The following is a 60,948-nucleotide window of genomic DNA, read 5'->3' on the forward strand; positions in this document are numbered from 1 at the left end:
ACCGGAGAATATGCCACAAAAACCCCTCTGCTTATACATTCCAAAATGGCCCCTGGAATAAACTGACTCTATCACTTTCAAAGACTTTAAAAAAAATTGGTCGTAAGTACTAGTCCTAGTCTTCAACCTTGTTTACTTCTTTCACATCTAGATACTGAGGGACCTTTGAGTGAAAATGATGTTCCACCTCCAGAAATCCTTCCATTAGCCCTTCCCTTTCATGAATCTCCCTCTCCCTGTCCATCTCTCTCTCTGGTTGCAAGATCCTTCTCATAGGCATTTAATATGCCCAAATCTTCTCCATCTATTTAAAAAGAATTCTTCAATACCACTTTTCCCTCTAGCTACTCTCAATCTTAGTTATCACATTTCTGGGGGAAAAAGTTGCTTTATCCATTTCCTCACATTCTCCACTGAAATGTCCTCTTCTAAGGTAATCAATAACCCTGTCAACAAATCCAGTAGAACTTGTTTTATTCCATATCCTTTTTGAACTTTCAGCAGCACTGAACATTGTCCATACAGTCTCCTTCCTGAAAACTTTCCTATGTGTAAGAAATTTAAGTTCTTAATTTTCCTTCTCTCTCTGGAAATTCCTTCTCAGCCACTCATTTCTTCCTTTGTTCAAATACTGGGACTCCCCATGGGCCTCTCTAGCTCCTTTTGTCATTTTCTATTCTCTGTAGACTATCTCTACCATTGACTTTAATTAACATTTTTACACCTACAATAGGAGTAATATTGCTGAACTGTGACAAAAAATTGGCCATATGTTATTTCACCTCAGTTCACATTTTCTGGTAACAAATCATTAAAACTAGAAATTAAAGTGAAAACCACATTCAATGGCTTAAAGGCAAATAGTATTAACTTTTTTAAGGAAACCAAGGTCAAGTATTTCTATTAGCACTATTCCACTAATTATATTATTAGATCTTCTATTATCCTTATGTAATTTTTATTCACTTGATCCAATACGGACTGAAATAAATGAATTAAAGTTTGCTTCTACTAATGTGTTTATATATATTTATCTTTGTGTTTACTGTAGTTTTCTCAGTGTGTTGAGCCACGTTATTTTATGGTTATCTGTTCATACTTGCTATATATATTTATTGTGAATTGCATTGTTTTTGTAATAAGATGCCTTTTTTGTCTTGTTTAATATCTAATGGCTTCAATTCAATCTTTAATAGAGCTTAAAATGCATTCCTCTGTGTATCAGTTTTCTGTTGCTGCATAACAAATATCATAAGCTTAGCAGCTTAAACCACCACCCATTGATTAACTCACCAGTCTGTATGTCAATAATGTGAACAGTGTTGCTGGGTTCTCAAGGCTGAAATCAAGGTTTAAGACTTAGTTGTTGTCTGAAGGCTCTGGAGAAAAAGCTGCTTCCAAGTTTACTTGTGTTGGCATGATTCAGTTCCTTGTGTTTCTAAGACTGAGGTCCTTGTTTCCTTTTGAGCTATCAGCTCAGGGCTGCTCACAGCTTCTAGTGGCTGCCAAGTGGCCCCTTCATTTTCAAGCCAGAAATGGTACATTAAATCTTTCCAGTGCTTCAGATCACTGGCTTTCTCTTCTACTAGCTGGAGAAAACTCTCTGCTTTGAAAGGGCTCATGTGATTATTTTAGGCCTGACTAGATAATTTCCCTATTTAGGGTCAACTTTGTCATATAACATAATTTAATTATGGGAGTGAAGTTCATCATATTCCTACCTTAAGAGCATGCACATCAGGGCACAGGAAATCTTGGGAACTACGTTGGAAATCTGGTTACCATGCTACTCCATTTATGGGCATTTTAATGTTGTATATATGACTATTTTCATTAAACTTTCTGAATCAAGTTTTAAAATATATATTTATTATAAATAGCATGTAGTAGGAATTTACTTTGTGATCCAAAATGAGAGGCTTTCCTCTAAACTATGAATTTACCCCAAAGTATTGATTTATTGTTTTCTAGACATGTGGTCTTAATTCTTTCAGCATAATTTAGGTTCTACTTTCTATCTTTACTGTTTCCATAAAAAATCTTCACTATTTTATCAATATTTCATATTGACTGGCATGTTTCTTCTAATAATTTATCAGCTTCATATTTAAATTCCTCGTGTAATCTTAATTACCATATCACTTTATAGTTTTAAAAATTATAGTTTTTAGCTCTTATGTATAACTTTACTTAACACATTTAATTTTCTATTTCTTCTTAATAGCAGCTACTTACTCATTTGGACAAACATTTACCAGGTTTCCAATGGTTAATTAACACAAATGGAATGATTCTTGCTGAGAGCCAGGAAACTTGATCTTAGCATCAATAATATTCACCTTTGTATGCTAGTTGTGAAAAAAGAATTATGTACTAGAAACAGTATATATCATTCTTTTTTAAGTCATAGCAGCAGGATATAACTTAGTAAGTATTAAGGTCAAAAGGAATATATGTCTATAATTTGTTGGAGTGTGATCTCCTATCCACGTTCCCACAACCCCTTAGCCTGATTTCATTTCAGGGAGAAGAGTCTAAGAAACTCAGGATTATGAGCCAATCTTTTAAACAAAATTCTTTATTGACAAAATAAAGCTCAAAATCAGAATTTTACCCTTGAAAATGATCTTAGATGATCCTGAATCTAATTTTTACTTAATAATAATAATCTAATATAGATAACAATATTGTTAGTATTTCTTTTTTTTTTTTTTTTTTTTTTGATTTTTAAAAATTTTATCTCTGAGAGAGAGAGAAAGAATGTGAGCAGGGAGAGGCAGAGGGAGAGGGAGTGAGAATCCCAAGCAGGCTTCATGCTCAGCATGGAACCTGACATGGGGCTTCATCTCATGCTGTGAGATCATGACCTGAGCAGAAATCAAGAGTTGGACACAACCAACTGTGCCACCCAGGCACCCCAGTATTTCTTTATTATTTTATAGATGAAGAAACTGTGGCCCAGGTAGGTTAAGTGTCCTACCTAGGTGACTTGGTTGGGCTAAAACAGTTTGCCTGACTTCTAAGTGCATGTTATTTCTTCAAGAAAATGTGATGCCTTTCATATGAAAAGAGCCCTAAAGAAATTTCAAAATCAGAAATACTACTTGGACCACTTAGATGTGAATAATAAACTATTGATCTATGACCTGAGTCTTTTCTTACCACATTCCCATTCAGCGTCAAAGCTTTCTAACCGCTTGGGTGTCCTCACTGTAAGGCTTTTGTGTTTAACAGCTAATTTAATAGCTAGTTTAACAGCTAGTGGCAGCTTTTTTTCATGTGGTTTTAAGATTTTTAAGATATTAGGAACTTGGATTCTCTATTTTTGTGCTAGATGCAAAATTCCTATATTCAGTTCTTGTTTCAGGCATCAATTTTTTACTGCAGCACTGTTCTCTGTGTGTGGTTTGCTTTTTATAAAACCCGTCCATCTTTCTTTTTTATCTTGTACGTGATAATAAAAATAAGGTGCAGAGTTTCTTCTCTCGTGCTCTGTTAATATTCTAAACTGAATGTTAATATCACCTCAAACAGAATCAAATTTTATTTTCATTACGATAGTAGTCAACTGTTTCTAGAGATTTTAACAATTTTTCCTGGCCTCTTCCTATTTATATAATGGACTGTTCTTGTACAATGACTTCCTTTCATTCCTGATCATAGTTTCTTTAGAGTCTGAGTTAGATTCATAATAGCCTTGGCTTAACAGTTCAAGTTTATAGATATTCTTCTTTTCACCCTCCCTCCTTTACATGTACAGATAAAACAGCATTATGAGTATGTTGGTGAAAATGTACTGGAAGCAAGAATGACATGGGGACAGGCCATTATTATTATTATTAATTTTTGTTGTGGTAAACTATTATTGCATATTTTGTTATATCATGTTTTAGGTCCTGCCACTGCTAGTTTAGAACTCTAGAATGAGCATAGACTTTGGGAATGAGTGTTAACTTTGCCACATGCCAGCTGTATGAGGTTGGGTGTGTGTCTTAACCCAATTGGTGTCACAATTTCTTTATTTATAAAAACACTGATTGATAATAAGCTTCCCTTCCCCCCACAGTTTGTTGTATTAAATTATTTACTGCATATATGATATAATGATTATAATGAAAGAGTTTAGGAGGAAGCTTGGCACATGGTAGGGTTCAACAGGTATTAATTTCATTTTCTTCTTAATCTCTATTCCTGCCTTTAATTTCAGGATTTATGACTACTGGTCCAGTATAGCCCACCCACCAGAAGGCCTTCTTGTCAATCTCTTATAGTCTTTTTTTATACTTGCAGGTGGAAGATATTACATGCACATTATATGCTCGAAAAGGAAGAAGTGTGTGCATCTTGTCCCCAGTTAATTTCTCCTTCCGCTAAATGATGATGTTTGGGGTTAATTTAGTCACTGTGCTAAATCTACCATGGTGAAAAAATTCAGTGATAGATACAATAGGGAAAGCTCTGGAGGGAGGTTAGAAGATGGTTAGGCAGTTTTGTTTGTTTAAGGAAAATAAGCAGGAAAATTTTTCACAATGCCTTTTGGAGCAGTCTTGTTCTTCATAATTGCCTGAGATATTTCAAGGTGCTTTGCTATAAATCTGAAGACTTAAAAACATTGTTTTACAGTCTGGCCCACTAAGAGTAATGACCTCTCCCGTTTCTTGTTTTTCTGGGTGATTAAGGGTTTCCTGACTGGCCCCCGGCCATCTGCCCCGACTTTTTTTTTTCTCCCAAGGATTTAGAACCATATTGTCAAAAATAATCTCTTACTCTGAGAGATTTTTCTAGCCCCAGAAGATAGAAAGTGTTTGCTGCATGTGCTCAGACCTTGCATGAAAAATCTTGCAAGTGATGCTTCTTATTGATGGTAGAAAGCAGGCCCATCATTTATACTCCTTTAACTAAATTAGGTGTAAATTATTTCAAGGAGGCCAAAGTTCTTCTCTGAGCCCCTATGAGGATAATTTCACAAATACACAGCAGGTCCCTCCAACCACATATTTTGGGCAGAGAGAAGAAAATAAGAAGAAGCGAGCTATGGCCTGGGGCCAGTGCACACCTCTCCACAGGGGTTTCCAACATGTGGGTGATTTTTAACCAAGCTGATATAAATCAGACTGTGTGGAGCAATGACATTTGGATCACTGTGCTGGGAGACGCCTGGATAGTGTTACGCTTCCCTCATTAGGAGGGACTGGGGCTTAGCTGGGGAGTTGAACTTTCAGTTGTATCAAAATAACAGTGTGGGAGCAAAGTAGAGGTTGGAATAAGGAGGTGTAGCCATCATAACCCTACCTATACAAACAGGTTATGCGAAGTGTCCTGAACCCTTATCCTTCAAGGTCATTTATTTGCAAACTGAGCTCAAGAAGATTCAAGAAGAATTTGGTCCATGTGTGTCATGGTTTAAATCCTCTGGGCCAGACTTGAGCCTCATTCTTTCTCAGCTGAGATATTCTACCACAGTGGTCTACACTCCCAAGCCCTGTGAAAACTAAGTTTATGGGGTGCCTGGGTGGCTCAGTCTGTTAAGCGTCCAACTTCAGCTCAGGTCATGATCTCACAGTTTGTGAGTTCGAGCCTCATGTAGGGCTCTGTGCTGACAGCTCGAAGCCTGGAACCTGCTTGGGATTCTGTGTCTCCCTCTCTCTCTGCCCCTCCCCCACTCGTGCTCTGTCTCTCTGGCTCTCAAAAATAAATAAACATTACAAAAATAAATAAATAAAACTAAGTTTGTAATGTGTGATAAAAGTGCTTGGTAGTGTTCGGAAACATTTTTATTTAGATTACATTCTTTTTATTTATATCCATTAACTTTTTGTGTAAATTGGGTGTTGAAACCCAAAATTGGGCGTATAGGACAAAGATACAAATTTTCTCAGACCAAACAAAATTTTAAAGATAGCGAAGAATCATAAGGAGAAAGAAAAATGGCAAATAAACCATAGTGACCAAGTAATTATAACATAAAATAATATGATAGAACTGGCACAAAACATTAGTTATTGTGAATTGTGACTGGCTCTAAATCATCTATGAAAAGAGAAAGATTTTCAAATTGGTTGATACAATACAACTCGATACATTTATAGGAGAAATGCCAAATATACAAGAGATTTAAAAAGGCTAGAAGTAGAAGTATAGGAGAAGATATAGCAGGTACATAAAGAGAACTTAAATCAGAAGGTTAGATCTTGATGTTAGATAAAGTAGAATTGATCAAAACTATATACTGTACACTCTTACCTTTTGGCCCAAAAATCCCACTTCTAGGAGGCACTGGGGCAGAAGGAGAGAGAAAATCTTAATCTTTATTTTTTTAATTTTTTTTAACGTTTATTTATTTTTGAGACAGAGAGAGACAGAGCATGAACAGGGGAGGGGCAGAGAGAGAGGGAGACACAGAATCTGAAACAGGCTCCAGGCTCTGAGCTGTCAACACAGAGCCCGACGCGGGGCTCGAACTCACGACCGTGAGACCATGACCTGAGCCGAAGTTGGACGCTTAACCGACCAAGCCACCCAGGAGCCCCAAGAAAATCTTAATCTTCTAGGAATTTACTCTGAAGATACACTTCCAACTATATACAACTGTAGCATATAGTTATTAATTATAGCATTACTTGTAATTTCAAATTATTATATGCTTAAGTATAGGAGATTAGTTAAAAAAAATGTGCAGATGCACAATGGAATACTACCCAGCTGTTAAAAAAAAAAAAAGAGGAGAAGCTCTATGAACTGATAGGAAGTGATTTCTAGGATGCATTATTATGTGAAAAAAGCAAAATATAAAAGAATCTATATATTAAGTTACCTATTGTATAAGAAATATGGGGAATAAGGAAACAAATATGTATCTATTTACTTTTTCAAAAAGAAACATAAAAGGATAAATCAGGAAACTTTGAAAGTGGTTACCTGTAAGGAAGGAATGGGGTCAAAAGGATGTGGGAGGGAAGATAGGTCTCTGAGTAGACCTTTATGTACAGTGTTGGCATTTTGAAGCATATTAATATTTTACATATTTAAAAATAAAATTATATCAACAAGAATGGAGTAAAAAAAAAAAACAAACCAAACTGACTGCAAACAGTATGTCAAGCATAGTTGACCCTTGAACAGCACGGGTTTGAACTGCACAGCTTCATTTATACATGAGGTTTTTTTTGGATAAATAGAGCACACTGTCACAAATGTATTTTTCTATGATTCTCTTAATAACATTTACTCTAGTTTTATTGTAAAATTACAATATATAACATATATAACACATGAAATATGTGTTAATAGACTATGTATCAGTAGGGCTTCTGGTCAACAGTAAACAGCTAGTAGTTAAGTTTAGGGGGACTAAAAAATAATATGCAGATTTTCAATTGTATGGGGGGTTCATACCCCTAACCCTTGTGTTGTTCAAGGGTCAACTGTAATTGTATTTCAAATAAATGACATAACTACATTGAAAGGATAAAAAGAACTAATCCAAATAATTTGAATACAGTAACTTGACTCTAAGATTAAACTTTTAGTTTTCTTTTTTCTAGTTGTATAAATGTAGGAATTCTAAAATTGTTGTTTATTATGGAATCAGGAAAATAGGTAAGTGTGCTTATGGTGGGAGCCACGGTTTTCACTGTGGAGACACAAATATAGAACAGGGATGTCAAGGAAGACCCTTGTGAGGCTGGACTGTAATTGGTGGTATCAGAATGACCTCATATATTTGGAACAAATATATAACTTTTCCAAAAATGTCAATGTCATGAATGACGACAAAAAGTAGAGCTACTTTTCCAGATTAAAAGAGTCTAAAGGAACATGACTTCTAAATGTAATACTTGATCCTAGACAGGATCGTGGACTGGAGGGGGGAAAAATATTACAAAGTATGTTGGAATAATTGGCATATAGACTATAGATTAAGTCAAATTAGATAAAAGTATTTTATCAATGTTACACTTAACTGAATTTGATCATTGTACTATGGTTATATAAGCAAATATTCTTGTTCTTAGGACATACCTTCTCAGAGAATGATAAAACAAATTTCATAAAACACTAAAAAATTGGTAAAGGATATATTTTTCTAAATAGTTTTTTTGTTGTTTTTGCCTGTTTGAGAGAGAGAGAGAGAGGGAGAGAGGGAATACGAGCAGGAGAGAGGGACTGAGGGAGAGAGAGAGAATCTTAAGCAGGCTCCATGCTCAACATGGACCCCGACATGGGGCTTGTCATGACCCTGGGATCATGACCTGAGCCCAAATCAAGAGTCAGACGCTGAACCAACTGAGCCACTCATGCTCTGGTAAAGGATATATTCTTTAATTAACTTTAAACATTTTTGTAGGGTTGAAATTATTTCAAAACAATGAGCCAAAGAAAAAGTCATGTGTAACATTCTGAATTTATTCCTTGATTTCTTGTTTGCTAATAAAAATACAATGCATCTGTGTGTTATATGTCACTATGTTATTCTCCCATGTTTCTTAAACTTTATCCTCTCTATAATTTTGTGAATAGTTGAAAAATATTCATGTGTTCTTACTTTTTTGGTGCTTGTCATCTTTTGACTCTTATGGTTGCCTTTTTCAAATATTTATTGATTTAATTCTGTGTACACATAAAGCAAGTGTTTTTGAAGTAGTCTCTTAATTGGCTCCAAACGTGCTTTCATCACACATATATTTAAAGAGATAGTGTTAGTTCCTGTTGATAGAAAGTAAATCATATAGATTTAGTTTGAGACACTGATTTCAGCCATTTTAGTAAAATTTTGGGGCAAAGCTGATCTATGTATTATTTTAATAATTTCCACTTACCATCATTTGGTTTCCTTATTTCTCAAATGGCTTACTTATAGATAACCTATGTTTAAAACTTCTAATAGAGGGGCGCCTGAGTGGCTCAGTTAGTTAAGCATCCAACTTTGGCTCAGGTCATGATCTCACCATTTGTGAGTTTCAGCCCTGTGTCAGGCTCTGTGCTGACAACTCAGAGCCTGAAGCCTGCTTCCAATTCTGTGCCTCCCTCTCTCTCTGCTCCTACCTTCTTGTACTCTCTCTGTCTCTCAAAAATAAACATTAAAAAAATTAAAACATCTTATAGAATGTTAATGGCCATTAAAAATATATATCAGAAGGAATCACAGACAAAAATGTATTTTTGATAAATATGGTTAAAATGTGTTATATCAAAATTTGCCTAAAATAAAATTTATAGGCATTTACCAAAATATTGGGCTTAAGATCTTACATATATCATCCATTACAACATTAGACCTTTAGGGACTGACACTGTTGTCAAAGAATGTTGTGTAGAATGGATTGCACATGAAGTGTCAAGGGGTTGAGTAATGGAAGGACCTATTTTCAATTATGACTCTAGGAAGGTCATATTTTATTTTACCTATCAAGAGGGCCTTAAAATTCTCCAGCCAAAGTCTTACAACTTAAAAAAAGAAGAAAAGATCTCCAAGAAGTCATAAGGAGCAGAGCTGTAGAGTGCTGATCTCTCAGAGAGAATGCAATCTCAGAACAGGTAGTTGTTTGAGAGGTAAAGAAAAACCAGACTAGGTTAATAAGTCTGTTTGTGAACACTGCTAAGAGTTCAGAACTAAAAAGGAGAAGTATCAGAAAAGGCCAGACTGTGTTGGACAAGAGCACAAGGCCTACAAAAGATGATCTGGACCCGACAAGGTCTATCTCTAGACTCATGAGGAAAAGCTAAAGATAAATATCAGAATGTTGACTACTATATAGTTGGTTTAGATGGAAGTGCAAAATAGAAACATAACTCTTATAGAAGATGGGTTTAATCACGAATAAATCCTTAAGTCATTCTCATAAAGTTTCTACTTAAAAGCCCATGTAAATATTATACACCGATATTTGGACTAGGTGAAGCATGCTTTATAGACAAAATTCTGGTGTCTAAATGACCCCTTTTCAGAATTCCATGTTCAAGTGGCTTCTTTCTTTTTAAAATTTTCTATATACTACATGTTGTTCTCTGAGTCTACTTAATTATTAGACTTCACTTTAAAATAAAAGTTCTTTTTTTGTATTGTCTTAAAATTATCTGTTGATGGTGGACTAGTGAAGTCTTTTCGGTGTTAAATGCTTTATGAAAAAGGAATGAGCAAAACAATACAAATGATAATATTAAGGCTGAAAACTATGCTTGTGTGTATGTTGACAAAAAGCGTGACTGGTCTTTGTCATATAATTTAAAACAGAATAAAAGCATTCTAATAATTAGAATCTCTCACGTCACACAGGAATTTCTTTGCCTATTAACCTAGAAGATGCCCATATTATATAAATAATCACACCTGGAGCCTGTGGTTTCTTGGGTAAACTGTGCTTTGATTGTGTGGTGAGGTATATTCTATTTGTTTTTCCTTGAAAGTTATTGGATATCAAATAATGCAATGGCAGAAAGTTTAGAGTATAAAAAGGAAAAATAATAATCTGAGCAGAACAGCAACAAATTCATTTTACTGTCTAAATTGCCCTCTACTTTCCTCAGCTTGTCTCCCCATATTTTAGTCCTAATTTTCGTGACTTCCAAAATCTTCCTTTCCACCTCCTTTTTGTCGTTATCTAAGTCTTGTCAGAACACTTGAACTGGTGTTTGACAAAAGCAGGTTACCAGGAATGAGGATAAAAGGAAGCTAACAGTTACTGTGTGTAGGAAACTTTACATAGATTATTTCATTTATTCCATACAGGAACTCTGAGGTTGGAATTATTATGTCTCTTTTATAGATGAAGAAACCAAGGATCATAAATGTTAAGTGAATTGTCCGAGGGTAACAGTGCTAAGGGAGGAAGCTTAGATTCCATCCAGAAATGATCTGAATACATTTCTCATCTGAATACATATGATATTGTATACCAAAGCCTGCTACTTTTCCAGCACCTTCAGTTGAATCAATCTTAGAAAATTTCCACTTCTGCTCCTTGACTTCACAATTTCCAAGAAGTCAATGTCTGAACTGGAAATCAGGGAACCAGAGCAGTCCACGTAGACTATGTGTGTGGTTGGACAGCTTTGAACACTATTTTGAAGGCAATATTAAATGTTGATTCCACAAAAAGGGCTATTTATTGAATCACTGCATGTAGTCGCACCTTGGATTTTCTTTGGTGGTCTTCCTTTTAAGTAATGACAAAGTAAAGCCTAGTTTGTTTTATGAGAACTGAGAAAGTCACAGCACAAGGTGGTCTTAAGTTTCAGAAAAGTTTAGTTTTTGTTAAAATAGATTTTTCCAATCCTTAAAGTCACACTTCTGTGCATAAACAAAAGTTTTAAGAGTCATATGTTTTCAATGGGCAGTGAACTCCTCAGTAAGCACTTCTGGTCATTTGCCTTTCAGTCATGGTCACTGAGAAGTCAGACCAGTGATGAAACTCACTGTGTTTGAAAATCAGTTGCTCTCTGCCAACTTTCTCTTAGATTTGACTTTTATGGATATAAGAAGTTACCAATAGCTGTATTAACAAGTTCCACAAACTTGCTGATTAATTTTTCACTTCAAACACATGAGAACTGACTTTCTACATTCCAATATGTATTTCCCTAGGCATAACTGGCTGAAAAGAATTAAACTCAACTAATATATATATTTTTTCTTTCTGGCTTGAAACATTCCCAAGGCTTTGTGGAAATATGGGCTCAGGCTATGTTTAATGATCTAATGGTTAATGGTTTTAAAAAAGCATTTAAATATATATTAAGTTGGAGAGCCTGATAATGATTATAGTATATACCTACTAAATTTGGTATATTTAGGTTTTATTTGAATAAATTTAAGTAATTAGTAATTATTAACTTAAATGCCTTATAATATTTAGTCATGATCAATAGGCTACCTAGCTTTCCTTATTTACTCCGCATTAAATATTGTAATAAGAAAACAGTAAACAAAAATACTTCCTTTTCATAAAATAAAGATATTACAGATTTTAACTTGAATTGATGATTATTACATTTAACTTTTCAAGTAAATTAATAATTATAAATAAAATGCACCTTTGGAAACAATGTTTTATTGTATTTCTTAGTAAGTTCACTTTTTTTAGTTTAATAAAATACATGTAGGTAATTACTTCTGACAAGAGTAGAGTCAATAAAATTTCTCAGTTGAGGTAAGCATTTCTTGCTATCAGAACTCAATTAGGAGAGAAAAAAACCCCACACAGTCATTTGAGAAGATTAAATGTAACATATTATTAACTATATCAGGGATTGGTAAAGTGTGGGATTGGCTAGTAAGTAGTGGAGAGAACTCTAATGAATACGTGAATAGAAGATATAAGTAGTCACTGCTCCTAAGCATGGGATAGACACTCAGTGAGGAGTCCCCATTCTCCTGAGACTGCAATCCAGGTCTTGGAGAGAGCATAGACACTGGACGGTAAAAAAGTCACCATGATTGCTACACTGTGCAATGTGCTAGAAACCGACCCTGTGGTGTGCTGAGGGAGGCTGTTCACGGGGAGGTTTCTCATCAGAAATACTCTGAAGTACCACATGAGGGGTGTGCCCGGGAAAGCTATTGGCTGCTGGTAGCTGCTGGCCATTCCACACTGTAGGAGCCTGGCGCTGGAGAAGAAGCCTGTGCGGTGGGAGCCTGCCTGGTGAGAAAGTGTAAACCGGGGAGCAGATTTTTTTCCTTCTGCTATGTCTTTCCAGTGTCCTCTACTGAGAGAGCTGCAGTGTCAGCTGGCAAGGAAAAAAAATAGAGGCTTCAGATCCACTTTCACAGAGCAAGCAAAAAAAGTGAATTTGGAGTAGAGAAGTATTAATAACTGGCACAGTATTCAATTTTTAAAAATGATTACATTATATTTTAATATTGCCCATAGCCATATCGAATATTCTTTTTGACATGGACACAATAAGATGTTACCATAGATCCATATACAGGAGAAGATTTTATTCTAAACAATTCTTAGAAATCAACATTCATGTAAGACAGTACTGGTTCAATAGTCAGTTAAACTGCCTTAGTTCCTGACTTTGTTCCTACCTACTGTGACTTTGGGTGAGGTTTTTCACATCTATGTACCCATTTCCTCATCTGTAAAATAGGATCAAAATGGGTTGTTGAGAGGGTTAAATGAAGATAAAGTATATATATATCACTTCGATCTGTGGTTGGCACAAGATAAGTTCTCAAAAATAGCTACTATTTTTTTTTAATTAACATTTTATATTTATCAAACTGGGAGTTTAAACTTTTTAAATGATTTTTCATCAACATAATTTATTTTCCAAGTATTTAGAAACTCATGAGGCCATGACCTGTTCTTTAGTTCATATGTACAATTCTGATTGACAGCCACTGTGGATGTAAACGGGAGCAGATCATGGCTCCAAAATGAGAATTACATTTTTGAATGTCTTAATTTCAATGCTGATTAATCAGAATGCGGAATAAATATGCTATAAATAAATGCAACTTTTAGTTAAGGGTGATGTAGTCATATTGACACATGCTGTTAAAATACTTCCTAGGAGAGGTGGTTCAAGATGGCGGTGTAGGGAGATCTTTACCTCACCTCCTTCCACGGACCCAACAAATATACAGCTACATCTGGAACAAGTCCCTCTGAAAGGAACCTGAGAACTGGTTGAACACCTGATCAATGAAGGATCAAAGGACCACACTGAGACAGGTAGGTCAAGCAAAGACACACTCTTGCCCAAAATTTCACTTTCTGTGCAGTGACCCATAGTCAGGAGGGATCTCAAAAAACAAACAAAAAGCAAACAAAAACATAAGTGGACCTTCTACCTAAGGAGGTAGAGAATAGGAGGGATGAAATGGCAAAGAGCTTTATGGAAGGAAGGAGATGGCTTGTGAAATGATTGGTTATTAAGGAATGTTATGAATGACAGTTATCATTTTGCCCTTTGCAATTATTTTTGCATTTCTTGGAATATTTATTAATTATGACTAATAAATTTATGGGTTAGCAAAAAACCTCAGTATATTTTCAAAGATCCAAAACAGCTTGTTCTAATCTTTTATTATTGTAATTGTTGCCACTTTGAAACCAGTTCCCTGGTTTTCTGCACTTTTAACTAGCTCTTCATGACCTACATTGGAGTCCACAGAATCTTCATGATTCTCTTTCCATGCAACTCTCATAATGGGCATGCCACTATCATCTGTGGCTGGAACTCCACCTCCAACCACATAGCTTTCTAAAAAATTCTCTTTTTAGATTTCACCTCACCCACTAATGGCTTAATGCTCATCAATCATTTAGCAATGTGGTAATAGAAAAATGTTTTCATTCTTCCAAACATTGGCATCAGTGCTTAGATTTTTTCCATAGTGTTTATGTCATCGTACCTTGGTTTGGAAGGCTAGGAGAGAGTCATACTAGGGGAAGGCAAAACCATATTAACTGACACTCTATCATAAAAATGGAAGAGCTTGTGCATATTTGGTGTATTGTTGGCAGAACCTTAAATTCACAGTTATGGGAAGCAATATATTTTTATACTTTTGGCTAAAACATTTATTAAAGCAGTCTCAAAAGAGATCTACCATGACCTACGCTTTCATATATGTCTGCCAAAGAAATATGGCCTCTTGGTACCCTGCATTTTGTGGAATGGTAAATAAGCCTGGTTTAAATACCCTGTCAACTGCACGGCCCTAAAGTTGAGGTCAGTTTGGTTTGGGCCACCTGAAAACTTATGCTCTCTCTCCCCTAGGTATTCTCACTAAGGCAATTTCTTCAAACTAGTTTCATTTGGGGCTGAATGTTATTTTAACCTTCTTTATGTGTTTCTTTAGCTTGGGAGGATAACATATGTATGAGGTTATGGTCTAAAGATGCTGCCTTTCCAGTTTACTTCACATTATATAAAGTTATATGGTCCTTCAAATTAAAAAAAAATATTGCCGCATGATAAAAATTATTTCTGTACCTGAACTAATAATATACCAACTATAGCTTTAGAGATAATGTTTCTACAGCCTCTTGACTTTTCCTAAATAAAATTGATGTTGAGTCCCACACAGTTGTGGGATATGTTCTTATAATCTAACATCTTTACAATATTTACTATTTTTTCACTCATAATTTTACACAAGCTAAAGCACCTATTGACATAATTTTACAAATTATTTGTCCTTTTTTCTAATAGAAAACATGGTAGAGTCATTCTCATCATAGAGGCATCAGCAAATTTGCTATTTATCCTAATAATTTATCTAAAACATATATTTCATATGTAATCATTAACAGTATACTGCAGCAAAAAGGAACTAGTGAAGTGTGCATATGTAGAAGAAAACGTGCTAGCACTATCCTGAACTCCTTCCTGTCTTACCGGGATATGTTTTCTCACATCCAGTTGCTTTACTCAATATCATCCTTGGGTAATGACTTCCTTCCCATCACAACAAGAAAAGGTTGACTTTACTTGCAAGGGTATTTTTCCAAGAAATGAATTTCATGATTTCAGAAGTTTCCCCATGTACAGTCAAAATGAAAAAATCATTAAATACATTGAAAAGTGGATGCTTGCTAGCAGGTTAGGCTACCTCTAGTGAACCAACCCCCATGGTATATTCAGTTGTAATTTGTGCCAAAACCAAAATCAAATTATGATATAGTTGTTGGCAAGTTGTAAAAAACCAAAAAATATTAATTTCACAAATATAAAAGGCTAATATATAAGAAAATGTGAGACAGGATGTACTACTCCCCTCACTCTGTCTAGGGCAAAGTATTTTGACATGTATTTACTACTCAACATTTCATACACTTAACCCTTGAGCATTGACTGTATGTCCAGAATTGTCATTGACCTTTTGGAGTTTGAAATAAAATAGAAAAGTTTATTTTGTCCTTCAAAGTCTTTACTATAAAATATCTTCTGGGTGCACCTGCGTGGCTCAGTCAGTTAAGCGTCTGACTCTTAGTTTCAGCTCAGATCATGATCTCACAGTTCATGAGTTCCAGCCCTGCATCTGGCTCTGTGCTGACAGCGTGGAGCCTACTTGGGATTCTCTCTCTCCTCCCCTCTCTCTGCCCTTCCTGTGCTCAAGCTCTTTCTCTCTCTCTCTCTCAAAATAAATGAGTAAACATTAAAATAAAATATCTTCTAGGAGGTTCCACAAATGTTTTTATTTTTTTCCTAAATGTATGTCTAAGAAAGTCCAAATAAAGCAACAATTTATTAAATATCCACCATGGCGAAAGCACTGCATATGCAATTTTAGTGATAGAATTTTAGTTCTCTGTGCAGAAGATTGTCTTTGGCATCGTTGTTTTCAACATCATCATCACCTCTGTGTTCATTATTTCTATGCTTCTTATGCACATGCCAGGCTCACAGTAAAACTGATCATATAGCATGACGTTGGTTTACAGTGTCAGTATAGTATCGCAGTTAAGACTATTGGCTTTACATATTGACTCCACAGCCAATAGCCTTAACTGTTCCATTATATGGTCTCTACTTATTATTCTGTGTTAAATACTCAATTCTCAAATTAAGCCATTACCAGAGTAAGTGTTCGCTACATACTCTAGATAAATGTTTGAAACCATTTTAGGCTTTTCAGAACTGAAACTAGGGGGAGTACACTGTAACTTTCATGTAACCAATGGGGGAAGAGTGGGTATGATGTGACCATCCCCAAATACCCCAATTTCGGGGAAAATAAAAAGCCCTGAGAGCTTTCAGGGAAATTAGGAGTGTTTATGTGACAGCTTTTGAAGTTCCAAGACAAGGATTAGAAACCATTGGAATTAGAATTAGGGAACCTCACATTAGGGGCTGGAGGTAATTTGTCTAGGTACTTCTAGGCTTTACATTTCTGTCTGGAAGAGACACTGATGGGCAACACTCCCCAAGCCATTGCTGTTGTTAAGAATCATTTAAACAAAGTCAACAACAATGGTCTCTATTATGAACTGAATATTGGTGTCTCCTCGAAATGCATATGTTGAAATTTAATCTCCAAGTGATGGCATTTGGAGGTGGGGCCTTTGGGAGCTAATTAGGTCATGAGGGTGGATCCCATGAATGGGATCGGTGCCCTTAAAGAGCAGGCCAGAGGCATAGCTTGCTTCCTGTCTGCTATGTCAGGCTATGAGGAGAAGTTGGCAGTTTGCAATCCAAAAGAGGACTCTCGCCAGAACCCCAGTATGCTAGCACGCTGATCTTGGACTTGCAGCCTCCAGAACTATGAGAAATAAATTTCTCTTGTTTATAAAGAACCCACTCTATGGAATATCCGCTGCAGCAGCTCAACCTGACTACAACAGTCTCTAAATATAAATTTGTATATTCTTTGTGTTACAGAGAGCTAATGCAGAATTTGGAAATTTATTTATGTCAATACATTGTTTGTAGAGATTTTAAAGCTAAAATTGGCTGAGGTTCTTTTCTATGGCTTTTAACTAAGTATAATTTTAGACAGAGTTAAAGTAGGGGGAGGAAAATACTACACTGCTGACAAAATTGTGTCAGTAGCAAGTAATGATGTGATCTCAGGTAAGTTAATATCTTTTTATATCTCAGTTTACGTATTAGTTTACATATTAAGTAGGGGCTCTTGGGTGGCTCAGTGGGTTAAGCAGGTAAGCATCTGACTCTTGATTTTGGCTCAGGTCATGATCTCATGGTTGGGAGACTGAGCCCACCCATGGGGCTCTTTCTGGGTGTGAAGCCTGCTTAAGATTCTCTCTCTCCCTCAGCCACTCCCTCACACACACTCTCTCTCTCAAAAGAAATAAAAATGATAGTTAAATAACACAAAGTGTCAGACTATTTTTCAGTTCAGGTTGTTCATTTAAACATTTATTCAATACTTGCTTATTAAACGTTTGTTGAATTTCCTCCACGAGCCAAGCCCCGGGCCAGGTGGCAGAGGCACAAAGATGAGTAAGTCATTTGTCCCTGTTTCTGAGAAATTCAGTCTAGTGGGAATAAAAATGGTTCTATAGATGAGAAATGCTTGAAGTTTTGTGGGTGAAAAAGAACAAAGAAATAAACTGCCAAAGAGAGTCAGGGAAATGTCCAGAGGAGAGGTGAGATCTTCTGTGAATCTTCAGGGGCAAGGAGAAGGAACAGAATCCCAGGTTAAAGGAACAGGGTGCAAAGGTATGGGGAAAGTGGGTGTTTTTGAGGAACAATGAGAAACTTAGTATAATCTGGGGAAAGGGAAAGTAAGGAGAAGGATAGTGTGGCGAGGGCAGAAAATGAAAGAAATACATGGTGAAAGATTTTGTTTGCCAGATGAGAAAGTCTGGACTTGATGCTGCAAATAATGGGAAACCAGTACAGGTATTTAAGCACTATGATGATTTTTAAAAACGCCCTGCATTTAAAATGTGTGGCACACAATCTCTTTTCTGTCCTTCCTTCCTTTTGTTTAAATGGCCTTCTACTGGAGTCCTCTGAGTATCACTGTTTTTATACTCTTCAGGGCCTCATTGACCCCTTCTTGACTCCAAATTACTTCCATTATAAACTGCCTTTAAGTCTGTGCCAATTGTGCCAGAGTGAAAAGATATGGTAAATGTAATCCCCAAAGACAACTCAATCATGAAATGTAATGTATATCCCTGAATCATTTGGTTTGAGAGTCATGCATTTATATTAACTGTGTAATTGCCACACTTGGTCTTCAGTCACATCATCTGGCTCTACACATCTGACGATGGCTAATATCACATGAAACACAGGAATACCTAGGAGGATAAAATCTGAAAATTAATAAATATGGACAGGGCCATATTTGGTCAAACTGAGTGTCTGTGGATATAAGGAATTTTGAAAATTATTTGTAAAACTGACTTAAACATTTTTGGAATACCATGACATTTTTGGATAAAAGCTTCTAGGAAAAGCATCAAGTATCATTTTGTTGGGTGTCTAAGGCTTTGAAATAATCTTAACATTCTTGAATATTGTAAAATACTTGGATTAGTTGATATTGTGAAGTGTATCTCTCCTGAGACCTGAATATTGACTTGGTGTTCTTGTTTAAGATAAAATATCTCAGGCCTTTTTTCTTACTCCATTGTCCTTTTTATGAACTTGTTAAGAATATATATAATTATAACTCTTTGCTGTTGATATAAGAATATATAAATTAGAATGAAAAGATCTTTTTAAAATGAACTGATGGTTCATGGTGATGAATAAAATATCTACACAATTTGTTCAAAGTTGGGGCTCAAATAGGAAAAGGAGATAATTAGCACATATGAACATATAATACACACTACTGTATATATTTAATATAAAACACACATTAGACAATTTAGAATTCCACAAGCAATGAAACACTAATCCTTTGAGGTGTTAAAGGTTGTTTCATGGAAAAAGTCCATAATCAAGTAAGTCTGGCAATGCTGAATTATTATTTTCCTCCCCTTTTTTAGAAAACATCGACACTTATTAGCCCTTTAAAGTCTCCTCGATGTCCTGCCATAAAGAAACTCATTGTTTAACCTAATACTTCCAAAACTTACTTGTGTTTGGAAACTCTCCTCTCCTCAGAATGTTTATTAATATCTCATGGGACTCTAGTATTCTAAGGAACGTTTTCTGGGAAAAGTAGACATAGAGTATAAGTAAATATAATATATTACATACACAGAGGTGGATACAATAAACATAACACATTGCCCCTGGTGAACTGGAGCAGGTTGTCTTGACATAAGCTGTATACTTTGAGGTTTTACAACTGAATGCAGTGCCTGGAACACAGTAGGTACTAAATAAATATCTACTGAAGTGATCTGTTTTTATCCTGTAGTTCACTCTCCCCATCCCCATTCTCCCTCCAAAGGCCAATTTTCTATAACACTCCCTGAAGCTATTTTTGCCTGTGGTCAGACAAGCTAAGTAAGTTACTAAGATCCCTTGTAATAAAAACCCTGTGCTCAGCATATTTTAACTTGAGTTACAACAAGGAGCTTCTTTTGGTGGTTGTAAAACACCCCTTAGTCCTGAAACCCTAGCATGTTGAAATAGATCGTGTAGCCATTAACCATCAGAGGATTGTTTTCTCAATGTTACATTACCTCTGCCCACGTTGAAGAAGGCAATAGTCTTCAGGGCTCACTGATCTTCCTTGGCCTCAGGCTTTTTCAGCTTTCTCTGCTCCGATGGCATTTCTTCACTTAGGGTTTGATCATTCCAGGTTTAGGGTTATGCTTCCCATCTTCATGGCAACCCAGGTGCTGAAGTCCAGTCTGTATCTTGTGAAATTTAAAAGAGTCGAATGGCTTTTTCTATATTGATGTTATCTCCTAAGGTTTTTCTATGAACTCCTTCAGCAAACATTTTAGTGCCAACTGATTTTGAGGTGAAATATAGACTATTCAACATGTTCTCATGGTCTAATAACAAAGCATGCACATAACCAGCAATCACAGTTCCAGGTGATAATAAAAATGCTCAAAGCATGCACGGGAGGCAGTGTTCTCTCGGAGAAGACTAATCTCCTCAGTATAGTCAAAATAGCCTCAGATTCTTTGCATTTCTCCCTCCACCACATACCTGAAAAAAAATATCCATCCTTCCTTAGGCTCAATTTGGAATTCTTTAAGACAACTCTTATCAGTTTCTCTTCTCTCTTTAAACCTCCCTCTTCTCCCACCTTTTAAATATGCACTCTTAGTTGATAATCTTACCTCGCTTTTTTTTTTTTTAACAAATAGAAGACTTTAGAATAATTCCCTCATCTTCTCACCACCAAACTTACCAGCTACCTGCATCTGCACTCTGCCTTCCTCTTTCCCGCTGTGTTGGAAGAAGTGTCCCTTCTTTAATCAAAGGTCAGTGCCTTATGTAGAAATTTATGTACTTATGTACTTTTGCCTTATGTAGAACTTTATCTCTACTATTGTTTCTCTCTTCTACTTAGTTAATCACTCCATCTCTGCTGGGGCATTTCCACCAGCTTAAACATCTTGCAATATCTCCCATGTTGAAAAACCAAAAGATGGAGGAGAAAAAAAGGAAGCTTGTTTTTTAAGCACTCTCTCTACTAACCCATTTTTTTTTTTGCCCCTTATTACATCCAAATTTATATAAACAATTGTCTACACACTCTGCCTATACCTCCTCAACTCTTCTTCACTTTCCAATGTCCTCCAGTCTGGTTCTGTTCCCATATCTTCCTTGATGCTGATCTTTAGGTCATGGAAACCAATAAACTCTTTTTCTGTCCTCATCTTACTAGACCTGTAAGCAACCTACAATATGACATCTAGGCCCTTATCAGAGACCTCCTTGGCCTTGACTTCTGTATCTGTTCTCTTGATTATTTTTCTACCACACTGGCCATTCCTTCTTTCATTGTTCTTTGGTGCTCTCTCTAATGATTGTTATTTTTCAGGACTTGGCTCTCCCTTTTTGTTTGGCTGAACTTTCTCATTATGTGATCTCATCTATTTCCATGGTTTTATATTTCTCTGTTGTGTTGTGACTCCTTTGAGCTTCAGAATCATATCCAACTACCTACTTGAATATATTTCATCACTGTCTCAGTTTGGGAAGTATCATGAAGTGGCCTCATTTGGCATTCTGTTCTACTCACTACAGGTGTGGGAGTCTCTCTTCAAGACCACCATCTCCCCCACTAACTATCTAGGGCTTTCTCAAGTACTGTGAGTCACTGGGATATTGAGAAATGATTTGTGTACTTGTCCATATGGGGTAAGTCAGAGAAGAGTCAAGCAAAATCTGAAGCACCAACAGGTGTCACTCCTGCTGAGCAGTGGCTGGGAGACGTGCCAGAAGCTATTGAAGAGATGCCTTTATTAGACATTGATGAAAAGAGCAGCTTGCATAACCTCTGGGCACAAGGGATGGACAGTGATTGCATAAAAAGTAGGCCAGGGCAGTCATCAGATGATGACTTCCACATGGTTCCTAGGTAGTTAACAATGCTCCTCACTGTGGCCCTTTGCTAAGCTAGTCCCCTTTCCTGTCCATGTGGCCCATTTATGTCTAGCCCTCTTGACCTGTACTACCAACCTCTCTACTCTCATCACTGCCATCTTTTGTTCTTCTTCATCTCAGAGAATCTCTTTTTTTCTGAGTGCTGGGAAAGGGAAGAGGATTGCAGGGGTGGGCGAGGGCATGGTAGAGCAAAGTCCTGACCTGCCTAAGTATATCTCTCCCAATCATTTTTATCCATGCTAGGAATCTTTTCATGTTTTAAAAGGACCCAAAACCAAGAAGTCTCCCTCTTTTCTCTAGATTCTACAGTTCGATCCTTACTTTAATTCGCTTGAGTACAGAATAGCATGGCTGTGTGAATAGAGCTTGGGAGAGGAGAAAAGTAAACATCCGGAAATATATCAAACTATTATCTCACCAAGATGTTTCTTTAGTCAGCTCAGGCTGCTATAACAAAATATCATGGAATAGGCAGTTTAAACAACAGAAATTTATTTTCTTACAGTTCTGGAAGCTGGAAAGCCAAAGATCAAAGTTCAGTTTCAGGTGAGAATTCTCTTCCTGGCTTGCTGTCTTCAGGAAGCCTTGCTGTTGAGAAGGAGGGAGGGAAGAGGGGAGAGAGAGAAGGGAGAGGGGAAGAGGGAGGAAGAAAGAGAATTTAAAAGGACACCAGTTTTATAGATCACCTCCACCTTTATGACATCCTTTAATTATCTTCTGAAAGTCCCTATCTCCAATATAGTCCTATTGGGAGTTAGGCCTTCACCATATGGATAGGGTGGGAGGACATAGTTCAGTCCATAGAAATGTCTAACAGGAATTTCAAATTTTAATGTCTTAAAACAGATCACCTGATTCTCTCCAATCCCCACACCCTCATCCACCAAAACTTCCTGTCACAGTCTTTTTTCTCAAATTGAGTAATCAGCACAATTATCTGACAACTTGCTTTAGCGTAAAACTTGGAGCCATTTATTCCTGAGTCTTCTCATTTTCTTACTCTGTACGTCAAACCCAAAAGCAAGACCCTTTGCCTTTATCTCCATAGAATTTCTTGAATTTGTTCACCTCTCCGTCTCAACAATTCATATACTAGTGCATGCCACCATCACCTTGACTGCCAACCTTCTTAAATGATGTCCCCACTTCTAATCTTTTCCACCTAATAATTCACTCCCTACAACTAGAGTGATTTTATCAAAGTGTCAATCAAATTATTACACCCGCCTGAATGAAACTTTTCAGTGGGTCTCATTGCACTTCAAATACAGTCTAATTGCTTTACCTTAACCCACAAGACTCTCGTAAAGTCTTTGGATGTTAAGGGAAAGATATTTAGATGTTACAGAAATTCAGATGGAAGAAATGCTTAGATATGCTTTTGAGAAACAACAATGTGGAAGCAGAGAGACAATAGAAAGGAGAAAGATTATACAGGTGACAGGAAGACATATATAGACTACGGATACAATTCACAAGGTAAGTTATAAAAGTCAAAACTAAGGTAGATGGTATTAGATGTGGGAATTTATTGAAGAGTATTGATGAGATGTAGAAAGAAAAAAAAAGCTATGCTGAACTGACATGAGAATGTAAAAGACAATAAGGGAGCAGGCTCCTCCCAGACTTCCGACTCTGGTGCCTAAGGGCATTGCAGGATCATTTGCTTAGGTAGAGATGGAGGAGGAGGAAATATTTGTAGAGGGGTTGATAAAATCCTTTTGACCCATGCTAAATTTAAAAGTCTATGGAAAATCACAATGGGTCATGTTAATTGGGCTGCTGGATATAGATTTCTGGGACCTGAGGTATAAATATCTGGGAATCAGGCTTCAAAGAGGAAAGGATAGAATCCTTGACTGCATACTGTTTCAGTGTATAGAGGAGAAGAAGAGGAGTCAATGGAAGAGATGGAGGAGAAGTAGATAGAAATGTGAGTGGAAAATCGGTCTTTCAAAAACCCAGGGAATGAGTAGGAGATGATGACAAATGTTGCAAAAGAAATCAAATAGATAGAAACTAAAAATTGCTCTTTGGATTTGCAGACAGAAACCATTAGTGGAATTTTGAGAGTAGTTGGGAAGAAGTTACAGGGACAGAAGGTGGATTACAGTGTTTTGAGGATAGAATTAGGGTTAGTTTTATTCTCAAGGAGCTTGGTTGAAAAGGAAATGACAGGGGCGCCTGGGTTGCGCAGTCGGTTAAGCGTCTGACTTCAGCCAGGTCACGATCTCGCGGTCCGTGAGTTCAAGCCCCGCGTCAGGCTCTGGGCTGATGGCTCAGAGCCTGGAGCCTGTTTCCCATTCTGTGTCTCCCTCTCTCTCTGACCCTCCCCCGTTCATGCTCTGTCTCTATCTGTCCCAAAAATAAATAAACGTTGAAAAAAAAAATTAAAAAAAAAAAAAGGAAATGACAGAGCTAGAATGTAGTCTAGTGGGAGCCATATGGTCAAAGGTTTCATGCATGCATTTTCTTTTTGTTTTTGTTTTTGTTTTTTGCAATTAGAAGAGAAGGAGCCATGAATTATGGAGACACCTGTCACCTAATGAATTGACTAACAAACAATAAAATAGGAGAAGACATTAATAGATGGTAGGAAGAAGGAGGGGCCTTTGTTAAGTAAGGCAACACATCTCTTCAGACTTGTCCTGGTCACTCTACCAATAAAAAGCATGGGATTGATGCATATATATTACTTCTTGTTGAATAGAGCTTTATGTTTTCTATGGAGTTAAAAAGTGAATGATGTGTTTGTGTATGTTTTATCCCCCAAAATGCCTAAATTAATTTTGTTTTTGACTTTTGTATGGCTCATGACTAATTTCTTTCCTCATTGATGGGTGGTCCGGAGAGATAAGATTTGACTGTACCCTGCAGTGGCATTATATTCTTCTTGACCTTCTTTCTATACAAACTGGAATCTTTATGACTCTTGTAAGTTAACCTATAAAAGTTTCAAAATCTACTGCTGCTTCTGTGCTGTCAACCACTCAAGTCCTAATCATTCCAGCTACAATGTGTTTTACTTTGTTTTACCTTTTAATGAGATCTTTGACATCAATTCTTTTCTCCACAGTTCAGTTTATTTTTATTTGACAACTTAGCTTGTTATAGGAGCAATTGAAAAACTCACCTAATTAAAATTCACACATCATAAAGTTTAATTCAGTGGTAAGGTTAATTTTCCTCTAAGCTATTGAATGTCAGTGATTACTTTTCCAGTGGAAGTGAAGACGAAACCAAAAAAGAACTTTTCATTCCTTTTATCATTAGCATAAACTATCCCCAACCAAAATACTAAAGAGAAAGTCCTAGGAAAAATCCTCAATATGGATCAAAACTGTACTACTGCAGATGGCAAAGATTCTGTTCTCAGTAAGTATGAGATGCTTTAAAAAGAAAGTGGTAAATGTAATCTTACAAGAAGTATGTGAATGGGGCCCAGTCGTCTTAGAAATAGTTCACTGCTTAGAGGTTGTACTAGTTGACATTAGTTCTCATTCACTAGTTCTGGTGGTCTAAAGCATTAAATGCACTTCTGCTTTGGGGAAAGGGAATGGGTTAGAGGACAGAATACTTAAGAATAGATACCTCAGAACTGTGAATCTTTGTCCTTTCTTCTTCGTGAGTGGCATCCAACCATGCTGGAGATATTTGGCCATGGAAACAGACTATGCATTTGTCCTAACTGCTTCTCAAAAAAGACTTGGATACATTACAGTGACCATTATTTTTAAAAGATTGAGGTACAGAAATTTTTTGCTGGGGATGGAATTAAGGTACCCACATTCCACTGTCCTGGGTAGGCATTAGCCCACTCCTACACTATGGGAAGCTGTGGGAATCTTCAGGTCTTTTCCCCTCTTTTCTTTATGCCTTAGTTGAAATTACACAGTGTCTAAGTTTATTTTGGCTTATTTGTATGTTTGCATAATTAAGTTTGTTCATCCATAAAATGGCAATAATAATACCATATACTCCACAGGGAATTTTGAAGAAAAAATGAGATTAAACCAGTTACAGCAATTAGAATTAGCCAGCACAGTTTAAACACTCAATAAGTATCGGCTGTTATTATTCATTATTCACTTATGCGATGCATATTTGTTAACCACAGGTCATGTTCAGGGTGCTATGTTGATGTGGCACTCTTTTATTTATTCATTCAACTAATATTTACTGAGCACATGTGATAACTTGGGTACTTTACTAGATGTTGGGGACACAGCAATGATTAAAACAAGGTTCAGGACCCCATGTATTTTATAGTACAAGGGGAATGAGAGATGATAAACAAATATAGAATATAGAATATAATATCAAGAAGCGAGGCTCTGAAAGATAAATTATATATAATACAGTGGTAAACAAAATAGACAGACCTAACACTCACTATTAAACTTTGGACAAAATAAAGACAAATGTGGGAGTTTAAAATTAGGGGATGGAGTAGTTAAAGTTAGGGGATAGAGGTAATCAAGGTCCGAGAAGTAGCTATGGGTATGGTGATTGAAATGATGTTTGTGTGGCAGGGGAAGGTATGGGGGAAGGAGGGTTCACTGAGGCTGCAAAGGCCAAGAATCTGAGAACTTGGGAGTTGAATGGCTCATCCATACACATACTGATTTGACACTGATCTATAACCTGGGAAATCTCTGGACCAGAACCTCCTTAAGTCAGAACATAGATGTTATTATAAAGTACAAATGAGATGTTGATCCAGATTAGGAATTCATTAAAATGGAAAAATGTTTGGTTTATAATTAAGACTTTTCCATCCCAGAATTTTAAGAATTTTGTTGTTCATTATCCTTTGTTTTCAAGTAAAATGACATGGTTTTTTTAATTATTTTATTATTATTATTTTTTTAATGTTTATTTTTGAGAGGGAGAGAGAACAAGCAGGGGAGAGGCAGAGAGAGAGGGAGACACAGAACCCAAAGCAGGCACCAGGCTCTGAGCTGTCAGCACAAGCCCGATGTGGGGATTGACCCCACGAACTGTGAGATCATGACCCTAGTCGAAGGCGGCTGCTTAACCAACTGAGCCACCTACGTACCCCTAAAATGACATGGTTTTCAATAGGCGTCTTGAAGACTTGATTGCATAAAAAGACCATAAGAACTCCATATATTTGGGAGATTGATACATTTATTCCCCTCAGAAAAATACCTTTGGTTCAAGTTTATATGATAATGAACCCCAGTTCAGCATCACCCCCCCAGAGCATTCCTGAACAGACAAGTTGTCAGAAGGGAATATATGAGAAGTTTTAGACCATCTATACTGGTTTGCCATGGTGTCCTCACTTTAGACTCAGAGACACGAAGGGTCTTTTCCTTGAGTGCCATACTCTGGTGTGTTCTGCTTATCCCCAATGAACAAGGATAAATTAAAGAACAAATGAAGCCCTTTCTTCCGTTTTTAGTGGCGTGGCTGTGGCCTTCCTTGTATGGCACCAAGCCTCCAGCTCCCGATTTGTAGCATCTCGGAATGGCTGTATGAGAAAGCTAAACTTTGGCTTTTAACAAGGAAATTAAAAGACTTGCTTTCACAGTTCACAGCTATTTACCTCTGTCTAATGTTATAAAGTAAAAGAAGAAGTGGCCTATGATAGTGCTTGATTCATGGAAAGGAGGAATCTAATAAAAAGAAAAAAATAGTGTGAAACCATAAATTAAAAAAAAAAACCTCACATATGTCATGAAAGCTGTTCTTTTTAATACTTTAGAGAGGTTAATAATTTACTTTAGTGTGTCTTATTCCATCGAACCTTTTGAATAGCTATATGGTGCCAGTTATATCACAATGGCATTTTGAGACTAATAATTCAATGTTTTTTAAAAGTAATTTAATGTTTAAATGTAGACATGATGAACTTTTTTTTTAAATTTTTTTAAACGTTTTATTTATTTTTGAGACAGAGAGAGACAGAGCATGAACAGGGGAGGGTCAGTGAGAGGGAGACACAGAATCCGAAACAGGCTCCAGGCTCTGAGCTGTCAGCACAGAGCCTGACGCGGGCCTCAAACTCATGGACCGCGAGGTCATGACCTGAGCTGAAGTCGGCCACCCAACCGACTGAGCCACCCAGGCGCCCCTGATGAACTCTTTAGAAGACAGAATTTGTTTCAATTTTTCAAACTAGAAACGTAGAAACTAAAAAGTTATTATAGGATCTTCACGCAGGGTAAGTTGTATTGCATTGCCTGGAGAAGCACACACTGTATGCCTTGCACACTGACATTGCTGAATGCCTGCTGGATGAAAAAACTTGGTGAAATAAACCATGGAACTGCCACTTTCCAAAACTACAGTAATTCATCAAATTAAAAGTTGAGCTGCGAACATGAAGATCAAATCAATATATAAATCTCTATAAAATTATACCTTTCCCTTAAAAATGGAAGTACCTACAGATATGGCTGGGCTTACCATTTTACCTATATTTATATTATACTTATAAATATACTTAATTATATTCCAATATCAGCTGTTTACTTATATTCCAATATCAGCACAAATTAATAATCAGAGGTCTTCTATGTGAATGTTTGGCCATAACAAATAAATATTACAAATGTTGCTGAAATATTCAGAGGACTAAGTATCTTCTTTTGAATCATATGGTTTCCTCTGAAACAACTGTTGACATTTGTTCCCATAGTGCAAGTTCCCTTTCTGAACCAAAAGGTGACTCCTCTGAATACCTTGAAAATGTGTGGGTTATTCAACTGCCAGTATTGGTGGTGGACACAGCTTTGAAGTGGAAGGAGGGTTTGAGAAGCAAAAGGGCTTAAGGTGTAAGGAGAAAAGACAAATTAATTAGCTTTTCAAATCCTTCCTCTTAGCACAAACATAATAGAGTCTTACATAATGTAGTATGGTGTCATGGTAATACTTGGTGTCTATTTCCTCCTTTTCATATTTCATTTATGGTTTCAGAAGTAATCATAAATTTGGATGGTTATTTGTAATTATTGGACATGGTGGTTGAGGAACATTTAGCAATGTGAAAACAGCAGTATTGAATAATTTATATTATGCTTAAGGTCTATATACTTATACACATAGCATAAGTGAAATATGATAGTGAGTTTACATTGCTGTGTGAATCCAGATACTGCTTTAAAAGATATGTGAGGAGGGGTTCTTGGGTGACTCAGTCGGTTGAGCATCCAACTCTTGATTTTGGCTCAGGTCGTGATCCTGGGGTCATTGGATTGAGCCCCACCTTGGGCTCTGTGCTGAGTGTGGAGCCTCCTTGAGATTCTCTCTCTCTCTCTCTCTCTCTCTCTCTCTCTCTCTCTCTCTCTCCCTCTCCCCCCTCTCCCTCCTCTCCCCTGCTCATGCTCTCTCTCTCTCTCTGTCAAAGTGTGAAGATTGCTGAAGCAATAGTAATTTATTTAATGGAATTAAACTATTTTGTCACATTTCTGTGATTACAAATATTTCTGATCCCATTTTAATGTCTGAACAAAATAGGTAAGATTTATGGTTTATTTTCAAATCTTTAAATTTCTTAAATAATTTTTTAAGTTGTCTCCATACCCAGCCTGGAGCCCGACATGGGGTTCAACCTCAAAACCCCAAGATCAAGACCTGAGCTGAAATCAAGAGTCGGTCACTCAACCGACTGACCCACCCAGGCACTCCTTAAATAATTGTATTAATTTTATTGCTACTATGTCAGGAAAAAAAAAAAGTTTCTACAAACTACCATTTATAAAATCATACTGAAGTACTACATTGACTCAAGAAAGGTTGCTTAATTTGGCATCACTGTCAAGAAAACATAAATTATGTAAAATTACTGATTATAACATATTTAGTGATTTTGTTAAATTGAAGGTAAGGCAAATAAATTTTATGGCATAAATAATAATCAGAATTTGTCTTTATCTTATTGCTTACCCAGATATTGCTAGTTTGGCAAACAGAACAGCATGCTCAGAAAATACCCAGTAATAATTAAAATCAGTAGTCTTTATCAATTTTAGTTCACATGCAAACCAGAGCTATGCATGTAGTTTTCAGTTTTGTTTTTAGAAAGGTGTATTTGTCAAGGCTGGAGGACAGGACACATTTTATTTAACTGTTTATTAGCTTGACTTAAACTTCTAAATATTTATACGAATGTTAGGTGGGCCTCCGTTTATACTCTTGAGCAGGCCCTTCAAACATTAGAGGAGGGCATGAATTTCCACTGACTCATCATCTGATTCTAGCCTACGTAAAAAAAAGACAGTGTTCACTAGAGAGTGAAGATGTGGTTATGAATTTCTTGAGAGAGCATTGATAGTGTACTATGTATTCCTTCTATCCTGCTTGGGGAGAAGAGTAATAGAGAATATTCCTTTCAGTTCAGACCAACTACAGGATTCTTGAAGAATATCATTTGAGAGCTTGATATGTCCCCATTAGGTGGTTAGAGGAGCATAATGACTGATATGTGACTCTTACCTGTGAAGCCTAAGGGCTGGATCAAACAGCCTGACCATATTGAGAAGGAGGTGCATTTATAGTAGGGGAAAGGGAAATTGGTTGTTTCCAGAATCAGTGTGGATCTCACAAAACAGAGCTGGCCTGGGATTGTCATACAGATCCCACTGGATAGGACTTATACGGGAGAAAGTATCCCATCAGAAAAATGAATTGCTATAAACCAAGAGCTGAGGGAAGACTCAATAGTGGCATCCAGAGGAGACATCTCTTATATCAAGGAAATAAAGCCAGAGTTCCCCAGCAGGCATATCATGCGTTAACCCACAATTGTCCCTCATGAGAGAAAGGATGCAAATCTCTGCACGTAGCATACTCCAACACCATATTTCAAATGCACCAGTTAAGTGAGGAGGGTGGGAGATGAAACCAGGATGCTGTGACAAAACTGTCACTCAGCCCTCCACCCCCTCTTCCCTTATCTCTATAAGTCTTCCAAGCCCAGTGTAGTCCCAAGCTGCAGGAAGGGAGAAGCTTTAAGTTAGATTGGAGTTCTAATATCACACTGGACTGGACTTTATCAGACTTTGAAAAGGAGAATATTCATAAATTATTTATGAGCTGTTATTAAAGCTATAGGAATTCCTCCAAGATTTCACTCAAGGGCAAGGAAAGAACTATTTGTTGAAGTGAGTTTAACAGGAAGTTTTAAGAAAAAATGTAGTTGCTTTTTGTTTGTCTTCTGAGTATAGTGTGTGCACTGAGTACATCAGTTTGCAGAACGTATTAAAGGAAATCATAATGTTTTTCTGCATTACATAGAAAAAGACTTGTCATTTAAGGCAAATTTTGAGCTTTTGCTTATGAAAATATTAAAAAATGTCTATAAATAGTACTATCAAGTAAGTAAAAAAGCCTAAAGTGGACACGTTAGTATGAGTAAAGCATGGACCGTGTAGAAGAAGGAATGCAAAGGTTGAAGAACATGTGAAGTAAAATCCAGAAGAAACCCAAACAGAATCTTTGAAGATATTTATAAATTAGTCAATAGGAAGAACTAGAAATGCAAGTCAGAACTTCTCTGTACAATATTCAAAGTTTGTAGCATATATTTCTGTGATGGTTTCTTGGAGTAAAACAAATGTCATGGCAGCGTACCTTTGGTTATCTACTTTGAAACCAGTGATCCCCAAGCTTAGTTGCTCAAAAGAGCATTGTTGTTTGATTGACTGGTCTCAGCTGGGTTGTTCTTCTGCTCTATGTGATGCTGTAGTTACCTTAGAGTTCAACTCAGCTAGGACATACAAGATGCTCACTGGCACGGTTGGCTGTGGAGGTTAACTGTTGGTGGGAGACTCGGGTGCGACTATCAATCTGAGTGCCTCTATTCTCCTCAATATGGCTTTTCCTTTTGTCTTTGGCTTCAAGTAGCATGTTGATTGGGTCCATGGGGTGAAGGGAGGAGAGTTTCTCAAGAGCAAGAATTCCAAGGGTAAGGAAGCAGAAGCTGCCAGTCTTCTTAAAGTCTCAGGTCAGAATATTACTTCTATTGCATTCTGTTGATCAAAGAGTACATAGCCAGCCCAGATGAAGGGGAAATAAACTCTACCTCCCCGTAGGGGAGTGGCACACACAAACAGGGAAGAAAAGAATTGATGGTAGCCATCTCTGGAGGCTAGAAACTGTGGTGCAATCATTCTTAAGAATCCTTTGTTTTCATAAAATTGTGACTTCAAAATATGGTCAGGTTTTATTATATCGAAAAGATTGTGTAGGCTGTCTTATTTAACTAACACACACAATTCTCTAGCAACCAGAATAGGCAAATTCAGGAAAGCACAATGCCTTTGTTTGTTTTTGTAACCTGGCCTGGGGTCTAGGATTGTATACTTTCTCACTAAGTTCTTTAGTAATATTTGTGACTAACTTCTAATTAGTCAAAATGTTTATTTTGAATCTTCCTATTTGAATTTCTTAAATCCTACTGGGTGATTGGGAAAGATAGTTTATTAAAACAAGGAAATGGTTTGAAGAAACAAGGAAATGGTTTGAAGTGGTGGATATATATTAAATATGTGTATTAATTCCATAAAAAGTAACCAGAAATAATATTACATTTCAATTCAATTCACTTTTTTCAAAAATTAAGCATAAGTATTTTCTATATAACACCTACTTAATAAATAAAGGAATAAAACCTCATTGAACATACTGCTGAGTCTATAGGATTTAATTTAAAAACTTATTTTCTTTACTGGAAGTTAAACTTCATATGCTTAATACTTGACAATCAGGCAGAAGTATATGTTGACTAACTTGTCAAGATTGGGCAGAATCAAAATCCAGGTGGAAATAAATGGCCTAAAGTTACTTTATACAGGTCCCTTTATGGACCAGTATTATCAAACAAACAAAATTTGAGACACTATATAATACTTCTTTGCAATCACTGGTCCTTCCTTGATCTCCTCATCTCTGGATTCTACTTTAGTCAAGGTTCTCCAGAGAAACAAAACCAATAGGGTGTGTGTGTGTGTGTGTGTGTGTGTGTGTGTGTGTGTGTGTGTATTCATTCATCCATTCATTCATTCACTTATGAGGAATTCGCTTATGTGATTATGTATCCTGAAAAGTCACACAGTCTTCTATCTGCAAGCTAAAGGCCCAGGATAGTCAATAGTGTAATTCAGTCTGAGTCTAAAGGCTTGAAAAACAAGGGCGCCAATAGTTTATATCCCAGTCTGAGGCCAGACAAGATGAAATGTGATGTCCCACTCAAGCAAGCAGGCAGGAAGCAAAAAAGGGGCAGATTCGTTCTATTCAGGCCCTGAGTGGACTGGATGATGTCCACCCACATTAGGAAGGTCAATCTACTTTGCTGAGTCCACGGACTTAAATTCTAATCTATCCTGAAATATTCGCACAGCCACACCCAGAAATAATGTTTAATCTAGATTCCACCCACCCCCCCTGCTGCCCCTCCCTTCAGCTAGTCAAGTTAACATATAAGATTACATCGTACTCTATGCTCCTACTTGCAATTTGATTGCTTTCTCTGATTTTTTTTCCCCTTGAATCTTGATACTTTCTTGAGACAGATTTTAAACATAATTTTCTAACTGGTCATTGTATCCTTATATATAACATTGGATAACTGCCTTCTGGTTTTATACAATGGAACTTGGCCAATAGACACTTAATTTTTCCTCCATTTCTTCTTCTTCCCTTTCTTCCTTTCCCTCTTTTTTTCCTCCTTCCATTCTTCTCTTCCCCACCTCCTTTTTTCTTTATTCCTCTCTCCTTTGTCTGCCTGCCTTCTTTCCTCCCAAACAACTATTCATGCACTTACGTGTTTAGAGCACTAATTTTGGTACTTCGGACCCAATGACCAACAACAGGCAAGATATCAGCCTTTCAAAAACCTACCCTCAAACACTAAATAAATACATAGTTTGAAAATTAATGATTTGGCTCTAGTTGTAAGTGCTATGAAGAAGAAAAGGATGAGTTGAAAGAATATAATAGGACTCTTGGACCAATCTTGATGGGGGTGGTCATCTTCCTGGAGTAAGTGACATTATAGTTGGAATCCGAGGCATGCATATAAGTTAGTCACGTGAACTCTGATGGGAAGTGGTTTTTCAGGCAGAGGGAATAATGTGCTAATGGCCTACACAGAAAGACTCAGGGATGGGGTGGGGTGGGCAGAAATTGGAGGAACGGAAAGAAATTCAGTGTTACTGGGGCTTACTAGAGAAAGAAAAAGAGTGGACAAAGATGAGGCTCCATAAAAGGGCAGAAGCTAAATAATGCAGTGCCTTGTGAGTGATGATAAAGCTCCTGAAGGGAATTAGGTGGAAAGGGATTAAGTGCTTTGGCTGCATGGGACTGAATGACCACACCTATAGGGAGTGTAGGGAGGAAGGGAAAGGAAAGGACAAAATTCACAATTAAATGAAGCTTTGAGATAATCTTTGATTTGTGCTCACTTGTTTTATATCTGTTGGTGAATAATAATTTTAAATCTTTCAAATTGAACAGGACTGTGGTTTTGTTTATTTTTATTCTTACCTGGAGTATGCTCTGCTTCTATTCTTGACATATGAATCCCTGTTTTCTGAATTGAATTCAGAAGCTCCTTTAACTGATACATTTTTGGACTTCACATAAAAGTAAAGGAGGATCAAGAGAATACTACAGTACTGTTTGTAGTTCTCTGTTTATAAGAACACATAGCAATCAATGTTTGCACCCCATGGAAATATGGTTTCAATTTTGTCCTTGAAATATGAGAAGAGATGTGTTGCCAGCACATATTTATTTCTGCAACACATCTTCTTGTTTCTGGAGTGTACAGACATCCTAGGAAGTTTTGCTTTCAGTTTTTTTCAAGTTTAGTTTCATTTTAATGTGATGAACACCTGATAAATGAGAGAATTTGATACAGCGATGAAAATACTAGCTGGAATGATGTTCCAACAAGAGATGGCAGATGGACACCAATTGCCATGAGTCTACTAAGAATATCAACTTCTGTCTTGTTTATTGGGATTTATATTTGAACATACTGGCTAACTTTCAAATCTGAACTTTGTGTTGATTAGATTCAAAACAAGAAGCCAGGATTTTGAGGCTGGATTCTTAGAACTTGTTGCATTTTGTTACTGTATTGAGTAACAACAGAAACAGATGGTTAGCAATCATGACCTTGCAAGTTCATTAGAAATGTGACATTCATTTACCACAAATTTAAAGTCTTAAAGTTTACTTATGACCAACAATTTGGCCTGAAAATTTGAGCAAAAGTATGACAAATGTTAAATAGACTTTCAAATCAATAGTCCTTTGTTGGACTTCATGTCCATACTTCTCTTGTTTTTGTTTTTGTTTTTGTTTTTGTTTAGCATTTATGGAGAAATGATAGTATACAAAGCCAGCATTGACACAAAGAAAACTAAAACATGAAATATGTTATTTTGATGAATTCACTCTGGGATACCAAAGTTCTATCATGATAAGTGAGTAAAGGCCATCAGAGTTGGCCTTGAAATATTTGGGTTTCTTCTTACCACTATTCAATCTTAGTTCTTCTCTTACATCAACACATTGCATTATTGTTTTACTTTAGTCACTCTGTTATCCATATATTTGAAAATCCCTAGGGGCGCCTGGGTGGCGCAGTCGGTTAAGCGTCCGACTTCAGCCAGGTCACGATCTCGCGGTCCGTGAGTTCGAGCCCCGCGTCGGGCTCTGGGCTGATGGCTCAGAGCCTGGAGCCTGTTTCTGATTCTGTGTCTCCCTCTCTCTCTGCCCCTCCCCAGTTCATGCTCTGTCTCTCTCTGTCCCCCCAAAAAATAAATAAACGTTGAAAAAAAAAATTTAAAAAAAAAAAAAAAAAAGAAAATCCCAGAAAAAAATTCCTTTACTGCATATCCTCAAGTCAATATCAAATTCACTGTATGGAAGAAATTTAGAAACATTTAGAATCTGAGCGGATATAAAGGCTTTGTTAAACTTATCCAACACAGTATTTCTCACTATTTCTCCAAGAGTTATATGTTTATATGTTATATGTTTCTGCAGTCAGGTCTTGATTTTAAGTTAAGGTTAAAAAAGAAAAGTCTTCTCATATCTAGATTCTACTTTCATTACTGCACTGAAGTTGCTTGCATGAAATTCATCAGTAATAGCCTACTTATAAAATCCATTGAATTTCATATATTTTTTTAATAGTATTTGTCATTGTTGACCACTTTCCTACCTACCGCTAACCTTTTTCCTGCCTCTGTTTTGTCACATATAAATTGGGTTGTTGTTAGCTTTAAATAAGTTAGTATATGTAGAAATCTTAAAGTAGTGTCTAGCACATTGTAAGCACATAATACTTCCTGGCTATTGTTATTTTATTATTACATGCCTTCCTACCATTCCCTACTCTGCATTCCCTGAAAGCAGAGCCTGAAATCAAAGCTGGCTTGAGAGTGGTTTATTGTGAAATGATCCCAGGGAAGAAGTAAGGACCCAAAAGAATAAAACAAGGAAGGAGGAAAAGCCAACACAAGTTTATGGACATCTCTATAGGAGCTTATGTAATGCATTTTGAAACTGACCACATTTGTTCATTGTCTCTAACACCCTGTTGGTTAGGATAGCTACACGAACATTAACTTCCCTATACTTTCAGGTTGAGAAATTTTTAGTGCCAAGTTGGTACCGTGTATCAGAGAAGGCAAGAACTGATAGAACCAGAGCACAGGCTGAGGTGGGAAACTGTCAGGCTGCAACTCTGCAAAGCTGGTCAAAGACAGCATAGAACGTCACTGCTGCGTGGCTGTAATAAGAGGTGTGGCCACGAGTATTTTAGGTAGTGTTCAGGAGATATCTAATGCATACATTCTCTGGGATTTTTTCTTACCTCCTTGGCCACTCTTTCTCCCTCTCTTTACATTTGGCCTCCTTGTATTACAATGTTTTCTTTTTTAATCAAATTTTGTGCTATAACTCACATAAATAAAATGTACCCATTTTAAGGGTACAGTTGGATGGTTCTGACAAATACTTGTACACCTATTTAACCACTAGTCTAATTGAAGTCATAAATCATACCCAGTTCTCCCCCAAATTCTCTTTTCTATCTTTGCAATCAACACACCAGCCCTGCCTTCAGGTAGTCACTGAGCAGTAAAGAAAGGTGGTAGGCATTGTTTTGTATGAGTATTGGCTATTTTTCTGCTTTTGCAAAATATTTGTTCAAATATTTTGTCCATTTTTACTTCAGTTTGTTTTCTTACTGAATTGTAAAAAAGTCTTTTTTTTTTTTTTTTTTAATGTATATTTATTTTGAGAGAGAGCGCACGCACAGGAGCAGGGAATGGGCAAAGAGAACGAGAGAGAATCCCAAGCATGTGGCACTCGATTTCACAACTGTGGGATCATGACTTGAGCCCAAAATTAAGAGTTGGATGCTTAACTGACTGAGCTTCTGGTGCCACAGAAGTCTTTATGTATTGTGAATATAAGCCCTTCATCAGATGTACATACTGTGAATTTTTCCTATTCTGTGGTTTGCCTTTTTATTTATTTTTAGCAATGTTTTTCAAAGGAGTTTAAAATTTTGATAAAGTCTAATTTATCAATATTTTAATCATATATTTATGCTTTTTACGTGCAATTTATGAGATCTTTGCCTATCCCAATGTAACAGATTTTCTTCTTTTCTTATTTTTTAAGCTTTTTTTTTTTTTTTTGAGAGAGAGAGAGTGTGTGTGCATGCATGGAGAGGGGCAGAAAGACAGGGAGAGTGGAAATCCCAAGTAGGCTCCATGCCTATCACCACCTTGAGATCATGTATGACCTAAGCTAAAATCAAGAGTTGGATACTTAACTGACAGAGCCACCCAGGCATCCTATATTTTCTTCTGTTTTCTACTAAAAGTTATATAGTTTCAGCTGTTATATTAGACCTCTGATACTTTGCAAATTAATTCCATATATTTAATGAAAAGTAAATAACTAAGTTTTTTTTTGTTTGTTTGTTTGTTTTAATAATATGGCTATTCTATTGTTCCAGTACGATTTGTTGAAAAGGTTACCCTTTCTGCACTGTATTGCCTTGGCACTGTAAAAAGCAACTGACCATATATATGTGGGTTTATTTCTAGATTCTTCTGTTTCATTGATCTGTTGTCTAATCTGTATTACTGGGGTTTTATAGTAAGTATAGAAATCAAGTGGTATAAATTTTCTAACTTTGTTCCTCTTTCTAAACATTGTTTTGGCTCTACTTGTTCCTTTTTACTTCCATAAGAATCTTAGAATCACTATGCCAATTTTTACAAAAAGCTTGTCATAGTTTGAGATTACATTGGATCAATAGATCAATTGGGCAGAATTGACATTTTAACAATAGTGAGTCTTCCTATCAATAAATATGATACTCCAGGGGCGCCTGGGTGGCGCAGTCAGTTAAGCGTCCGACTTCAGCCAGGTCACTATCTCACGGTCCGTGAGTTCGAGCCCCGCGTCAGGCTCTGGGCTGATGGCTCAGAGCCTGGAGCCTGTTTCCGATTCTGTGTCTCCCTCTCTCTCTGCCCCTCCCCCGTTCATGCTCTGTCTCTCTCTGTCCCAAAAATAAATAAACGTTGAAAAAAAAATTAAAAAAAAAATAAATATGATACTACAGTCCATTTATTTCACATGTCTTTAATTTCTCTTAACAGTATTTTATAATTTTCAGGGACAGGTAGTTTATATATTTTGATAACCTTATCCCTAAGTATTTTATAGTTATGCTACTACTGTAAATGGAATTTTATAATTTTGAACTTCCAATTGTTTTTTGAAAGCTCATCCTCATACAACTGATTTTGCGTATTCTTATATTTTTTCATGAGTTGTACCCTATAGCCTAACTAAATTCATTTGTTAGTTCTCATAGTTTCCTGTGTTGATTCCATATAAATTTCTGTATACAATTATGTTACTTGTGAATGAAGAAAGTTTTGCCTCTTTCTTTTATATGTGTATATCTTGTATTTATTTCTTTTGCTTTATTTCCCTGACTAGGACTTTCAGTACAATGTTTAATAGAATGGATGAGAGTAGGTATCCTTGGTTTGTTCCTGATCTTGGGGGGGGGGGGGGGGGGAAGAATTTTGTTTTTCACCATTAAATATATAATAACTATAAAGTTTTTTTCAGATGTTCTTTATCTTCAAATGTTCTGGCTCCAAGTTATATGCTCTTTCATTTAGTTTCAACAACATATCTCATACTATACTGTGTCAGGATGATAACATTATTTATCAGAATTTTATAGTGACTGTAAAGAATTCATAGTCCCTTGGTTTGTTGTTGCTTCAGTTCAACATTTTAGTTTTAGTTTAGTGAGAGTTTTATCGTTAATAGGTATTGAATTTTTGACAAAATTATAGGCCCAATTTCAATACCGGCATTCCCTTTTATCTTCAATTTAATCATTTACTTAATACAGGCATATAATTTAGATATTAAAAAGTGCTAAGTACTTCTATGCTGCATCTTCCCAGTTTTCGTTCCTTATCCACAGGTAAACACTTTTATTAATTCCCAGTATTGTAAGCTGTCTGAATTTCTAAAACATAAGTTAACAGAAAATATCAATATATATTCCAATTTGCTCCACCTTTTAAACACATAGAATTCTATAAAGTGGTTTTGCACAGTGTTTTTTTTCATTTGATAGGTCTTAGAAAGTTTTTATCTAGTGCTGTTATGGACTGAAAATGTTGTGTCTTCTCTCCTCCTCCTCTAAACCCCCATGTGATGATATTTGGAGGTGGAAGTTTTGGGTTGTGCTTATATTTAGATGAGGTCATGAGGGTGGAGACTTCATAATGAGGTAGTATTCTTATAAGAAGAGACCTGAGCTCTCTCCATCATGTGAGAATATAGGGCTCTCTGCAAGCCAGTAAGAGGATGGCCTTTGACAAGAACTGCATCCTTACTGGTACCTTGATCTTGGACTTCCCAGGCTCCATAACTATGAGAAATACATGTCTGTTGCTTAAGCCACCCAATCTATGGCAATTTGTTATAGCAGTTCAAGTAGACTAAGACAATGCATAGAGAGATTCCTTATTATTTCTTATAGCTACATAGTATTCTATTGAAAGAATATACCATTATTTAGAAAACTAGTACCCTTTAATGAAAGAATGGGTTGTTTCCAATTTTTTGTTGTTGTAGGAATGCTGCAGTGGATAACCACATATATATGTCAATTCCTATAATTAGTAATCCAGTTCAAAGAGTACATGCATTTGTAATTTTGGTGGTACAAATTTGCATTAACTTGTAATTTCTCATTGTCATGAAGTGATTAGACTCTTGTTCATATGGGAATGCTCTGTACTGCTCTTATCTAGATCCTGTTCTTCATTTATTGTTCTAGCTCCAAATTATGTGCTCTTTCTTTTAGTTTCAACAATGTATCTCAGACTCTACTGGGTCAGGATGATAATGTTATTTATCAGGTTTTATAGTGACTGTAAAGAATTCATAATCTCTTGGTTTGCTGTTGCTTCAGTTCAACAAAAGTTACATTCAATTGTATATTTTTGTAACTAAAGCTGGGATTCCTAGATTACTATACAAAATATACATGCAAATTGCAACATACATTTTTTTTTTTTTTATCCTCCAGTTAGACTGGAAAATACCTAGTATAAAATTAAGCTTTTTTTTTTTTTTTTTTTTTTGGAACTGTACTCTTCCTTTGCACTGTTTTTCTCTGTCCTTGAAAAAAGGTTTATACAGTTTTACTTAGAGTAGAAGAAAGAAAAAGACAAAGTCGGTACTATCTACTTAATTTCCCACATTTTGGAAAAGGGATTGTCTCTATCTTCTCTCAAAAATAATCGCATTGGCATCTAAGCATGTTTTATTGAACCATTTATGTGTTTTTCGGTGGAGACCACATCTGCTTTTCTTATCTAATGAAAAGGAATGATAGGAACTTTAACAAATCCAGTAGATAGGGCCTCAAATATTACTTGCCCATGTGTAGGGCTAGCTCTAGATTTACTTTTATATTACAATAAATGCCAGTTCCATCTTCTTTGTACTCTCTCTGAAAAAGAACAAGAAATGGTTATGTATGCTGAAAAAACATTTCAGATGACCAGTAAAAAAAAATAGCAAACTTTGATAATATATTATTCTGCTTTTTCTGAAGTTTATGATAATAGGCCCTTTTCATCCCATTCCTATCTTTCTATCTTTGGATGCACCTCTGAAGAGAGTACAAAAGGCAGAAGGGGAAATGTAGGCCAGGAGAATAGAACTCACTGTACAGAAATTAAAAGTGTGATGAAATCTCTTGAAGGAACAATGTGCAAAGCATTCTGCACTTTAACTTGAGCAATGACAATGCTGTAGATTTTAAATAATCAACAGTATTTAAAGAAATACTATAGAAATGTAAAATGTCAAAAAATCTCAGACCCTATGTTAAATTTATATTCCTTTCAAATATTTTTGGATGTTGATGTGAGAGAACAGGAAGATACTTAAGGCGAGAGACTCAGCAGAGCAATAAATTCCCTCCTACTGCTTTTAATTAAAATTAGTATGTTTTATTCATTTAGTATGACCTCTTTAATGAAGCATACATAATTGGAATCACTTTTGTATCCCTTTTGTGCTAATATATTGAGTTAGTTTGTTGGTTTGGTGACTTGAAAGAAATATTGGTTAAGAGCAGTGGCTATGGAAGGAGAGCCTAAATTTGAATTTTGGATTCCCCATGTATTAACTAATTATCTCACATAAGCTCTGATTTCTCAGATGCACAATTCCTTCCTTAGTAAAACAGACACAAAAATATTTACCTTATAAGGTCATTGTAAGGACTAAATGAGATAATATATGCTAAACACTCAACATAGTTTCCTGGTGAAGCATAAATGTTTAACAATTGATAGCAAAAATGAAAAGAACAAAATTATTTTCCATTCCAGTATAGGTTCACTAATTGAATATGAGTAAATATACTTTGAGATGATTACTTGAAGTACAACAATTCAATATTCAGCAAAACTTTATATAGACATACATATGTAATGTATGTGTGTATGTATATATACAATATGCACATATCAACACAGGTACACATGCATATATATAAAGTAATGCAAAAAAAGCACTTTAGGTAGTAAGAAATGAATATGCATAACCCATTTATATGTTTTACAATTACTTATTCTAATATTTGTATCTGTTTCTATATTAGCACATTCCAGAAGGATAAGCAATATTTCTAGCACTGCTTATTCAGAAAACACATCTGCATGTACTTTAAGAATCCATCGGGGTTCTAGGCTCCCTGTAGTATAATGCTGTTGAGTATAACTTAGGCTGGAAATCTTTCAGGGATAGCATCATAACACATCCCATGATTTCATGCATTATCTGGCTGGCATTGTTCCCAGTGGGGCAAGAGAGACACACACTAACATGGCTGTCGAAACAAGTTAAGATGAATCATCTGAAAATATGTTAAAGACTAGGATTAGTGAAGACAGCCTACTAATTTTCATTTAAGTGTTTTGTAATATCACTTGATATTAGACCGTCTGTTCAGGAACTTACCACCTGCAAATTCTATTTCTTTATTAAATCCAAAAAGTTTAACTTTGGAGTAGATGACAGAGAGCTAAAAGGAAATGGGGAAAACTAGAAACGTATATAGAATAAGTTTTAAATGAGATGACTGAAATTATCCAGAGAATAATTTTTATCATCAGTAAATATGCTTTTCACCCTTTCCTCTTGATTCACATAAATTTAATAAAGAGAGTAAAAAAAATGTGTGCTGGCCTGCATTTTATTATGTAATAACGTTTGCATGGTACCGCTTTTCTGTTTCTCACTTCATCAGTACTGTTTTTCATTTGGTTGGACCTCCTCAGCTGTGACAGTGTCGGAAAAAAGCATCTGTAGTTGTGCAATCATCTACTGAAAGCTATTCTGTTTCCATGTAACTATACGTCTCTTTGAGACCAAATGGGAGATGGTTAATGTTAATAAATAAGCAGTTTCTGCATAAATAAAGACCAGGCCCTAAAAGCTACAGGCTTGATTAATTATTTTTTTTCTGTGCCAAGCCAAATGGACTCATAAAACAAGCGATAAAGCTGTGAATTGTACACTTAGTTACAAATGCATTCAGAATAAATATGGTTTCTATTTGTAAATACAAATATTATAGCGCTATGGGATTCAAACTTAATCCATTACAATAGAGAAAAATACAAATATATGACCCTTGTGCATAATGCACATTTGTGCCAAAGTACTGCAGCAATGGATAATATGTTTGTCTTTGGTTTAGATGCCAAAAATGTGCTTCAAAGCCTTGGAAGATGAGACCAACTCACCTCCTTTCTGGCCTCTCACTGCTCCTCACAAACTTTAATATTTAATCTGATCAAATGGGGGCAGTACATGGTGATTTTCATACTAACTGTGCATATTTGCATGCATTTAAGAATATGGTCTTTAAAAGAGGAGAGGTACTATTTTTTTAAAAAAACTTTGCTTTATATTTCTATGAATGTAGAAACAGAGGACTGTAATTAAGGAGGAGCTATGTTAGCTATTTATCTATTGCTATAAGGACAATTTTTACTACTGTTTGAATAATTTGTACAAATACTCTTTTTTGCTGCAATTTTTCTCATTTGTTACAGTGAGACCATAAAAGTCACGATTGACCACAACAACAATCGGTTGCCTTAGATTGGATTTTGATGCCACAAATTCACCATTTCATTTTAGTATCCAATAGCTGGAGAACTCAAGCTGAGAGGAAGGAAAACCTTGTTTAAATATAAATAACTTTGACAATCATCTGGGATAGTTAAAAGGATTATGAGAAACACATGAAAGGTAATAGATACTTTTTTAAAACAATAGAGTTTGAAGTTTCTTCTGTTCTGAATGTTCTACTTTACAAAGAGAAAATATAAAGTAAAAAGATAAATTATTATATTTGGTTTATGGCCTCATTTCCATTTAACAACAAAACTATTTTATGATGATAAGATTCTTGTAAACTATTGTCTTTTTCAAAATAAACATATAGTTTTTTATTAGCAGGCTATTTGGAAAAATTGGCACTTCAAGAATATTCGTTTATAATTAATATAAAAATATAATTAAAAAATAAACTATGCCTTAAGGAATATGAGGTCTCCATTCAGAAGCCCCATGTGTTTTACGAAGTCCTAATAGACTTCAGTTGGCTTTGCTGGCAATTGCCTTCCGCCCAGCCATATTTAACACCTCTTACATTCAACTATCGTTCTCAAACCTGAATCTAGCATCTATGTCCCAGTAGCTGTGTAAATATATGTATATTGACCCCTGAAAAGATGATGGTGACCAAAGCCACTTCTACATCAGTATATATTTTTCATGCCTAAACCAAAAATTGAATTCAATTTTCATATCAAATGCTACCTGTTCTTTAAAGATCCCATCAATTTCTTAATTCCATCACAAGCCTAAATTTAGGTCTTCCTCCTTCTGTACTCCTATTACATTTTATGTAGATACACATGCACACTTCCATTACAGACGCCATCACACTCTAATGTATGCCCTGAGTTTGCCTGGTCACCTCCTCTATAGATCGTAAGAGTTCTATAAGATACAGAAAATGCCTTCTTATCGTACCTGTTAAATTAAAAACCCAATTTAATATGTGATGAGTGAGTAATGAAGTAATTCAAAGTGCAGTAAAACCTTGATTTGGGAGCATAATTCATTCCAGAAACATGCTTGTAATCCAAAGCACTTGTATATCAAAGCGAATGTCCCCATAAGAAGTAATAGAAGCTCAGATGATTTGTTCCACAACCCAAAAATACTCATATCAAAATGATTACAATACTGTAATATAATACAAATAATAAATAAAATACAAAATATAAAAAAAAATAAACAAATTAACCTGCACTTACCTTTGAAAACCTTTGTGGCTGCTGTGAGGGAGACAATAGAGAGAAGGGTTATTGTGTAGGAAGACTTTCACTGTCACTAATGGGATCACTGCTATCTCTTGGCTGGATGGAATCTTTTTCTTCATGGGGGTTATTGTGTAGGAAGACTTTCACTGTCACTAATGGGATCACTGCTATCTATTGGCTGGATGGAATCTTTTTCTGCATGGGGACCATTGTATACAGTAGCATGGATGTTGACTACAGTACGGTATTAATAAACTCTTGCCATATACTGTGTTTAATGTAACTGGCAATAAGGCAGCAGGAGAAAGGGTCTATATCTGCAGGCAGCCTGACCTATAATGAAGCAAAGCATTCCTAAGCTTACTCTTATATGAAAAAGCAAAGGACTGTCCATAGGTGCTCTGAGGTGACAAAAAATACACTTTTGCCAGTTGTGGGAACCTTCCAGTGTTCTGAAAAATCTGTTATTTCTGCCAAACACGGCCTGAGATCGAGCATCTGAGCATGGGTAATGATTAACCACAATCACGCAGCGAGAGAGAGAGAGAGAGAGAGAGAGAGAAAGAGAAAGAACCATTGGCTCAGTTGTGATCATGTGGTATTTGGCATCACGTACTACTTGTATTGCAAGACTTGTTTTATCACTCATTTATCAAGTTAAAATTTATTAGAAATATTTGCTTGTCAGGGCACCTCAGTGGCTTAGTCGGTTAAGTGGCCAACTTGGGCCCAGATCATGATCTCAATGGTTCATGATTTCAAGCCCCACATCGGGCTCCATGCTGCTAGCTCAGAGCCTGGAGCCTCTCCCTCTCTCTCTGCCCCTCTCCCACTCACATTCTCTCTCTCTCTCTCTCAAAAATAAATGTTAAAAAAGTTAAAGAAATGTTTGCTTGTCTCACCGAACACTCGCAGAACAAGTTACTTGCAATCCAAGGTTTTACTCTACTTAGAAAATTTGTTTTGAGGGGCGCCTGGGTGGCTCAGTCGGTTGAGCGTCCGACTTCGGCTCAGGTCACGATCTCGCGGTCCGTGAGTTCGAGCCCCGCGTCGGGCTCTGTGCTGACCGCTCGGAGCCTGGAGCCTGTTTCAGATTCTGTGTCTCCCTCTCTCTCTGACCCTCCCCCGTTCATGCTCTCTATCTCAAAAATAAATAAACGTTAAAAAAAATCTTAAAAAAAAAAAGAAAATTTGTTTTGAAATCCTGGATTACAGATAAATTACTAATTTGATACACTCTTTCTTCACTCTACATGAACCTGTTTCCTGTCCCATAATCTAAAATGCATTCAATAGCAGAATGAGGAATATAATTTACTTCAGCTAGCCATTTAAATATGAAACTGTATTACTTATGTGGTGTTTCTAAATTATGAGAGAATTAAATGAATTTCTATGGAAAGTATGTGAAGCCAGAAGCAAATAATAATGAAAAAATTATTCATAAGAAGATTCTATAAACACAAGGTACCTTAAGTATTTTAGAGACTCTTTGGATGGGGGATTCAAATCATTGGAAGTTTGGAATCCAAGTGTTCCTCTGCTTCTTCAAGTCTTGTTTCTTTTTTTTTTTTTTTTTTTGAATGAAGACAGTAATGAGCAGGTGAAAGTAAATACATGTATTTTGAAATGTTTAGATTTACTTAACGCTCTACATGTTCTCTTATGTTTTGTTTTTGTTGAGAAGAGAAATTTATACATTTGTCTTCCTATTATATATATTTTGTAATTGAAAGTAATGCTCTTTACCCGTTAGTTTATTTGAACTTGCTACACTGACCTTTAGTCCCCACAAAGTACCTAGAAGAAACAGAGGTATAAGCCACTTAGATGTCACAAAATTCCTAAATTGAGAATATATGGTTGTTTTCTATTGCTACTGTCAACTCATTCCCTTGAATGTTAAATAATAGAATATGTTCTTTTATTCTTTGCTCATGCCTTTTTTTCAAAAATTTTTTTAGGTTTATTCATTTTTGAGAGAGAGAGAGAGAGAGACAGAGTGTCAGTAGGGGAGGGGCAGAGACAGAGAGGGAGACACAGAATCCAAAGCAGGCTCCAGGCTCTGAGCTGTCAGCACAGAGCCTGCACGTGGGGCTCAAACCCACAGACCGTGAGATCATGACCTGAGCTGAAGTCAGGACGCCTAACAAACAGAGCCATCCAGGTGCCCCCTGCTCATGCCTTTTCAATTATCACAGCTACTTTAATATCAATGGTATTATAGTTGCCCTTAAAATTGAGCTTACTTCTGTTAATTTGGGTTTAAAACATTTTAAGATCCCACATAGTATATACATTTAAAAAAATGAATTACCAATATCTTAACCATGTTTGGCTAAAAGTGATAGAAACAGCTCTCAAATTAGCTTAAATTAAAAAGGAGATTTATAGGAAAGATGCCAGAGTGGGTCACTAAAGGAAGATAACAGGAAATAAGATAGCTCTGGATGTCAGAAACTCTCTACTTCTAATCAGTGCTTCTTTCTGGGTGTTAGAGACATGGCTCCTGGAAATTCTGATGTCTCAGAATTTAAGCTTCATGATCAGTAAGGAAAGAGATCTTATCATCATTAACAGAAAAATCCTGGGTGGGGCAGAACTCTGATTGACTTACCTGGACACATATCCCCATTCCTAGACCCATCCATGTAGACAGAACTAAAGCAAATTATGAATTATCCAGCCTCAGTCTCATGATGACCTCTATGGTCAAGATATAGGACTGTTTTTCAAAGAAGGCTGATGGAGGTGCCAGGCCAACAATGGCAATAGCCACAACAAAGAGAACCCAATCATTTTTATTTCATTAACCTTTTATGCCTCATTCTGTAACATCAGAGATTATGGGGAAAAAAAGATTTATATCCAGTGTCAAATATTTGTAATGCTACTATTAATTTAAACGTGGAAATATTTTGTCTGTACAGCATTTAACTATTTGCTCTAACTTAGGGTTATTATGAAAAAAAACCCACTATTGAGGCCAGATGTTAAAGTGAAGTTTTAATTAAAATATTAGAATGTAATGGGCTATGAAATTCTAAAGTGAGATGCCAGACCAAGATGAAAATTTTCAAAGGAAAGCTCTGTAAATGGTCTTCTTGACTCTAAAAATCCCTTAACTCTCATTGGGAATATAAATAACAAAGAGAGCAGAGAGGGGTGGAGATTAGTGAAGATGATTTTTCTTTGACAAAAATTAAGATTTCCCTCTTCATGTGAAGTCGAGAGGATTTCTAGCAGGATTACTCAGAGACTGAGCTATGGCCCTGCAGTTAAGGAGGCACAGAAACGTAGAATGCAAGGGCTTGCTACAACAGGAGTGTTAGCTCCTCTCTTGGGATTGTCCTGCTATACCTGGTGTGTGGGGAAAAAGGATGCCTAAGTGTTTTGTGCTCATCATATATGGTCGAGAGATTTGACATAGATGTTTATTAGATAGCATACAAGCAGGTCCCCAAGAGGACAAACAGGCTTCAAAAGGAGAAGGTGAATCACCAAACTCATTATGGCAGAGGAGTAAGCAACCACAGAAAAGTATGTTTATCCTAGTCAGGAGAACTGCAGAACAGAGACCATCTCAAAAGGGAGGATGGTAGGGTAGGGCATTCCAAACAAATGCAAAAGTTCCCCAGAAGAGAAACTGTTTGCTTTAAAAATCTGCCAGCTCTTGAAAGATAGTAAGCAACTTAAGACAATGGTGATCAATTACGAATTTTCTTGCTCCCGCCCATCCCTTGTCTGTCCTCACATATTGTCTCTAGAGGGAAGCTTCAATAATCACAATTAGCAAGGTAGAGGTGTAGGATTGAAGGCCTAAGAAGAAGAGAAAAAGATACAAAATGAGTAACTTTCACCACTTTATTGACTTCTTACAACAGGTCTATATACTTTGGGGACTGGATGTAGCTCTAATTTTGAGCAAAGTTGGATACTTTGACTATTACATGAGACTAGACATTCTAAGTACCAAATGCAGGCTTTGAAACCCAGAGTGATCATTGTGCTTTTTATTATCTATAAGTGAGAAGAACGGTTAGGAGGCTACCAGTGTTTTATTCCAGAGACAAAAAGGGAAGAGCTCATATCACTGAATAAATTTTGAAAGGAGAGTGGGTGGGGGGGAGAAAAGTGTATCTGATTATAATCTTTGAGTTATGTTTTTTCTTTTTGTTTCTTGCTCACTTGCTTGCTAGATTTTTCTTTCTCTTTTTTTAAGCAGACATAGTCCCTTAAACTAAATTATCAGCTTCTTAGGCCATACCTAACCAAACAATTCTTGTGAAGTGTTAGACTTTTTGTTTTATTTTATCATGTTTGGTACATAGGAATTCTGTGTACTATATTGTTTGTGTCTGTGTGCCTGTACATTTTATGTTCTTCATCATTTAATTTATCTGGTGTCCCAATACAATATCAATGATAGGAACACCTTTGTCGAACTTAAAAATTATTTGAGAGTCAGATTCATATTATAAAAGCAATAGAGAAAAATCAACCACTAATTAGAACTTGGAAAATATATTTTTACAGATTAAAATGAAAAACAAAGTGCCACTTAAATGTTTTAATTGGTTTCAGTTTTACAACTGCAAACCAGATGGTTTCTTTTCAAGTAGTTTACAATGTCTTTGCCGAATAACTGAATTACCAAACCAGCTGTGATTATTAACATTTACCTAAACAGAAAAACATGTCTGCTATTTGTTTGCTGAGAAAGTACCTGTTTTGCAAAAGTTTGGCAAACAAATCATGACTCTACTCTGGCTAGCACAGTATCTTAATAAAATAGCATAGATAAATAGAGGTACATATATTAACTTATATCCTAAAATGAATGCTAATTTAAAATTTTAACTAAAGTACTAGGTGTCAGAAATCTCTCATGGATTCTTCCAATTTTATGATTCTACAATTGTAAAATCTATTTACATTTTTAATGTGACGAGACTGTTTTCAGACTCATTTAAAAACCCTGTTAATAATTATCTTTAACTGCTTGTTAAAATATTATATTTTGGAAGCAAATGGTCCTTACAGAAATTTGTTTCTGATGTAAGCTGAGGCTTTCTAACTCTAAACTATGAGCAAATGTAAATTTCTAGATACAAATTTTAATTATATGCTGAGCACATACTCAATTCTCTTTAGAGCCAGTTAGGGAAAGAGACATTTAAGGGGAAGTAATGGTGAAGAATGCTATTTCTATTCTTCTATCAAAAGGATCGATTATCAGGGAAAATTCTGAGTACAAAAATGACATTGTAAACATTCTATTACAGTCATTTTCCAATCAGAATTTTCCTTGTAATATGGGGAGCCTGGGTGGATTAGTCAGTTAAGCATCCAGATTCGGCTCAGGTCATGATCTCTCAGTTCGATCTCTCACGATCTCTCAGCCCTGCGTGGGGCTCTGTGTTGACAGCTCAGAGCCTGGAGCCTGCTTCAGATTTTGTGTCTCCCTCTCTCTGCCTCTTCCCCAGCTTGTGTTCTGTCTCTGTCTCTGTCTCTCTCAAAAATAAATAAACATTAAAAAATTAAAAAAAAAAAAAAGAATTTTCCTTATAATTTACTGCTTTGGTGAAAAGACTGAAAACTAATTTTTGTCTCACAACTCTGTGATCAACTGGGCACTTTTATTGATCTGATCTACGCAGCTTAACTGATCTACGCAGAACTGTTTCAGATGTCTATCTCTAGTCAGTTGGAGGCTCTGAGGGGGCCGTTGGTGCAGGATGGTCAGCACAGTGATGACTCAGTTCTCCTCCTGCTGCTCCTTACATTTCTTCAGCAAAGTAGCTTCCGTGTGTTCTCATGGTTCTTATAAGGAGCAAGAGAGCAAGTACAGTGAACAAGAATTTTTCTCACTTCTGATTGTGTCCATTTGAGAACATTCCTTTGGCCAATGCAAGTGCTGTAGTTGAGCCCAGAGTAAAAGAATGGGGCAGAATGCCCTGACTGATGGGAAGAGTAAAGAATTGGAGCCATCGATGCAATCAATCAAATACACATTCATATAGGTTTACACTATTAATAGCATTCCTATGTGTGATGTACCATAATTTACTTACTCATTTCTCTATTTATGGATATTCAATTGATTCTAATTCTTTTTTTAAAATTACAATTGGGGCGCCTGGGTGGCGCAGTCGGTTAAGCGTCCGACTTCAACCAGGTCACGTTCTCACGGTCCGTGAGTTCGAGCCCCGTGTCGGGCTCTGGGCTGATGGCTCAGAGCCTGGAGCCTGTTTCCGATTCTGTGTCTCCCTCTCTCTCTGCCCCTCGCCCGTTCATGCTCTGTCTCTCTCTGTCCCAAAAATAAATAAACGTTGAAAAAAAAAATTAAAAAAAAAAATTAAAAATAAATAAATAAATAAATAAAATTACAATCAATGCTGCAATAAAAATTTATGTACATCCAGCTTTATGCACAGGTATGAATATTTTAAAATTTTCAACATACAAAATATGTCCTCACCACTGATATAAAATATCTTTTCATATTTTGTCACACCTGTTTCAATCTTCATGAGTATTTTTTTTGAAGTTTTAAGAAAACAGGAACAGCTAAAGCTGCATTACTTATCCTTCCCTGCATTTCCAGAGGCAACCAGTCCCCTGAAGTTGGTATGTGCCATTCCGGTATGTGCTATACATAGTTATTATACATGTAAAACTGTATTGCTGCTTTACATTTGAACATTTTTATGTCAGTGTTAATCATACTATATGTAAGTTTCTATAGCTTCTATTTTTATCCAACAGAATGTTAAGATTTATCCGTATTATTACATGTAGTTTTGCTTCAGTAATTGTAACAGCTGTATACATTATTCCACTGCATGAGTAAGCCAGTTATTGGGAGGTACTTGTATTTTTCCAAAGTTTTGCTGTTGCGAAGCGTGCTTAGTGACCATCCTTGTATGTATTTCTTTGTGTATATATGTGAAAATTGTCAAGTGCAGGAACCCAGAATAATTTCTGTTTAGTAGAGTATGTGCATATTGTTTGGCTTTTTTACAATCTGTCCAGGAATGTATAAATGATTTGCCTTTCCTCATATCTTACAAAAATTTGTTATCATCTGACCTAATACCTATGTCAATCTGATGATTCTGAAATTATATCTCATTATTACTTAAATTTACATTCCTGTGGTTTTAAGCATATTTTCCTATGTTTATTTTCTGTCCCAGTTTCTATCTATCCTGTCCCTTTACTTTTCCATATAAATTTTTGGATTTGTTTGTTAGTTCCCCTAAAAATCCTGTGGGTTGTAACTGCATTAATTTTAGAGATTATTTTTATTTATGATTGCTATTCATAAACATGTGATAGCATTTATTGAAGACTTTTTTCTGCTTTTGAATAATATTTTACTATATTCTCTGTAAATATCACACCTCTTTGATTTATTCACAGGAAATTTATGAGTCTTGTTACCATTGTAGATGATACCTTTTTTAAAGTACATTTTTCTGTTTGTTGCTCAAGTGTATTGACCACTATTGATTTTATATACTGAGCTCATGTTAGAAAAACTTGCTAATGTCCTTTACTCACTGAAATTATCTGCAGATTCTCACAATTTTTTTTTTTTTTTTTTTTTTTTTACAAATAGTGACAGTTTTCTTTCTTCATTTCCAAGTGCTTCTTCCACTCTCTATTTTTTATAACTTTTACCTTACATTACTGGAAAGATCTTCCAATGTAATGCTGACTAGAAATGTTCGTTTCTGAATTACAAGGAATTTCTTTTTTTTTTTTTTTTTTAATTTTTTTTTTCAACGTTTATTTATTTTTGGGACAGAGAGAGACAGAGCATGAACGGGGGAGGGGCAGAGAGAGAGGGAGACACAGAATCAGAAACAGGCTCCAGGCTCTGAGCCATCAGCCCAGAGCCCGACGCGGGGCTCGAACTCACAGACGGTGAGATCGTGACCTGGCTGAAGTCGGACGCTTAACCGACTGCGCCACCCAGGCGCCCCATGAATTACAAGGAATTTCTTATCGTGTTTCAAAAGTGACTTTGTTATCGGCAGTGGGTTTTGATAGATAACATTCGTCAGGAAGGGAAGTTTCCTTCTATTCCTAGTTTATAGTAGTCTTATTAAGTTAAACGTGTGATGAATTTTATCAAAATTGTTTCACTTCCGTTGAAATATTCATATGATTTTTTTCTCCTTTAATGTCAGTGTGGTGAATTTACATTAGTAGCTGTAGAGAGCAAGATGGAGTCACTCATGTCAAGCAGGGGCCTGTGTCAAGCAATGACTCAAGCACTTGAGGGGACTGCAGCTACTAGATATCGCCAAGGCCAGCCGCAGCTGACCATACCCCAGAACTGATAACAAGCAGGAGCAGAGGAGGGCTGCAGGGGCCCAAGACTGATTAAGTCCCTTTAAAAAGAGAGGATTTTTGCAGCAAACTGTCAGATTCCTTAGACACTGACCCCTCTATGTCTGACCACTTCAAAAGGCAGCTGCCGCCAAAGGCTCTGCCTGATTGATCTCTGAACAGAACTGAGATCCTTCACTACTTGATCATAACAACCAGTAAGTGCCGAGAGCTGACTTGGACTGGACCGGGGCCTTATCTCAAATGTGGGCCCACCAGACTGACCTCACCACGTTTCGTTCCTTAGCTTCCTACCCGCTGTGTTATCTTGTTTGTTGTGTGACTTGTCTTGTGTTCAGCTTTATGTGCCTTTGTAAGAAGCCAAGTTAATCACGTGGTGAAATGTCACGGAGTTTGGAATCCTGAGCCTGCTTTATAATTACATTACCCTTGCTTTATGACTGAGTAAAGCTGACACTGTGAAAGACATAACTCATGTGTGGGCCTTCAGAGGGTGCTCAGGACAGGAGCTGTTACAAAGTTAATCATCTGTACATTCCTGGGATAAATGTATTTCTTCATATATTGCTGATTTCTTTTGCTAAGAGTTTTTTTTAGAATTTTCTACCTAGTTCAGAAGTAAGAGCCTCTTATATTTTTCTTTCTTTTATTGTCCTTATCTAGTTTTTATGTTAAAAGTATACTGTCTTCATAAAAGAAGTTGAGGAACTTTCCCCCTTCATCTTGCTCCTCTTAGGATCTACCCTTTTTGAAGTTTTTCTGCAGTTTCACTACAATGCATTTGTTGTATATTAATTCTTTTTTTTCTGCTTGTACCTTAGGAATCTGAGATTTTGTGTCTTCTGTCAACTCTGGAAAATTCTAGGCCATTTAAAAATGTATTCCCTCTCTGTTTCTCTCTGTTCCCTTGATGTGGAACTCATCTTTATGTGGGACATTCTCATTGTATCCTCAACATCTCAACTTCTCTTAAATAATTTCTATAATTTTTAAAATATACTTTATTGTCAAATTGGCTAACATGCAATGTGTAAAGTGTACTCTTGGTTTTGGGGTAATAATTTCTATAATTTTATATCTCTGGTCCACAATGTAGATAATTTCTTAGATTTATTTTCCAGTTTAGTAATCTTCTCTTTAGTTTTTATGCATTTAATCATTTTAAGAATACTGTTATTTTGATTCTCCTTCAAAGTTTTTTTCTATTATCTAATATACTTTTGGATAATAATGCTATGTTTAAACCTTCTGGCTTTGGCTATTCTGCTTTTTTTTTTTAAAGGTTTATTTATTTATTTTTTTAATTTTATTTTTTATTTTTTTAAAATTTACATCCAAATTAGTTAGCGTATAGTGAAACAATGATTTCAGGAGTAGATTCTTAATGCCCCTTATCCATTTAGTACATCCCCCCTCCCACAACCCCTCCAGCAACCCTCAGTTTGTTTTCCATATTTATGAGTCTCTTCTGTTTTGTCCCCCTCCCTGTTTTTATATTATTTTTGTTTCCTTTTCCTTATGTTCATCTGTTTTGTGTCTTAAAGTCCTCATATGAGTAAAGTCATATGATTTTTGTCTGTCTCTGACTGACTCATTTCATTTAGCATAATACCCTCCAGTTCCATCCACATAGATGCAAATGACAAGATTTCATTCGTTTTGATTGCTGAGTAATACTCCATTGTGTGTGTGTGTGTGTGTGTGTGTGTGTGTGTGTGTGTGTGTGTGCGTGTGTATACATATACCACATTTTCTTTACCCATTCATCCATCTATGGACATTTGGGCTCTTTCCATACTTTGGCTATTGTTGATAGTGCTGCTATAAACATGGGGGTGCATGTGTCCCTTTGAATCGGCACACCTGTATCCCATGGGTAAATGCCTAGAAGTGCAATTTCTAGGTCATAGGGTAGTTCTATTTTTAATTTTTTGAGGAGCCTCCATACTGTTTTCCAGAGTGGCTGCACCAGCTTGCATTCCCACCAACAATGCAAAAGAGATCCTCTTTCTCCGCATCCTCGCCAATCTGTTGTTGCCTGAGTTGTTAATGTTAGCCATTCTGACAGGTGTAAGGTGATATCTCATTATGGTTTTGATTTGTTTTACCTGATGATGAGTGATGTGGAGCATTTTTTCATGTGTCTGTTGGCCATCTGGATGTCTTCTTTGGAGAAGTGTCAATTCATGTCTTTTGCTCATTTCTTCACTGGATTATTTGTTTTTTTGGGTGTTGAGTTTGATAAGTTCTTTATAGATTTTGGATACTAACCCTTTACCTGATATGTCATTTGCAATCTTCTCCCATTCTGTTGGTTGCCTTTTAGTTTTGCTGATTGTTTCCTTTGCTGTGCAGAAACTTTTTATTTTGATGAGGTCCCAGTAGTTCATTTTTGCTTTTGTTTCCCTTGCCTCCAGAGACGTCTTGAGTAAAAACGTTGCTGTAGCCAAGATCAAAGAGGTTTTTGCCTGCTTTCTCCTCAGGGATTTTGATGGCTTTCTGTCTTATGTTTAGGTCTTTCATCCATTTTGAGTTTATTTTTGTGTATGGTGTAAGAAAGTGGTCCAGGTTCATACTTCTGCATGTTGCTGTCCAGTTTTCCCAGCACCACTTGCTGAAGAGACGGTGTTTATTCCAGTGGATATTCTCTGCTTTGTCAAAGATTAGTTGGCCATACGTTTGTGGGTCCATTTCTGGGTTCTCTATTCTGTTCCATTGGTCTGAGTGTCTGTTCTTGTGCCAGTACCATACTGTCTTGATGATGACAGCTTTGCAGTATAGCTTGAAGTCTGGGATTGTGATGCCTCCTGCTTTGGTTTCCTTTTTTAAGATTACTTTGGCTATTCGGGTCTTTTCTGGTTCCATATGAATTTTAGGATTATTTGTTCTAGCTCTGTAAAGAATGCTGGTGTTACTTTGATAGGGATTGCATTGAATACGTAGATTGCTTTGGGTGGTATCGACATTTTAACAATATTTCTTCCTATCCAGGAGCATTCAATCTTTTTCCATTTTTTTGGTGTCTTCTTCAATTTTTTTCATAAGCTTTCTATAAGTTTTCAGTGTATAGATTTTTCACCTCTTTGGTTAGATTTATTTCTAGGTATTTTAGGGTTTTTTGTGCAACTGTAAATGGGATCGATTCCTTGATTTCTCTTTCTGTCTTTTCATTGTTGGTGTGTAGGAATGCAACCGATTTCTGTGCACTGATTTTATATCCTGAAATTTTGCTGAATTCATGGATCAGTTCTAGAAGTTTTTTGGTGGAATCTTTTGGGTTTTCCATATAGAGTATCCTGTCATCTGTGAAGAGTGAAAGTGTGACTTCCTCCTGGCCGATTTGGATGCCTTTTATTTCTTTGGTTGTCTGATTTCAGAGGCTAAGACTTCCAATACTATGTTGAATAAGAGTGGCAAGAGTGGACATCCCTGTCTTGTTCCTGACCTCACGGGGAAAGCTCTCAGTTTTACCCCATTGAGGATGATATTAGCTTTGGGTCATTCATATATAGCTTTTATGATCTTTTATGATAGAAGTATGCTCCTTCTATCCCTACTGTCTTGAGGGTTTTTATCAAGAAAGGATGCTGTATTTTGTCAAATGCTTTCTCTGCATCTATTGAGAGGATCATATGGTTCTTGTCCTTTCTTTTATTGATGTGATGAATCACATTAATTGTTTTTGCAGATATTGAACCAGCCCTGCATCCCAGGTATAAATCCTGCCTGGTCGTAGTGAATAATTTTTTTTAATGTATTGTTGGATTCGGTTGGCTAATATCTTATTGAGGATTTTTGCATCCATGTTCATCAGGGAAATTGGTCTACAGTTCTCCTTTTTAGTGGGGTCTCTGTCTGGTTTTGGAATCAAGGTAATGCTGGCTTCATAAAAAGAGTTTGGAAGTTTTCCTTCCATTTCTATTTTTTGGAACAGCTTCAAGAGAATGGGTGTTAACTATTCCTTAAATGTTTGGTAGAATTCCCCTGGAAAGCCATCTGGCCATGGACTTTTGGTTTTTGGCAGATTTTTGATTACTAATTCAATTTCCTTACTGGTTATGGGCCTGTTCAAATTTTCTATTTCTTCCTGTTTCAGTTTTGGTAGTGTGTATGTTTCTAGGAAGTTGTCTATTTCTTCCAGAATGCCCATTTGATTGGCATATAATTGCTTATAATATTCTCTTATTATTGTTTTTATTTCTGTTGTGTTGGTTGTGATCTCTCTCTTTCATTATTGATTTTATTTATTTGGGTCCTTTCCTTTTTCTTTTTGATCAAACTGGCTAGTGGTTTATCAATTTTGTTAATTCTTTCAAAGAACCAGCTTCTGGTTTCATTGATTTGTTCTACTGTTTTTTTTATTTCGATAGCATTGATTTCTGCTCCAATCTTTATTATTTCCGGTCTTCTGCTGGTTTTGGGTTTTATTTGCTGTTCTCTTTCCATCTCCTTAAGGTGTAAGGTTAGGTTGTGTATCTGAGATCTTTCTTCCTTCTTTAGGAAGGCCTGGATTGCTATATACTTTCCTTTTATGACCACCTTTGCTGCATCCCAGAGGTTTTGGGTTGTGGTGTTATCATTTTCATTGACTTCCATATACTTTTTAATTTCCTCTTTAACTGCTTGGTTGGCCCATTCATTCTTTAGTAGGATGTTCTTCTGTCTCCAATTATTTATTACCTTTCCAAATTTTTTCTTGTGGTTGATTTCGAGTTTCATAGCGTTGTGGTCTGAAAATATGCATGGTATGATCTCGATCTTTTTGTACTTACTTAGGGCTGATTTGTGTCCCAGTATGTGGTCTATTCTGGAGAATGTTTCATGTGCACTGGCGAAGAATGTATAGTCTGCTGCTTTAGGATGAAATGTTCTGAATATATCTGTTAAGCCCATCTGGTCCAGTGTGTCATTCAAAGCCATTGTTTCCTTGTTGAGTTTTTGATTAGATGATGTGTCCATTGTTGTGAGTGGGGTGTTGAAGTTTCCTACTATTATGGTATTACTATCGGTGAGTTTCTTTATGTTTGTGATTAATTGATTTTATATTTGGGTGCTCTCACATTTGGTGCATAAATGTTTACAATTGTTTGGTCTTCTTGGTGGATAGACACCTTGATTATTATATAAGGCCCTTCTGCATCTCTTGATACAGTCTTTACTTTAAAGTCTAGATTGTCTGATATAAGTATGGCTACTCCGGCTTTCTTTGGTCGACATTAGCCTGATAGATGGTTCTCCATCCCCTTACTTTCAATCTGAAGGTGTCTTTAGGTTTCAAGTGGATCTCTTGTAAACAGCATATAGATGGATCTTGTTTTCTTATCCATTCTGTTACCCTATGTCTTTTGATTGGAGCATTGAGTCCATTGACATTTAGAGTGAGTACTGAAAGATATGAATTTATTGCCATTATGATGCTTGTAGAGTTGGGAGTTTCTGGTGGTGTTCTCTGGTCCTTTCTAATCTTCTGTTGCTTTTGGTATTTATGTATATATATATATTTTTTCATCTTTTCTCCCCTCAGAAAGTCCCCCTTAAAATTTCTTGCAGGGTGGTTTAGTGGTCATAAACTCCTTTAATTTTTGTTTGTCTGGGAAAGTTTTTATCTCTCCTCCTATTTTGAATGACAGCCTTGCTGGATAAAGAATTCTTGGCTGCATATTATTCTGATTCAGCACATTTAATATATCCCACCACTCCTATCTGGCCTGCCAGTTTTCTGTGGATAGGTCTGCTGCAAACCTGATCTGTCTTCCCTTGTAGGTTGGGGACTTTTTTTCCCCTTCTGCTTTCATGATTCTCTCCTTGCCTGAGTATTTGGTGAATTTGACTATGATATGCCTTGTTGATGGGCGGTTTTTGTTGAATCTAATGAGAGTCCTCTGTGCTTCCTGGGTTTTGATGTCTGTGTCTTTCCTCAGGTTAGGGAAGTTTTCTGCTATGATTTGCTCACATAACCCTTCTACCCCTATTTCTCTCTCTTCCTCTTCTGGGACCCCTATGATTCTGATGTTGTTCCTTTTTAATGAGTCACTGATTTCTCTAATTCTGAAATCATGCTCTTTTGCCTTAATCTCCCTCTTTTTCCTGCTTCATTATTCTCTTTAAGTTTGTCCTCTATATCGCTGATTCTTTGTTCTGCCTCATCTATCCTTGCTGCTGCTGCATCCATCTGTGATTGCAGCTCAGTTATAGCATTTTTAATTTCATTCTGGCTATTTTTTACTTCTTTTATCCCTGCAGGAAGGGATTCTAATCTATTTTTGACTCCAGCTAGTATTCTTATTATCGTGATTCTAAATTCCGGTTCCAACATCTTGCTTGTATCTGTGTTGGTCAAATCCCTGGCTGTCATTTCTTTGTGCTCTTTCTTTTGGGGTGAATTCCTTCGTTTTGTCATTTTGAAGGGAGAAAAGGAATTAATGAGGTAGAAAAATTGAAATAAAAAATTGAAATTAAGAAATATTAAAATTAAAAATTACACACACACACACGCACACACACACACACACACACACAAATCGAATAAATGATGCTAGATCCTAGGTGTGTTTGGTCTTGGTGTTGAAACTGGTTTGACAGATTAGAAAAAAAAAAGGTGGGGGGGGAGAAAAAAAAGAAATCATTTGAGAATTTGAAAAAATGAATACACTGAAGTAGACTAAAATGAGATGGTGGGGGTAAAATAGAATTTGAAAAAATATACACAAAATAAAGAATATAATAGAAAAAATTTAAAGAAACATATTTTTAATAAAAATTAAAAATAAATATGAATTTTTTTCGTTTTCTGTATTTAAGAAAAAAGAAAAATGAAGAAGAGAAAAAAGATAATAAAAGAAAAAAAGAAAAGAGAAATCGTTTGAAAATTGGAAAGATGAATACACTGAAGTAGACTAAAATAAAATGTTGGAAGTTAAATAGAATTTGAAAAAATTTACATAAGAGCAAAAAATATAGTAATGAAAATAAATAAGAAAAATTTTAATAGAAATTTAAAGTAAAAATGAAATTTTTCTCTTTCTGCATTCAAGAAAAAGAAAAATGTAAAACAGAAAAAAGAAAAAAGAAAAAGAAAAAGAAAATAAAAAAAGGAAATTGAAAATTTGAAAAGGTGAATACACTAAAGTAGACTGAAATAAAGTGATGGAAGTAAAGTAGAATTTGAAAAAAATTTACACAAAAGTAAAAAATATAGTAATAAAAATTAAAGAAAGATATGTGTAATAAAAGTTGAAAATAAAAATGAATTTTTTCTTTTTGTGTTCAAGAAAAAGAAAAGAATTGTGAAAGAAAAAAAAAGAAAAAAGAAAAGAAAAAAAAGAAAGAAAACTGAATAGATGAACCTGCTAACAGATTGAAGTAGGACTGAAATTGCTTTGTTTTCCCCTAGAAGTCAGTCTATGTATCTCTTTATAGTCCATAAATTAAGCCCACGGTGAAACTTGTGTTCTTGAAAAACAAAGTTGGCCCAGTTGGGCGGGGCTTGGTGTAACAGCTCTCTCTCCACTAGACCACTAGACGGCACTGCTAGCCCTCTGGGGTGGATTGTTGCGGAACTTGTAGGTGTGTATGCACATGCACGGGAGCTGTGAAAATGGTGCCACCCAGCTACCCAGTCTGTTCTCCCAGATCAGCAATCGCGCACCCGTCCTCTGTCTTCAGCTCTTGTCTACTCCCT

At 36.2% G+C, this 60,948-nt stretch overlaps 1 long non-coding RNA gene across 1 annotated transcript; it reads right to left on the minus strand.

Annotated features, from left to right (window-relative positions):
- Positions 1-50,524: 50,524 nt before the first annotated feature.
- On the minus strand, positions 50,525-53,683 carry LOC147581194 (uncharacterized). The gene is made up of 2 exons (XR_015250867.1): positions 53,532-53,683; positions 50,525-50,729 (listed from the first exon to the last, which is right to left on the minus strand). It is a non-coding gene; the product is annotated as an uncharacterized LOC147581194 (long non-coding RNA).
- Positions 53,684-60,948: the final 7,265 nt, after the last annotated feature.

Source organism: Puma concolor, chromosome B2 (assembly GCF_028749965.1).
Source record: "Puma concolor isolate L17-30 chromosome B2, mPumCon1.1.hap2, whole genome shotgun sequence".
Taxonomy (NCBI): Eukaryota; Metazoa; Chordata; class Mammalia; order Carnivora; family Felidae; genus Puma; species Puma concolor.